This window comes from Onychostoma macrolepis, chromosome 14 (assembly GCF_012432095.1).
Source record: "Onychostoma macrolepis isolate SWU-2019 chromosome 14, ASM1243209v1, whole genome shotgun sequence".
NCBI lineage: Eukaryota > Metazoa > Chordata > Actinopteri > Cypriniformes > Cyprinidae > Onychostoma > Onychostoma macrolepis.
The window spans coordinates 25752705-25824793 of NC_081168.1; the positions used below are offsets into that span (position 1 = coordinate 25752705).

General features: G+C 36.9%; 1 protein-coding gene across 2 annotated transcripts; it reads right to left on the reverse strand.

The window, feature by feature from the left end:
* Positions 1-9634: 9634 nt before the first annotated feature.
* fmr1 (fragile X messenger ribonucleoprotein 1) lies at positions 9635-32063 on the reverse strand. Of its 2 annotated transcripts, XR_009274112.1 has the most exons (16): positions 31762-32063; positions 30828-30880; positions 30523-30616; positions 30335-30406; positions 29973-30121; positions 28466-28559; positions 28261-28377; positions 26467-26637; positions 26276-26354; positions 26055-26167; positions 22606-22692; positions 18784-18982; positions 18362-18544; positions 17375-17454; positions 14227-14481; positions 9635-10327 (listed from the first exon to the last, which is right to left on the reverse strand). XR_009274112.1 is itself a non-coding variant. In XM_058797434.1 (15 exons), the coding sequence occupies exons 1-15, from the start codon at positions 31810-31812 to the stop codon at positions 14320-14322; spliced, it is 1704 nt and encodes a 567-aa protein (XP_058653417.1). In that variant the 5' UTR covers positions 31813-32063; the 3' UTR covers positions 11797-14319. The 2 variants fall into 2 exon arrangements, 1 of the variants encoding a protein (XP_058653417.1); XM_058797434.1 differs by lacking the exon at positions 9635-10327 and having other exon boundaries at positions 11797-14481.
* Positions 32064-72089: the final 40026 nt, after the last annotated feature.

Sequence of the window (72089 nt, forward strand, 5' to 3'; positions counted from 1 at the left end):
CGTCTCCCAGGCTGGACTGTTTTTTTTCTGAATTTCCTTTTCCTCCAGGTTCTCAGGCTTGTGGGCTGACAGTATGCGACGCACTGCCTCCTCACTCTCGCCCACAACGCCTCCTGTTTCCAGTGGCCAAGAGACTGCGGTTGGGAGACGCAATGCCTCTCCACACATCTCTGGCCAGTCCCTCCGGGGATGCGGGGAGTTCTCCTGTGGTCAGTCAGAACGCGATGCTTTCTGTACTATCCAGCTCGACTCCCCTCCGCTGCACCACCACGGGTACGTCCATTGTCCCTTTGACTTGTACGGAGTTTGGGGGTGTGGCTTGCACTGCCCAATCCGTTCTGTGGGCTCATTCGCACAGTCCGACTCTGCTATACGATTCAGTTCACCAGGCGACCTCAGAAGTTCAGCAGCGTTCTCGAGACTTCAGTGGCAGTCCGAGACGCACCTGTCTTGCATGAAGAGATTGCTGTCCTCCTGGCAAAGGATACAATCGGGCCGGTCCCTCCAGCCGAGAAGAAGCAGGGGTTTTACAGCCCTTACTTCATCGTACCCAAGAAAGGTGGTGGTCTCTGGCCAATCCTGGATCTGCGAGTCTTGAATCGGGCCCTGCACAAGCTTCCGTTCAAGATGTTGATGCAGAAGCGCATCATCAGATGCATCCAACCCCAGGATTGGTTTGCAGCGGTCGACCTGAAGGACACTTACTTTCATGTCTCGATTCGCCCTCGACACAGACTGTGGGTTTGTGTTCGAGGGTCGGGCATGGCAGTACAGGGTCCTCCCCTTCGGGCTCTCTCTGTCCCCTCGTGTCTTTGCAAAAGTCACAGAGGGCGCCCTTGCCCCGTTATGGGAAGTGGGCATCAGGATCCTCAACTATCTCGAGCATGGCCCACGCGCGAGAACAGTTGTGCAATCACAGGGACCTGGTGCTCCGGCACCTCAGCCAGTTTGGGATTCGGGTCAACTGAGAAAAGAGCAAGCTCTCCCCCATGCAGAGAAACACATTCAGCCCCTGGACGGACCTTGTCTTTCTACGGGTCTAAGTACCTTAGAAAGTGTCTCGGCATGTCATTGTCACGATGGATGCCTCCAGTGCAGGCTGGTGTGCTACATGCAACGGACAGGCAGCCTCGGGGTTCTGGACAAGGCCTCGACTGCTTTGGCACATCAACTGCCTCGAGTTGCTGGCAGTGCTACTGGCCGCTGCTGCTTGGCTAGCACGTGTTTGTCTGCATGTGTTTGTCTCATACATCAACAGGCAGGGTTGTCTAAGATCATGTCGCATATCACAACTCGCCTGCCATCTCTTCCTCTGGAGTCAGACGCAGTGCAAGTCGCTGCGCACTGTCCACATCCTGGGGGAGCTCAGTCGTCCAGCCGATGTGCTCTCACGACAGCTCATGTTCCCCGGAGAATGGCGACTCCATCCCGAGACGATCAGGTAAACCTGGTTGCCTCCCACGAATCCTCCCATGGCCATTTGTATGACGAGGCCCCCTCGGCACGGACGCACTGGTGCACAGCTGGCCTTGGGTTTTACGCAAGTTTGTGCTTCCCCCAGTGAGCCTTCTCGCACAGACACTGTGCAAGGTCAGCGAGGACGAGGAACAGGTCCTGCCGGTTGCGCCGTTTGGCCCACCCAGACCTGGTTTTCAGAACTCATGCTCTTTGTGACAGCCCCTCCTGGCGCATCCCTCTGAGGATGGACCTCCTTTCTCAGGGGCCCGGCACCATCTAGCACCCACGTCCAGATCTTAGACCCTCCATGTGTGGTTCCTGGATAAGACGCGGCAGACTTGAGTGTTTTGTCGACCAGCGGTGGAAGACACTTTCAATCAGGCCAGAGCCCTCTCTACGAGGCGAGCTCTTGCCTTAGAGTGGAGTCTGTTCGCAATCTGGTGTTCTTATCACCGAGAAGACCCCTGAAGATGCACGATTGTAGTAGTGCTTTCTTTCCTGCAAGAAAGGTTGGAAATAGGCTGTCACCCTCCATCTTCAAAACATATGTGGCTGCTATGCAAGTGCCTATTTCCTCCCCCAGTAATGTTCACCGGACGGAAAACCCTGGTGGAGTTCCTCCAGCACCCCCTGCGGTCAGACTGGGTGGAGAAGTCTGACGCCAGGCCCAGTATCGGTGTTAGCTTGCCCGGGTCTCCGGTCAGCCCCTTTACTGGGCTAGGTGTCCATATGGCTTGATTCCCCGCGGGTAATCCCATGTGTGTAGTATTCCACGGTAAGGTTTCCCTCTTGGCAAACCTGTGTCTTCCCTTTGACAGACCAGGTTACGTACATAACCAAGATGTTTTTCACTGTATCTTACTATTAACAAAATATTTGCTGTAGTTTTTTTTTTTTTTTTTAAGCAAAAAAAAAAAAAAAAAAAGAATAGTTCTTTACTTACATACTTTTTGACTATAATTTAAAATGTTTATAATGAAACATAATAGGATTTTAAATTATTTACAGTTTTCACTATTTTAAAGTATTTAAGTACTGTATTTTTTTAAAGGAATAAATAATTATATATATATATATATATATATATATTATAATATAATAATAATATTGTACTTTTTGACAATAATTTAAAATGTTTCAAGTGATAAACACTCACATGAGCTCATATCAGTCGCATACTGTATATTGGTTAGCGAAACATTGACCATACATTACTTGATGCTCCTTTAATTTTATTGTTCTCAGTCTATGCAAACTCTAAGATGAACATTTTCACAGAGGTCAGCCTTTCAGGTTTTTTTTTAAATGCATTGGTAAATCACAGTTGAATTACATTGTTGTGGCAGTTTGTGCATTTGTGAATGTTAGCTGTAAGGTGGCTGTAGACATAGACATTCATGCAGGGCTCAATAAAATGCCAGTAAGCTAACATAGTACTTTTGTGTGCATCATTGAAGGCTGCCCTCTCTCTTAAACCAGTGATGAATACAAGCACTTCTGAGGAGAAAAAAATTATCTTTGAATGGTTAATCTATTCAAATTCGTGTGAATATGGTACTTTTTCATTATTCAAAACCAGGGGCCTTGACATTGTTTGAGTTCTTTGAGCAAATGTTCACACCAAAGCGTTTCAGCAAATGGAAGTTTTAACAGAATCTCACGGAAGACTTCTGTCGCTGTAATTAATTCTTTGTTCAAGACCTCAAAGTGAACTGTTCAATAAGTAGAAGTGAGTTTAGCCTCTCGTGCTGTCAGAGTGACCCTTACGTGGATGGTGATGTTCTGAAGACCTGCACCAATAAAGTGAGGCTGAGGTTCTGACACTTAAGCGCTCCTTGAAGGCATTTGTTTAATGATAGGATGGATTTTAAGCACTTCAGTAAACAGCAAAGGCCACCTGCTGGCTTTAACCATCTTGCGGATTTGACTGATGACCCAGTCTAGTCAGTTTAACAACCTGAAAAACATTTGATACTTTAGACGGAATGTGAAAAATACATCCCGCATCTCTTCAAAGAACTGCTCAGTAGGGTCTTCTTAATCATTGTCTTTTGATAATACCAACATTTAGTCAAGGTTCATTTAATGTTGTAATTTGATTTATAGTATTTTAAGATGATTTAAGTTTTGCAGTGATATTTATTAAGATGTCACACATTGTTTTCAATTTACAAATTCAAAATGAAGGTTCCGAAAGGGGGATTTTCACAGCAATGCCATATAGAACCATTTTGGGTTCCTTAAAGAGCTTTTCAGTAAACAGTTCAATTAATCACTCGATCAATCAATAAACACTGATGCTATTAAAAAAATCTTTATTGTAGCAAATTAGCTCAAAAGGGAAATGTATATAAATAATTACAATTAATTATGATTAATTACAATTATTTATATCGGCTGACAGTAATAACTTAATTCTAGCAGAATTAAATTGCCATCAACTGATCTGTTCGTCCAGCGAACATTCAGTGTAAGTTCATATCAACTCTAAGAAAGGATATTTCCGTGGCCACAGAAAATACTTTCCTATTAATGCATTAGAGCATATAGCGAGGGTCAATATCGTAAAGAGACATTAATTTGCAAGGCAGAACCAGAATCTCATGTAATTGGTGCATACAACTTTTATGAACTAAATGCTAACACACATAACTAATCTAAACAAACAAACGAATAAACATACACTGAACGCGTACATACAAAAGGGGAGCTAAAGTGGATGAATGAAGACAATAGAGAAACCAGAGACTGCAGTTATGGAAAAATGAGTCAGAACCACCTGAGTTAAAAACCATCAGTGCTATTTTACAACGGGGTCTACCGCTTATACTAAACCTCTGTTTCATTTAGTTAAATGTACGATACTTGCATTGCCTTGGTCATTGAACCAGTGTCTGGATGCAGTCTCGGATGAAAGTTCTGATGGTTTGAAGGTTTGGTGGTGTTGGAGTTCTTCAAGTTCAAGGGTGATGAAGGGTTATTCTGGCTCGGTGGTGATTGGGAGTTTCTTCTCAGGTAGAAAGTGAAAAAGAGCTAAGAAAGATATCTGCTGAGATCCGAGGATCTTTGGTTGAATGGAAAGTCAAGGCCGCAACGCCTGATGCAAAAACTTAAGGGTTGCTGAGGAGCTCACATCCTCCTCATCCTCTTAGGATCTAAAAAATGGTAATTTGTATATGTAATTTTCCTGGGGTTAATGCAAAAACTAGGTATCAACATATAATATACACTCTCAATTAGATCATCCAAAGATGAATTGATAGAGACCAAACATGGTATAAGTGAGGTGATATTAACTAGTGATCTATCATAAGCATGCATAAAACAGTATACAATACACAAAACCATGCATGCATAGGAAAGTCATAGAAAAATGTGTCTATGAATTAATGAAAGAAGTCATTTCCTATAGCAGTATGTGTCGGTTTTAGAGAGAATTGAGTAGGAAGGAAGATTCTCTCTTTATACTTTTAGGTCATAAAGTTTATCTGATCTGGCTGCGGTGTCCTGGCCAGGAGATCGTTCACAGACATACTGGCACCCAGTATGTGTACTGGGTGAGGGGTCTGTGACTATTTGTAAATCTAATGACTAATTGATTTGTTAAATCTAATGAAAAATTGTGTCTGATTTGTCCAAATGCTACATTATTTTTAAAAGTGTTATTTTTGTTTTGACAGCTATTAAATATTTTAATTATGTAACAATGTATGAAAATTATTTTTTTAACAAAATTTGATTTGCATTATAGTATTTTGCATATAGCTTAACAGAAATATAAAAAAATAAATAATCTAATTTATTTTCCTTTTCCCCCAACATGTTTTGTTTACTGTGTTTGACAAGCTCATACTTTCAATCCAGTTACTAAAGTTATTGGACAAAACAAATAATTAGACAAATATTTATTATTAATTTATGGGAAGTCTTTATTAAATAGTTTGTTTGTTTGTTTTGTGGTATTTACCACAAACCAACATTAATTGCACACTGTAAAATAATAATAATAATAATAATAATACTTTTCTGTCAGAACATTATCGGTTAATGTTATAGACTTTTACGTTAAATCCAAAATGCAGATAAAATAATAATAATAAATTAGTATGAAAATTTTCTTCATATTAATACAGTACATTGTGCCCTTTTCTTACTTTTATTTTAATTTATTTTAATATTATTATTATTTTAAAATTAGTGATGTATCTACATTTCTGATATATATGATATTATGTGATATCAAGTTTACATGCTTAAACTATCTGGTTTTTGAAAACTGTAATAACTGAACAGTATGTGCAATATCGTATGAGTCGTGTGAGATCAACTGTTTACATGCTTATCTATCTGGTTTTGAATACTGCAATAACTTAACTGAACTTTTTGTGTATTGTTGAATATGAGTCGTGTAACTGACTTCTGTGTGTTTACTATTTATTAGATTATTGATTTTTTTCTTTTCTTTTCGTTACACTATGCACCCAAAGGATTGCATTCAATTTCGTTGTACTTGTACAATGACAATAAAGGTATTCATTCATTCATTCCATTCATATCCACATTTTGATAACAGAGCTGCAAAACCTGCAATCGCATATACAGTATAATGAACAGAACATAAAACAGCTTATAATATTTACTTTAATTGAGGATATGACTATCACACCTCTCTCTGAACATTTGTTCAGTTAAGAATTTCACTTTTTTTTTTTTAATATCCGTAATGGAAAGTACCTATTAAACGCAGATCATCTCGGTTTACCAACTGTTCTGAGTAAATTCCCTGACCCAATTACTGTAAAAACCAAACTCATGGATTAGCTTCCATGAGGCATATCTTTGTCTCTACACATAAAGTCAGAGCCACTCCACCTGTCTTTTTTCCTTCTCTTCTCTCAGGCTGTCAGAAGCAGCAGTCTCCACGCCAGGATGTGGGAAATGTCACTCCCAGACTCTGGAGTAGTGCTGTTGTGTAGTGGCACTGAATCACTCTGAATGAGGAGCGAGTCAATGCCGTTCAGACTGTGTGTGTGTGTGTGTGTCTGTGTGTGTGTCTGTGTCTGTGAGCTGCGTTTGACAGCGTCCAAGGATGCAAAAAGCCAAACAGAAGTGACAAGCCACTGCACAGGCTGTGTCGTTGTTGTTGGTTTATACAAGACCTTTGTGTCTTCCATGGTCAGAACCATTTTTTAAGTAGTCCTCCAAGACTCAAGACTTTCTGTTTACTCATAATATAGAATTTAAGGAGTCTAAAGGCCATAGTTATACAAGTCTGTTCCTTTAATACACAGTCAAAACCTGTATGACTTTCTTTATGTGGAACTAAATAGAATAAACTTCAAGGTGCTCTTTTGAAAGCGTCAGGTGACCAGAGGCTGTCAAGCCCTGAAAAGAAGAAAAAGCACCGCACAAGTGTCATATATAGTGTGGCAAATGGCTTGTGTGCTGCGTTTCTAAACCTTCAGAAGTCAAACAATGTACAGTATCTCTCTCACTTGCACACACACAAAAAGTGTTAGGCAACAGTTCACACCAATGATTTCAAAAGCATTTGTTTTTTGCAAAATTTGAATGGTGTGGCAAAGGAAAGATTTTCACTTAATAATAAGACACACAAAGCATTATAACTTTTTAAGAATTTTAAAGGAACTTTTATGATGCGTTTTTGGCTTTTTTTGTTAGTTGACAGCCACATTCACCATTGTCTTGAACATTGTGCTAAACATCTTTTTTGTGCATTTTCTATCAATTTACTACCATTCTAAAATTCTGGGGTCAGTATGATTTATCAATTCTTTCTTTCTTTTTTTTTTTATCTTTAATTATTGTTTAATGTGTTTTTTTTATTATTATTATATATATATATATATATATATATATATATATATATATATATACAGAGCTGGGTAGTAACTGATTACGTGTAATCTGGATTACGTAATCAGAATCCAAAAATGAAGTACTTGTAATTAGAGTAAACTACATTTTAAAACACTCGTAATCGGACTACAGTTACTTTTTTTTATGGATAACATGATTACATGTTATTCACACAATAGCAATAAATTATTGATCATTCATTGATTCTCCCTAATTTCTCTTTTTCATCTTTTAAATTTCTAAATTCTAAATTCTAAAATAGCCTAGCGATTATATACATATTATATATGTATATATATTCCAGTTTTGTGTACATTCACACAAAGATCAGTCATTAGTCAGGTGGCGACTGCATTTGACCACTGAATTTACAAAAATCATTTCAGTTTTAAGAAGGGTTTCAACATTGCATCAACTACTGATGAACATATTCATTTTTGAATTATTGCTCTGTAGGTTTTTTAACCATAGCAGCATTGTTAATTATAACTAATTAAAATGCACATATTCCTACCTGGTCTCATGGCTTAATGCATACTCTGTGGAGGAGAAACCACACAGCAAAATGGGCTGGTAGTGCAATAGGTGACTCAGTGTGCATTGTCCTATATGCCAAGTTTCTCATGTGCACATAAAAGTCTGTATATTTTTTTATTTGTACAAAGGTCCTTAAGGCTATGTAACAAGGTGCTAAGAATATTGTGAGAAGAAACCCAAAATGTTTATAACCTGCAGTTTTGCATAATGAAAAAGTGCACCTTGGATTCATTGACGTATTTTGATTTTGACTACTTGTTCAATAAATTCTTAATTTTCTATTATAAATAGGGGCAAAAGTCTGGAAACACAAATACTTTTCCAGACCTGGACAATACTTAAATCAGGAACCCTGTGTATTGCACATTAAATAGAATAATAGTGTTACATTTATTAATTTAACAGACACTTTCATCCAAAAAAGCGTTTTCATTTAAATTTGATCAGTTGTTGCTTTCTCTGAGAATCAAACCCATGACCCAGGTGTTGCTAGTGCATTGCTTTACCGTTGGAACTACAGAAAAGCCTTAAAAAAAAGTATATTACAATGTATGACAAATTCTAAATATATCACATTATGAGCCTACAGTAAGTTCAGCATCTGCGATTCTTCCAGAACAATTAAATCAGTCACAATCAAACCATCAACACCATATCTTGACAATGAGTCTTCTAGCGTTCTTGTGTCGCTGTCATATAAAGAGCATTTTAAAGATGGAGAACAGATATTAAGTCTGTGATGTTAAACCCAGACTGATGACGCTGGAGTGCGGTTTGACAGCAGCTCAGTGTGTGGCCCCTGAATCCCGCTCCAGCACACACGAGTCCAACACGACTCTCACAAGCCAGGGGCAACACAGAAATGAGTCATGGGGGACCCAGACAGACAGACAGACAGGGAGAGAGAGAGAGAGAGGCTGGACGCTTCAAAATCAGCATCGAAAAGACAAAGTGATTGCTGCTAGTTACTGGATGCATCTTTTTGTTAGAGCTGCACCATAAAACATTCTGTTCTTTACATGTTGTACAAATAATGACGTCTGGTTGACCTATAAAACCACAGAGAGAACAGAACAGACCATTTGTCTAGTAATGGTTATGTAACTGCATGCACAAATATGCATTTTAGTTCTACATCAAATAAGGATGTTTGAGATGATGGAAATAAGAAATCTTTAATATAGTTGCATGAAATTAGCATGAAACAGGTCCAGCTTTCAAATTGAATATAATGGTTCTAAAAAAGCCAGATGTAACAAAGTAATATTTTCTTAAAAAAAAAAAAAAAAAAAAAAGTGTAGTACCATAATTTTTAAAGTTTGAAACAATGAACTAATACTGAAAGTTGAACAAATATGTATATATATATATATATATATATATATTTTTTTTTTTTGCTGTTAAAACACAGCAAAATTCTTACTTGTAAAAATCCAAAAATGACTTTAAAAATTATTTTTTGTGTTTCTTGTGATGTGAAAAAACAAAAATAAGTAAGCTAAAATACAAAAACAAAACAAAACCACTGATTTGGGGGACAAAACGGAGTATGATTCTACATTCATAATAAAAATAATAATACACACACATAATAAATATATATATATATATATATATATATATATATATATATATTATTTAATGCAGAATCATGCTCATTTTGAAAGTTTTGTCCCCATATTTTAGAAATATATAACATTTTTGGGACAAATATATGTATATTTATATATTTAGGGGCCAAAACTTTCAAAATGAGAATGATTCTGCATTAACTACATACATACAACACATAAATGTGGTGCAAAATGAGCAAAAATAAATAAAGAAATCAGTTTTATAGCACAATGTCATTTTTACGTAAAAACAGGACATTTCTACTGAATCTTAGTTAGATTAATGCGCTACATTTTTACTTTAAATTAAAGCACTTGACTGGGACAGAGCTGTGATAGATGTACAGCTTCTGTCATTATATACTAATTAAATAGTACTGCAGGCATAATTTTAAGTGTTGTCATTAATTTCCCATGCATTTATTAATGATCGCACAGGGAGAGAAAGAAAGACGGGGGGGGGAAACAGGTTTTTGAGTGTTGCTTTAAATGAACTAGACAACATGCCAATGAGAGAGAGAGAGAGCGAGAGAGCGAGAGAGGGAGAGAGGGAGAGAGGGAGAGAGAGAAAAGACACAGCCTCTCCGGTCACTGTTTGCTGTTCTTGTGGTTGTTAGTGGAGAGGAAACTAGGTCAGTCTGGTGGATCCATTGGGTGGATGATGGCGAGGATTTCAGGGTAAGGGCTCCAACAGACTTTGTTTGGGGTCGGAGGTAATTGGCCCTTTCCTCCTGCAAAAAGGCAGAGTGGCTAAAATTTCTGTCAGCTCTTGTGGAAATCCAGTGATGCGGGACCAAAAGTTTTTTTTTTTCCTTTTTCTTCTTCTTTCCAATTGCACTCTGTCTAGCAGAAGAGTGTCAGAGAAGGCAGAGGAAACAGTGAGACATTTAAATAGCCAATGCGGATCCATTTTACAGATTCATAGTTAAACACTTACAAACCGCATGCAGTTCCACCAATGTGGCAATGTGAAAAAGAAAGAAACACGATTGATTTTGAAAACCTATGATATGTTATTATGAAACCTCATAAGGCAAGTATCATTGTTACTATCGCTCATACTTATTTTATTAAACCTTAGTGTGCAACACATACCAAGCCAATTACATGAACACTACTTGTAATTATGCAGCTCATTGAGGAGAGGTGTGCTATTAGTTTTCTAAGCAATCGTACTTCTATGGTCACCTGAGGATGAACAAAACTAATCTATTTCAATATTACTGACATTAAAAAAAATACTACAACATTCATTTGTACTGTACTGTACTATATTCAGCTCATTCTTCAGTTATTCAGTGATTTTTTTTTTTTTCTCCATCAGGAAATGCAAATTCAACAATTTTTGTGTATTTTTAAGCATAGAGTGCAGATATTTCACTTTTTTGGGGGGGGTAAGTTTTATTGATTATGCATTACATTGATCAAAGGTGACAGTATTGTAAACAATATTACAATAAAACAATATGAAATAAATGGCGTTCTTTGTTCTATTCATCAAAGAATTCTGAAAAAAAGTCTATCCATCCGTCTGTCTCAGAATTCTGATATTTGTGGAAATCATGAGCCATGAGATTATAAATATACACATTAATTTCCCACATATATGATTGTGACAAAAATATTAAGCGCCACAACAGTTCTCAACATTGAAAATACATGTTTCTCAAGCAGCAAATCAGCATATTAGAATGATTTGTAAAATATAAATATATTCAAACAGAACAGTTATTGAAAAATGTCTTTTCAAAACAAAAAAAAAAAAAACAAAAAGCAACCCCAAACATTTGTAATGTAGTCCGATTTTCTTTGAAATACACAGTCGAAACATAAATCAGCATGAATCTCACATTTTTAATAAATCTTGCTTGCTTTTTCTTATGAAATAATGCAGATTAACTGCTATTAATAAAAAAAAAGAAGAGAGAAACACTGGTTAGCACAGCAGAATATGCAGCTGTTAAATACAGGGTGAATTCAGCTAAAACACCTCAATGTCAAAAAGTGTCCCAATTCACCTGCATTCACCCCATTAAAATCCTGATGTACCGCCAGCATTCATTACAGGAACCGTTGCAGTGGCATTACAGCAGGACTTCGCCTGTGCCACAGCGCCACCAAGTGGAGGAACAAAGAAAGAAACCAACAGGCCAACGCACAAAACGAGCAAGATTCAACACGGAGAGGAATCTGCTGATGTTAACGCGCTATAATGAAATCTGCTGTCGTGTTTAATGACGGGCAGATTTATCACCACATATGGAATGTAAAATGTCCAATTCCCCGCGAGGAATAAAAACACTTCAGATTGCAGAGGAAGATCAACCTTTATTTATTGAAACTGCTTGCATACAAAATATATTGCACTATAACCAAACAATGTCAACATAAAACCCAGTCTGTTCTGCTATTATTATGTACAAAGAAATTATTACCCAAAGTGCAGTAACATACAAGGTCAGTCTACCTCAGTTCAGTATCTACAGTATTTCATGTTTAGTTTTTTTCAGCTCTTTTTCAAATCACAATAGCCTACGATGTGTGCAAGAGATGGTTTTACAATTTGTCATTTTAATATACATTCCAAAAAATAAATAACTAGAAAACAGTCTGTTTGGCAACACTTTCAAAGATTCGAAACTTTTTTTTTTTTTTTTTTTTAATTTTTATTCTCGAACAGACTGTGGCGAACTGCGCCATCTTGCCAGTTTTACTGCCCGCCGTGGACGTGCAGGTTTTAAAAATACTGAGAGTAAACCATTTAACACCTTATTTTGAAGTAAAGGCTAATTTATAATTTTTAGTTTTTTTAAGAGCCACACGTGAGGGGCATCCGGGGCCGCCTCCGTCGAGAGAGTGGTTTGTCTTTCTGCACATCCTCCGCCAGTCACAGGTTCTTTTCAGCTTTCGTTTCGTTTTCACAGGCAAATCACTTCCAAACTGGTGTGTATAAGCATAACAGGTAGAGCTGGTTATTCGCCAAGGTGACTAGCGAGAGCACAGGAGCGCAAAGAGAACTAGAAACGTAGAGAAAAAGAGCAAAGAACGGTTTTCTTGCTGTACAGTCAAAGGAAAAGCAGAAAAAAACTACCATGGTTATCGTCACAGTAGGTTTGGAAAGAATCGTGGGTTCAGAACAGCATCGCGTCTTCTCGAAAATGTAAACTAAAGTTTAATGCACAAGCACTAATCGGATAAGACAGACGGTTTTCATATCAAAGTTAACAATCGCCTATTCCCCCTTCTCGTCCCTCTCCAAGCGAATTCAGCTGCAAAAGTACAGTAGACTCAAAATTAGCGAAGATATCTAAACTTCAGTTTAGTTATGTTGACAGCATACATGTGATTCACCTGCCGAGGAAGTCTTATCACATTCTAGTTTATTATAGGTTTATAGATTATAAAGTACTTGCAGAGTAACACAAACATGATAAGTGCACATTTAAAGTTCAATCTAAAAAGAACAGCAACAATCTCTTAACAGATGACGTAATATACAGTATGCAACCCCACAGTTCAACATTTTCAGTCTATGATGAGCCATTGTTAGGACACAGACAATGTTACAGAGATCTGATATAAGTGCTTCACACCTGATGCTGAGAAATACAGCAGGAGAGATGGCAGTTTACTGTGGCCAGCATGAACGGAAACCAAAACGAGCATCTCCACCGTGTTTGTGAGAAAAAAAGTCCCAACAAGTTCACCTTGTGTGGGAGTAAAACGACAGACGTGGGTTTTTTTTTTTGTTTAAAGAAAACTGCATTGCTACCTCTATTAAAAAAAAAAAATTCATAATTGTCCTATAATGCAAAGATATGCTAAACGACAAATTTAACTAAAAAAAATTGTGATGTTGACGTCACTGAATTAGCATTGATATTCGTCTCTGGGTGGTCGGTTACAATTTATGACTTCCACAGTTGACTAGTTTAGTTAGGTTAATACCTTTACTACACACAATTCAGCTATGGCAAAATATCAGAATTCGGCCGACTTGATAGAATCCTGCTTTTCAGACATACAAAATGTTGGTGAAATACATGCAGCACAGAAAAAAAAAAAGAAAAAGAAAAAAAGAAAAAAGATTTTTTTTTTGTAATTTTTTTTATTTTAAGTCGTCGGCTGAGATTGCAACACACGTTGCTCAGACAGGTTGTTCACGTCTTCTTCCCTGATTTAAACATCCAAATTTATGATACTATCCACACTAGTTAAAGGCACAGATCCAGACAGGAGCTTTTTTTTTTTTCGTTTGCCATTTTTTTTTTTTTTTGTTATTTATTTATTTTTTTTGCTAATGATGTGACTAAGATCTCACATCAGAATGGGCTCGAGTAATCATGGACACCAAAGCGCGTAAAAAACAACGTATGCCGTGAGATGTGGCATAAACTTGGGCCCCGAGCGCTTGAGTTCATCCTCCAATGTGTTTCTTACTTTCCCTTTTGTTTGGACTTTGTGGAAAACAAAAAACTTTAAAAACCAATTGCTTGGAAAACATTTCAGGATTCCATTTGGAGAGACATTTAATCCACAGCTTCTTTATGTTTCGTAGGTAGTTGTTTAGAAAGTCAATTAGAAAATCTGTAGCTTCAGTTGTGATTTAGAGACCGGTCTCTCTAATCCGTGAAGACTACCGAATTCAACACACCATACACCAAGAGACCTCGTCTTTTACCCCAACTAACAATTACAAAGTGTGCTTTATGTCATGTCTTGCGACAGCCCTACTGACCTGGTTCTCTTTGGCCTAATGTGTCTCTAATGAAGAAGCATCTGGATTGGTGGAGCTGAGTGGGAGAATGGGGGAAATGGGGCACGTTATTCTCTACGAAACGCCGTTCACAACGGCTTGGCTGTCCGGGCCGTCCTGCTTGTCTTTCTTCATCCCTCGGTCCTTTATGGGTCTCTGCCGGTTCCCTCCGCTGTCTCCTGCCAGAGAGCCTCGGCTGGTGTGGACGCTCCTCTCGTTATTGCTGTCGATGCGGATCTGATAAGCAAACAGAAATGCACAAAATAGTGTGTTTAATAAAGTTTTAGCCAAGCTATAAAAATAAAAAGCATGGCCCTGTCTGTTTTTAACAAATTGCATAATACAGCCGTCATATTTTTCATTTACTTAATTTTCTGTTTGATACTGCAGATTTTCTTGAACTTTCCTTCCTTAATTCTTCTATTGTTTTTATTTGTTCTATTGCATGCTATTTGCTCTATTTTATTACTTGCATATTAGTGACTATTTGATAAACCTGACAAAAATGGTTTGAGAAATATTTAATGAGAAATTTAATTGAGAAATATTTAATGCCACGCAGGCTTCAATCTGAATTTGCAAAAAATATTTTGGTAACACTTTACAATAAGATGTCATTCATTAACATTAGTTAATGTATTAATTAACATGAATGAACAGTGGACACTACATTTATTAATGTTAGTTAATAAAAACAGTTATTTTCTTCATGTTACAGTGGGGCAAAAAAGTATTTAGTCAGCCACCAATTGTGCAAGTTCTCCCACTTAAAAAGATGAGAGAGGCCTGTAATTTTCATCATAGGTATACCTCAACTATGAGAGACAAAATGAGAAAAAAAAAAATCCAGAAAATCACATTGTAGGATTTTTAAAGAATTAATTGGTAAATTCCTCGGTAAAATAAGTATTTGGTCACCTACAAACACGCAAGATTTCTGGCTCTCACAGACCTGTAACTTCTTCTTTAAGAGGCCCATCTGTCCTCCACTCGTTACCTATATTAATGGCATCTGTTTGAACTTGTTATCAGTATAAAAGACACCTGTCCACAACCTCAAACAGTCCAACTCCAAACTCCACCATGGCCAAGACCAAAGAGCTGTCAAAGCACACCAGAAACAAAATTGTAGACCTGCACCAGGCTGGGAAGACTGAATCTGCAATAGGTAAGCAGCTTGGTGTGAAGAAATCAACTGTGGGAGCAACTATTAGAAAATGGAAGACATACAAGACCACTGATAATCTCCCTCGATCTGGGGCTCCACGCAAGATCTCACCCCGTGGGGTCAAAATGATCACAAGAACTGTGAGCAAAAATCCCAGAACCACACGGGGGGACCTAGTGAATGACCTGCAGAGAGCTGGGACCAAAGTAACAAAGGCCTCAAATCCTGCAGTGCCAGACGTGTCCCCATGCTTAAGCAAGTACATGTCCGGGCCCATCTGAAGTTTGCTAGAGAGCATTTGGATGATCCAGAAGAGGATTGGGAGAATGTCATATGGTCAAATGAAACCAAAATATAACTTTTTGGTAAAAACTCAACTTGTTGTGTTTGGAGGAGAAAGAATGCTGAGTTGCATCCAAAGAACACCATACCTACTGTGAAGCATGGGGGTGGAAACATCATTCTTTGGGGCTGTTTTTCTGCAAAGGGACCAGGACGACTGATCCGTGTAAACGAAAGAATGAATGGGGCCATGCATCGTGAGATTTTGAGTGAAAACCTCCTTCCATCAGCAAGGGCATTGAAGATGAAACGTGGCTGGGTCTTTCAGCATGACAATGATCCCAAACACACCGCCCGGGCAACGAAGGAGTGGCTTCGTAAGAAGCATTTCAAGGTCCTGGAGTGGCCTAGCCAGTCTCCAGATCTCAACCCCATCGAAACTCTTTGGAGGGAGTTGAAAGTCCGAGTTGCCCAGCGACAGCCCCAAAACATTACTGCTCTAGAGGAGATCTGCATGGAGGAATGGGCCAAAATACCAGCAACAGTGTGTGAAAACCTTGTGAAAACTTACAGGGGTAACAAAGGGTATATAACAAGTATTGAGATGAAATTTTGTTATTGATCAAATACTTATTTTCCACCATAATTTGCAAATAAATTCTTTAAAAATCCTACAATGTGATTTTCTGGATTTTTTTTTCTCATTTTGTCTCTCATAGTTGAGGTATACCTATGATGAAAATTACAGGCCTCTCTCATCTTTTTAAGTGGGAGAACTTGCACGATTGGTGGCTGACTAAATACTTTTTTGCCCCACTGTCGTTCACAGTGCATTAACTAATGATAAGCATTATTAATAATGATTGTAAAAATGCATTAGTAAACGCTGAAATAAACATTAAGATTAATAAATGCTGTAGAAGTATTGTTCATTCTTAGTTCATGTTAACTAATGAACCTTATTGTAAAGTGTTACCAATATTTTTTACCTTTATAAAAGTAGGTGTTTAATATATATTAATTTCAGTTTCAAAAATTATGAAAATTTAATTTATTAAAAAATGATGTTGATAAATACATTTGACAAACATTACCAAGACTTTTATAAATAATTAAACAAATAAACTAAATAAATAGTTTTAAAAAGTATCTAAATAATGCAAATATTAACGATAAACAAATAGGTCAATATTTAGCCATGTTTAGATTATTGCTTTTAACTACCAACTGCCTTGTTAACAGATAAAATTTTCCACGAAAAGTTTAACTTAAAGCTGCAGTCCGTAAGTTTTTTTGTGTTCAAAATTTACAAAATTTATATAACAACAAGCGAGTACATCATGAATCCATTTTCCAAACCGTATTTTTGGCTTGTCCTGAATCACTACGGTACACCTTTATTAAGTGTTTATATTCTGACTATTTTAGACTGGTTTGTGTAGGTACCACTGCTGAGTAGCCCAGTACCTGTATGATTCGTCATAGACATAAACAGAGAGAAGTAGTTCTGGCAAATATGTTCTTCCGCAAGACGCACGCAGTTCAGTTTATCAGCCAATATTGTGAATATTGTAAATACTGTATTTAAATTCAGTATCTGCTATGATTGCACTCACTAATCATTTGAATCATTTTGATCATTTGAAAATAGAAGACTAGGAATGATAGATTGAGTGAGACCTGCAATGTGTCTTCCTGGGGTCTCAGCTTCGAGTCTCTGGAACTACGGGAGCGGGACTCATTCCAGTGCATGTCTTCAGCTGAGTTAAGACAAAAAGAAACGTTCAAAATCCATTCATGGTATCAAAAATAAAGATACAAAACCTTAATGTCAAAAAGTCAGCTTCAAAAGTCATACTTCAACTGACACACTCTTAGGGTGTGTTCACACTTGTCATGTTTGGTTTGATTGCTCTGTTAGTGCGCTTCATTTAAGTAAGTGCGAATGCTGCCATCCAAACCCTGGTGCGCACCAGACAAGTGGACCGAGACTGCTCAAAAATGGGTTTGGTCCGCTTCCAAACGAACTCTGGTGTGGTTCGAATGAAATATGAACGCAACAAGAACCAAATACTTCTAAACGAACCAAAAACAGGATGCAATGACATTTGATTTGACGACGCGGATCGAGCGGTGTATCCAAAACTAAATGAGCACAGGGCAAACGTGGAGCAATGAGGAGGTAAAGTGCCTTTTATGAGCTCTTCGTGAGTTCGCAGGTGGTAAAAATGAAATCATATGTGCACGCAACAATGTCCAATCTCAGTCCAGCAGACAGCATTAGGTGTATTCGATTTAAAGCGGAGCTAAGCAGACCGATCGCTGAATGGAATACTTTGACGTCATACACCGATCGGTCTGCACATTGCCGCTTTAAGTCGAACACAACGATTGTTTGGGGTGTTCAGTAATTTCTGTCACAAAATATACGTCATTCAACCCAACCAATCAGGTTGTGAACATATCAATATGCCTTTAGATTCGGTATCTTTAGGTTTGCTGTCAAAAATCCCAGTGTGAAAGCCAAGCGGACCAGGACCAAAGGTATCGTTTCTTTTTTGGTCCAGACCAAATGAACCAAAAGAACCGAACTGCATGTGTGAACGCACCCTATACTTATATATATATTTTTTAAATGGCCTTAGGGGTGACGGCTCAAAAACTGACTTTTGTATCCTCCTCTTCCTCTTCCTCCACGACCCCGGGGCCCTCCACCCCTTTTGCGTCCATCAGGGGCCCTTTTGGGGTAACCCATGGACTCCTCATCTGTAGGGGCCAGGGACCAGTCACTGAGCTCATCTCTGTGGTCGGATTCGGTCTCAGATGCATTAGAGGCCTCAGAGTTGGTGCCTGGGACAAATACAGTCCATAACGAAGAAAGTTATTAACACTATTAACATTATGCTCCAACTAGTGCTCGACTAATACTTGCATATCAATCCAATGGCTTTTATATTACAGAAAGTAATACTATTATATAAACTTTATTTATTTCTGAGAAAAGGTTTAGAGAGAAGGGTGAAGTTCCATATCCACCAAGTTCCATACACAGATATGCTCTAATTTCATTTATTTGAGGCCGGTCATACCTGAAGCCAGTGTTGGGCCCCGTCTCCCTCTCCCTCCACGACCGAAGGGTTTGCCGCCACCTCGTGAGGGTCCCATTCCATTATCAGCCATGAAAGGTTTTTCTTTCTCGGGTCGTCCCGGCAGAGCTCTAGGCCCTCCACCAATCTGTCTGAGCTGTTCATCGATCTGCAGTCGCTCCATTCGCAGCTGATCTACCTCCTGAACCAGACCAAACAAATATGAAGAATGTATCATGATCACACAAGAACAAAGAGTAGTGAACATCACATGGATTATCTCTGGGGTATTTAGTATAGGGCTCACAAAATCGCTAGCCCGACATCCCGGGGCTATTGTGTTTTCCAGTCGGGCTACCAAAATGTATCACTGCCTGCCCGACAGGGCTCCCGCGGGTGCTTAAAAACTCCCAATTTACTTGTAAAATATTTTAGGAAAAGTCTTAATTACAATTTCAAGAGGTCTTACAGTTGGGGACTGAAAGACAAGAACTGCGATACAGCTGGATTAAACTTCAAAAGGCAATGAATGTCATTGAACAAATATGAGCGCTGCACATTTCAAAGTCAAAACGCAGCGCAGATGTCTTTATGTGAATGTGCCTCTGAAGGGAACCATCTGTCTTCAGAAACGTGTTGTTGGCATTTTCATTTCATCTTGCCTAAAAAATGCCTGATAAAGCAGCATTTATGAGTACGGTGTTGCTTTGTGTAAAGCCATTACTGGAAAAGCCGCTATATTTGCTCCTAAAGCACCACCTGGTGGCAAAGAGTGAATTTGCATTTCCAGTGTGTATCTTATGTTCAGATCAATGCGAATATTGACCCATGTTTTTATGCAGCAAACAGAGTTGTAAATGTGAAAGAAGTTAATGTGCCTTCTAAAAATCTAAACAAGACAGTAATATTTATGTTTTAAATTAATATAATTGTCCCTTTTTATTTAGACTTTTCCCTTTTAAAAGCTGAAATGCCATTTTATATTAATTTTGTGTGTGTGTGTGTGAGAGAGAGAAAACGTATCTAAACTGTAAATCATGTCATTTTATGACTTAAAATGTTACCATAGACAATGTCCAACCACACTCATGTCATACAGTGTTCATTTTACTTGTGCAGCTCTTAAAAAAGGTTCATACATTGCCTTAAATTTATTTTTAAAAATTCTGCAGATACCCTGTAAATAGTGAAATAAAATCCTTTCATTTATATTTGTGTACTGAAAATGTTTTTGATTGACATTTAGACTTATCTGACTTTCTACATTTAAAAAAAAAAAAAAAAGGGTCTTTTTTTATTTGGGCTAGTTAAATTAATTTTCGGGCTACCAAAATCTGAAGCGTACCTGCCCTAAGGGCTACCAGGGATTTTGAAATTTTGCCAGCCCTGTAGTATTGTCACTAATCAACAATTGCTGCTTTGTAATGAGTACTAAAGTGCTCTGTGAGGAAAAGCTGTTCAACGTGAAGGATAACTATATGTTTACATTATCAGAAGAAAATGTGGTGCTTATTGGAGCAGAACTCATACAAACAAATGCACAAAACCACAAATGCTATGGTCACAAAGCCAAGCCCAGGTCTCATTGGTATATGGGGGACAGATTAATGGAAATCTTTTTAAAAGAATTTTCTTAAGGTAATAAATTCTAAGAAGTTTGTTAAGAATAGGGTTGCAAAATTCCGGGAATTTTCAAGACTGGGAATTAACGGGAATATATGGGAATTAACGGGAATTAATGGGAATAAACTGGAAATTTGCTAAATTGCAGGAACTGGGAACTTAAATGTAGTTGAGAACAAAAACTTGCAGCATAATCTTGATTAAAACAACCAGATTTAATGCAATTTCAATTTAATTACTACTCTACAAATTGCTCAATCGCACACAGCACACTGCTTACTGCAGGGCTATCGAGGCCACGCCCCCTACATGCACTGTGCTTATCTACCATTACATGCACAGATAATTTCTTAAATCCTACACACAAAATATCAAAATGTCCATCTTGGTAAGTATTTATCTAAATTACATGAATATAAAAAAAAAATGTTTAAAACTTCCTTGTGCTGTGTGTAATATACTGTGCAACTAAATTAGGCTATACCATAGTAAAAACAAATACACTGACTGAACAAACATTTAGGTGAGACAATCCTCTCTTGTCACCTAAGAGGGGGATTCCCCTCCATTTTCTCTGAAGCCGCACTTTCTGCATTTGAGCCCAAAGACCACATCTAAGTTTTGATATTCTAAATATAATTGATCTATGGGATTCACGTTTAACTAGTAAATACCAAAAGTGTTTATACAGTAGCTAGACAGTTTATGAGGTATGTGCTATATAGCTCAAGCTGTGATGTTTTCTGTTATCATACAGAAGTGCAGTACTGGTCAAAAGTTTGGACACATTACTATTTTTAATGTTTTTAAACATTGCATATCTTTTTCTCATCAAGCCTTCATTTATTTGATCAAAAATACAAAAAACAAAACAAAAAAACAACAGTGATATTGTGCAGTATTGCCGGTATTACAATTTAAAATAATGGTTTTCTGTTGTAATATACTTTAAAATATAATGTATTTCTGTGATCAAAGCTACATTCTTCAGTGTCACATGATTCTTCAGACATCATTCTAATATGCTTATTTATTATCAATTTTGGAAACAGTTGTGCTGCTTAATATTTATTATTATTATTATTACCTGTGATTCTTTTTTCAGGATTATTTGATGAATAAAGAGTTTTTTTGTTTTTAAAAAAACACATTTATTTAAAATAGAAATCCTTTTTTAACAATACACTACCATTCAAAAGTTTGGGGTCAGTATCTTTTCTCTTTTTCTGAAATAAATTAATACTTTTATTCAGCAAGGATGTGTTAAATTAATTTTAAAAAGTAGTAGCAAAGACTTATATTGTTAGAAAATATAAAACTGTTAATATATAACTGTTTTAAAATATATATAAAATATATAAACTGTTCTTATCTTAACTGTTTTTATTCATCAATAAATCCTGAAAAAAGCATCACAGATTCCCCCCCAAAAATGTTATTTTTAAAATTTGCATTAGTTTGCATGCAAGTGAGCCTATGATCAAAATAAAATTATATTTATGTTTGTATATGATTCAGTTTTATAAATTTCCAATTAATTCCCATAAATTCCATAAATTCCTGGTAAGTTTCAAATTTGGAATATTTCCAATGTTCCCCAGACGAAGTTCCCATGGAAAGTTTCCGGAAAACTTCTGGAAATTTTCCGCCCCTTTGCAACCCTAGTTAAGAATGTTAAGTGCAATTCTTAAAAAAATAAATAAAGTATGGCGGTTCTTGTAGAAAACATGCTGATCAACTCATTGAAGAAAACCCACCTTAAAAATAGTAATAATAATAATAATAATAATGTGATATTTTACATACATATAAAAAATATATATATTTATGTTGTTCATTATTTCCGTTGTTCAAATAGGTATATTTTGTTAAGTTTACTTTTGGGGTAAAAATAAAAAGGATTAAGAATATCCCAAGGAAACTTTTTTCTTTTCGGAAATACAACATTTTATTTTTTAAAATAAGAAAAATTGTAATCTTCAGAATGTTTCATGGATTCTAGTCATTCCTTCAATGTAAAACTATGGGATTTTATTTTTGCCATTTTTTGACTGCCAAAGAAAAAACTTCAAAAAGAAGAAAGTCAAGCCAGACAAGTTATACACCAAAGTTTAATACTTGGGGTTATTGTTTAAAGTAAACCTTAAACCCAAAGTATGTTGAATAGTAGTCGTCTTAGAAAACTTTAAAACTGGTTCTTACCTTTAGATAATTCAGATGGTAGTCCAGTAGAATCCGTGCATTTGAAATGCTTTCCTTTGTCCCCACAAACACAAATGGCACCATTCCCTGTGGTTGTATTTCAAGTCAGTATGAATGATAATTTGAATATTGATTTAGAAATTATATTATATTATACACACTGAACAAAATTATAAACTTGTTTTTGCCCCCATTTTTCATGAGCTGAACTCAAAGATCGAAGACTTTTTCTATTTACACAAAAGGCCTATTTCTCTCAAATATTGTTCACAAATCTGTCTAAATCTGTGTTAGTGAGCACTTCTCCTTTGCCGAGATACTCCATCCACCTCACAGGTGTGGCATATCAAGATGCTGATTAGACAGCATGATTATTGCACAGGTGTGCCTTAGGTTGGCCACAATAAAAGGCCACTCTAAAATGTGTAGTTTTACTGTATTGGAGGGGGTTCCGCGGGGGTCCGAAAACCAGTCAGTATCTGGTGTGACCACCATTTGCCTCACGCAGTGCAACACATCTCCTTCGCATAGAGTTGATCAGGTTGTTGCTTATGGCCTGTGGAATGTTGGTCCACTCCTCTTCAATGGCTGTGCGAAGTTATTGGATATTGCCAGGAACTGGAACACGCTGTCGTATACGCCGATCCAGAGCATCCCAAACATGCTCAATGGGTGACATATGGAAGCAGAATAATGACAATAGTTTTTGAAAGCATGCTGAATTCCACAAATCGAAAAAAAAGATGAATTGCAATTAACAGTGCTTGCATTTTAATGCCTTGTATTTCCAGGGCTTGCATTTTTAGGTCCTGAAATGTAACATAGTTGTTTATTTAAGCTGTGAATATTTCAATTCAAAATATTTCACACACATTTTCATAATTAAAAATTCAATAATTCACCTTCCAGAATTCATTTCTAAAATATTCAATCTGTTTAAAAATACGATGCATAATATTCGACAGGCAAATTTCGGTCATTTTATTTCACTTTCCAAATTCGCTGCCACAAATTCAGTGGTTAAAATTCGGCAGAAATTTCAGCGTTGCACATCCGGGAACCGCAGGAATAGCAGTAGAGCACCGATGCATGATCTCCAGCTGATGTCAGCCGCTCACCAGCAGGTGGCCATATGTTGATTAAGTCATTAATTTACAAAAACTGATTTGCAGAAATGGAGCAAGCGCTAAGTAGAAGTTTTGATTATCGGGGCCAGCATAAACATGTGGAAACTGATTGTGTGTATGTTTAATTCAACATCTTCGCTGTTTCCCGTAGCCTACATGTAAGCAGCTTTCTCTACCACAAAGGAGATTATAATGCTCTTTTACCCAATGCTGAAGTACAGAACTAACATTACATCCGAGGAAGATATTGCTTTCGGTTGTTTAGTTTCTGTAACTTTGTATCATGGCTTGTGTGACGCTGTGCTGTAATACTGGGGTTCCCCTCATACGTCACACTCCAGGATTCCCCAACGACACGTAATGCACCTCAGTGAACTAATACAGTGATATAAGACCTCAGAATACACTTTATTGAAGATTATGCAAACTATATACAGGCATGCAAATGAGGTCAGAACGCAACGCGCTGAATTTTCGTTGCTTTCCCTTACCACTGATCTATAGAGTCGACAGTCCTACAAAGATATCATTACCACGATTAGTTTTAACAGTAAGCAACCACTTTATATCGACATAAAAAATGAGTTCAAAACCGCCTAGGTGTATTGTTGCTGCAAATGTAAACCGGAGAAAGCATTGACGCGCTAATCGCACACAAGGGGCCGTCTGACAATTCCACCGACTGGATTAAACCGTCCAATATATTTAAATTAAAATTACTTTTAACATTTAAAATAACACACTGTCGAACTGTAAAGCTTTTATTGCTTCTAGTGATTTACTACAGATGAGATTTTGACAATACCTCCCTTTATATATATGTACAGTACACAATTATTTACTTATAAAAGATCCCAGGAAAGGGTTTTCTTCATGTTCCAACGGTTGTAGTGTAGTACGTTGCTAGATACAAAACTGACTTACTACAGGTTAGATTTTGGCAATATCTCCCTTACGGTATGTACAGTACACAAATATATATATATTTTTTAAAACTACAGCAATTCACCAAAATAGTTTTTCATGTTCCACAGGTTGTAGTAAGTTGTGAAATTTTTCCAGCATCTCCCTTACTGTATGTACAATTCACAATTGACCTATCGGTAAGCCCCGCCCCCCTTAGTTATTGTTGCTCCCTCAGACAAACAAACCAAGTTGCTCACTTCTTTACAATGACAGCTACAGTGTGAAAACCATGTCCCACGATGTTTTTGCACAATTTTGGACACAAAAGGCCACCAAATGGGAATTAAATATTCAATGGAGGGATTTATAAAATATTTAAAAATAAATACAGTGGGTAACTCGAAGGAGGGTTTACGTTAGCTAGTTTTAGCCAGAGATACCTTGCTCAAGCAATAGATAACATTAACGTTCTGCTTGAGCATATGAAAATTGTAACTTAACGATGAACTGCAGTCAGGTCGAGATCCCGATGAGGACGACAAGCATGCAGATGAGCTTCCCTGAGACGGTTTCTGACAGTTTGTGCAGAAATTCTTTGGTTATGCAAAACGATTGTTGCAGCAGCTGTCCGGGTGGCTGGTCTCAGACGATCTTGGGGGTGAAGATGCTGGATGTGGAGGAGGCTGGTGTGGTTATACGTGGTCTGCGGTTGTGAGGCCGGTTGGATGTACTGCCAAATTCTCTGAAACGCCTTTGGAGACGGCTTATGGTAGAGAAATGAACATTCAATTCACGGGCAACAGCTCTGGTGGACATTCCTGCAGTCAGCATGCCAATTACACACTCCCTCAAAACTTGCGACATCTGTGGCATTGTGCTGTGTGATAAAACTGGACATATTAGAGTGGCCTTTTATTGTGGCCAGCCTAAAGCACACCTGTGCAATAATCATGCTGTCTAATCAGCATCTTGATATGCCACACCTGTGAGGTGGATGGAGTATCTCAGCAAAGGAGAAGTGCTCACTAACACAGATTTAGACAGATTTGTGAACAATATTTGAGAGAAATAGGCCTTTTGTGTACATAGAAAATGTCTTAGATCTTTGAGTTCAGCTCATGAAAAATGGGGGCAAAAACAAAAATGTTGCGTTTATAATTTTGTTCAGTGTATACATGTATGTATGTGTGTGTGTGTGTGTTCGTTTATATGTATGTACAACACACTAAGCTTGAGTTTTGCTTTTTCATTCTTAAAGCAGGCTTTGAAATATTTAGTAAAATCAGTATTCCTAAAATTGATTAGTCGGCGATAATACAGTCCACACCAATTACTATGATTTAATGTATTTTATCAGCATCATCACTTTTGCTGCCCATAAATACAACGAGTGTTTTCAGCAACCCACTCACTGACCTCCTCTAATGGAGAAGGCTTTTTGTCATTTTCCGGTTCCACTCGAACTCTGACAACACCCGATTTATCCACAACCTCTTGAATCAGCTTCCCACTCTTGCCAATGACTTTTCCTGCAGAACAGGGTAGAAAATAATTTAATGATGCACATTAACCATCATGGTGCAGGACAGCAGGTCCAGTCCGTGAAGGAGAAAGCGGTTCATTTTGTTTGTCCTCACCGACTAAGTTCTTAGGAACTTTGATAATATCTTCAGAAAATTCCAGGTAGCTTCTGGCCTTCCGTACAGCCTCCTGGTCCTGAAATTCAAACACAATCCAACACAAACGTCAAGCCAGGCTCACATATTCTAACAGCCATCACATTTAATTGTGTTTACCCTTATGAGGAAGTCACCAATAAAGCAGTTACCTCTCCATAGATGTGAAACGTGCAGGTCTCTTCATCGAGATCGATGGTTGTGACCCCAGGAATCTTTCTGGCCTGCTGGATATTCGCCCCATGGGTGCCTATGGCCAATCCCATGAGGTCATCACGCACCACAAACTGCTCATGGAACCTTGAGGCCAGTTGTCGAGAACTCTGGAGGGAAAAAGGCCAGTTTGAACCTTACCAGTGTTCTGATATATACTCTGTTTGTTTTTACTATTCCAATATTCCTTTTTTATTAGCCTTAAAGGGGCAATAAAATATTTTTAATGCTTTATATACACACATATTACATGATGTTGTGTGTTATTTTTTAGTAATAAAAATGGTTAATTATGGTAATTCAAACCATATAAATTTTTTTTTTTTTTTTTTAAGTTGTGTGACATGCTTAGTTCGGTTTTGGCTCATAAGGAGGATGCACAAGGATGCGTAGTGTGCATTACTAGATTTTGAGCACATCTCCACATGTGAAATTGCTGCACTGCCCGACACGCAAGAGGGCTCTCCGCATAAAAGCGAGTTCAAAAACCATCAGCAGAGTACACTACCAGGCAAAATATTTTTATGAACATAGTCTAGCTAAACAAGTAATGTTAAAACATTATGTTGGCACAGATATTTGCAAAGCATATTCTCCAAATGAAATATATTTATAACTGCTGCATAACTGCATTAATAGAACAGTTTTGTTAGATAATGGACATTAAAAACGTATACAATAAAACAGAAGTCAATGATGAAACCAAAAATTCCAAAACAAGATTGTGTTAAAGCACTTGTTTTGTTTAAAAAAAAAACTAAAAAAAAAAAACTACACAGATATACACATACATATGCGCACACACACGTTCGTTTTTGTGAAAAGTGGGGACATTCCATAGGCGTATTGGTTTTTATAGTGTACTTCCTGTATGTGCTATTGCCCTACACCAACCCTACACCTAAACCTACCCCTTACAGGAGACTGTGCATTTCAACTTTCCCCCAAAAAACCTCACTCTGTATGATTTATAAGCGTTTTGAAAAGTGGGGACATGGGTCAATGTCCTGAGATCTCACCTTCACCTTGTAATACCTATGTCATACCTTTGTCATTATACAAATGTATGTCCTGACTTTTCACAAAAACGTGCACACACACACACACACACGGGTCAAAGACTAGACTTTTGGTGACCACATCAAATTAAATTTACAAAAGTGATTTTATATACACAAAGAATATTAAATTCAAGTACAAGTACAGTGTCTACTTTAATATCTCTAATAACTTTTGTGAAAATAAAATGTCAAAATATGGGTGAAAATGTTCCATTGCCTATAATTTTACAATAACAAACACAGCATTTGCACAGATAAAAAACACTTTAAGAACTAAAACAATACCTATATGGAACCTATGCATCTGTAAATATAGCTCTGCATATCAACAGAGTATCATATTATGCCAAAGCAGGGATCCGGGCCATCACAGCTGTGCATATACACGTATTACCCTTTTACACCTGTTAAATATAGACTGTCTCTACTGCCACTCCATGCATTTGTGCCCAGTGATATGCTGCAGGGCATTCTAACAGTAAGAAATAAACCAAGGAATTTATGAAAATACTACCAGCCTTCCTCGAGACAGTTATATTACAGCAATAAAATATTATTACACTACTGTGAAATAAAACAAATGTGTTTTGGACTTGGCATATGACTGTTTGAGAGCATTGTGAGTGAATGTAAGTGAGCAGGGTGAACCTGACACTAAACTTCAGGCAGTACCTCCAGCTGTCGGGTTGCTTCCTCATTCCTCAGGATCAGCGTCAGCTTTGTGCGCAGACTCCTGAAGTGCATGTCACTCAACATGGCTATTCGCTTTGCTGTAACCTCATTAACCGACTGAAAGAGTAAGACAAGAATCGCCTTAGTAAAACTTACAAACGTGAAATCAGAAATCCTTAAATTGATTTGAAACATTGCATATTACCAAAATAACCAACTGCTTTTCTTCCGAGTCATAAGTGACGTTAAATGCTCCGATCGCTTTTTTGAAGTCTTTATGTGCAGAGTCTTTCGCACACCTGTCCAAAACAAAAACAAAAACAAACTCTGGTTAAAGGGTTAGTTCCCCCAAAGATGAAAAGTCTGTTATTAATTACTCACCCTCATGTCGTTCCAAACCCGTAAGACCTTCGTTCATCTTCAGAACACAAGTGAAGATATTTTTGATGGAATCTGAGAGCTCTCTGACCCTCCATAGACAGCAAGGATCCTTACACGATCAAGGCTCAGAAACGTAGCAAGGACATCGGTAAAATAGTCCATGTGACATCAGGGATTCAATCGTAATTTTACAAAGCGACGAGAAAACTTTTGTGCACAAAGAAAACAATGATAACAATTTATTCAGAAATTCTTCCTTCCGAGTTACCGTCTTTGAGTACCTAAGAACGTAAGCAAAGTAGTTGACGTTCAGTAGACAGTGCGCGCATGCTGAACGTAAACAACACAGATTACTTTGATTACGTTCTGGGGTACTCTCCAAAATGGCGGAAGACAGTAACTCGGGGAGAAGAAATGCTGAATAAATTAAGTTATTATTGTTTTCTTTGCACACAAATAGTATTCTCGTAGCTTCGTAAAACTATGGTTGAACCCCTGATGTTACATGGACTATTTTACCGATGTCCTTGCTACGTTTCTGTGTGTTGATCGTGTAAGGACCCTTGCTGTTTATGGAGGGTCAGAGAGCTCTCAGATTCCATCAAAAATATCTGAATTTGTGTTCCGAAGATGAACGAAGGTCTTAAGGCAAAAGTATACTTCACTTTTTACGCATACGCGAGAGACAGCGTACAGTGTGCGTGACGCAAATTTCGTCAACAGAATAGCACGCACTACTGTATGCACATCACCAGATTTCTGTACGCACAGGTCGCACACGTGCATTTAACTCAAGGTGGCAACCCTGCCGTGAAGGGAATCGATTCACAAGGTAGCCGAAGAAAAACTGCATGAACAGAACAAACCTGAATGCGGGGTTAGCTACAGCGATAATGGAGGCCTACATAGACGAGAGATTGTGCAAAGAGGTTAGAAAATATCCTTATTTGTACAATTGTAGCATGAAAGAATACAAAGATATGTATATGGGTTTTAACTCATGGCAAGAGATCGGGCAAACACTAGGCCAGGAGAGGTATTGCAATTTGGAGCAAAGCGCATGCGTCGAATGTCTGTGTACGCACGAGTCAAATGAAGTATACTTTGCAAGGCTGTGCGTAAGAATGCACGTGTACGCTAATGCATGCTTAAAAAAATATACTTTGGCCTTTACAGGTTTGGAACAACATGAGGGTGAGTAATTAATCACAGAATTTTCATTTTTGGGTGAACTATCCCTTTAAAAGGCACAAATTTTATACAACAGCATCCCAGTTTGAAGTCAAACAAAGAATCTTCCTAAACACTTAAAATTCAGAAGATGAACTTACATCTGTCTTAAATCTTCAGGAACATCTAGTCTGATTTTGAGAAAGGCGTTCTTTGACTCGGCTTTGTTGGGGTTTACAGGTCGTAGCCTCTCTAATGTGACGATTTCATTTAGCGTTGCATCACAGGCCGCGTATTCTATCACATAAAACTATAAGTGCAGGACAGAAAAGCAAAATATTGTTACAACACAATACATAATCAGCATACATGCAATTGTACAGTAGACAGGAGGGTCCTTATTGTATATTTTGTTTTAAAAATGTTTAACCATTTTTATTTTGCTTGTACTGATTTGTGTATAATCTACTAAAATAACATCTTCTACTTGAGTAGAAGGGAATCTGGTTACTAAACTGCTTACCTCTCCTTTCACCATGCGAACTTTGGCTAGCCACCATCCACAGGGCTCTTTATCATTGGCCCTGGAGTAAACCTGTGGAAGACACAGGTAAATGTGGTAAATTCACAAAAAAGGTCAGTGCATTTATGCAATATTTGTTTAATTTTTAAGAACATTCTCTATGTTTAGCAATATTTGATAGCACCTACCTCCACTTCATCACTCTCGTTTATCTCTTTCTGGAAGCCGGTCGGAGGTGGAAACCGAACATCGTGGAAAGGAATCTGTCGTTCTGGCTGCCAACTGCAAAACAATAAAATATAGTAACTTACTTTTTTTTTTTCTTTACATTTTATATTTTTCCTTTTTCATAATTGCATAAGGAACCAAAACAATATCACCTTCAGAATTCATGAAGTTATATATTAATTTACAACATGCGTTTATACTGAAGACAAAACAAACCATGTAAATCTGAATGTGAGACTATTTTGACATTTGTTTTGGTACTCACTTGTTCTCAAAAGACACTGTGACTGTACTCTCATGAACATCCTTAACCAAGGCCTGTAAGAAATTAATGAGGCATTTAATGAACATTTTGGAGCGTCATAGGTGTCTATAATGTCCAATGAGAGTCAAAAAGCGAATATTAACTAAAAAACTATGAAAAAATTACAATATAACACATAACATTATGATATACATGACATAACACTACGAGCAATGGATTTACTTGACTTTCACATTATTACTTTAACTGTCCATAAATACAGCCAGGGTATAACTTATAGTTGATTATTATTATTCTTCAGAGTGGATCATAAAAAAAAGAGATCTCCCAGCCTTTATTATATAATTTTTCAACATTGCATTAATTTCAGTTAATGTTTCCAGGTGTGTAAACAAGCATTTTAAAATCCCCTGATAGTCCCAGGTTTGCCATGAACATAGAAACGGTGTTGATTTATTATTAGCTGTAATATATATCATAACTTCATTTCCTTGAAGGTATGGATGATGGCATTTGAAAGCATTCAGGAAACATCAATTACTATTAATATCACTTACATTAACGTTAGGTCTAGAACCATAAATTTGTCTTTATGATGTACAATGAAATACATTTCCATCATCAAGTAGAGACTCAGTGTAGCACACACATCCGAACAGAACCGAGCCAGCACACTGACACATTCTGCTGTCAACACAGCTGATATGCATTAATAATATACATGCTATCAAATTATTGCGATGAATCTTTAAAGCCTGTTCATGCAAACACTCGTCGAAGAGGCCTTGTGTTAAAGGCAGACTGGGCCTACTGCACCATCGTGCATTGAGATCTGCGCTCTCGACGGACTGAATCATATTTTCCAAACATTATTTTCATCATCCGGTGAGTTAGACACACACAGGAGGCATATAGCACGACATCTGAAACCCACCTTGTAGAAAGCTCCGCTCGCTCCTCGCACTTCCACCGCGAGCTCGTCCATGACGCCAGTAATCTAATACACAACCGATCACAGCTGCAGCAGAGGCGCTCTTTCTTTATCGCACAGCGGCGCTACGCTCGGACGCGGTCGGAACTACCGTGTGTACCGATGATCGTGTTCGTTTTTAAAGAAACGAAAGCAAAACATGGATGTGTAGACGCTCTGCAGCAGCCGCTGTTGAATGCATTGATGTAAACACAAGAGCCTCCCTATTTCCCCCGTCACGTGACACGGGCCAGCTTCCCTTCACTCGAGAGGACACGCCCCCGTCACATGACAAGCATCGGCTTCATTTGTTCTTGTTCTGCGCGCATTTTCTGGAATTATGTATTATGTTATGTACCCCAAAAAAATCTATATCTAAAAATACAATTACATTAAAATAAGTAAGTAAGTAAATTAATTAATGAATTAAATTAAATTAATTTCCCCCTTTCCCATTACTTTATTTTAATTTTTTTTTCATTGGTCAACAACAATTATACAACACATTTAAATAAAAACCATGACACACTTTGTCGAGTTAAATTAGGTAACTTGAAATTTACATAAATTTACGCAATAATGGCATTTACCCAAAGTTGTAAAATAAATAGCTAAATGCATTTTAAGCATCCTTAATTTAATATTTCACCCAAAAGTGAAAATTTACTCTCAGGCCATCCAAGATATAGGTCAGTTTGTTTCTTCATTTGGAGAAATCACTTGCTCACCGGTGGATCCTCTGCAGAGAATGGGTGCCGTCAGAATGAAAGTCCAAACAGCTAGGCTAATGAAAGCATTACAATTATCCAGAAGTAATCCACACCACTCCAGTCCATAAGTTAGCATCTTGTGAAGCCAGTGTGTTTATGTAATAAGCAAATAATAATTAAGCCATTGCTTCCTCTATCCATATCCATATCCATATCCATATTACTTTGTCCAGTGAGAAAACTCCTTCTGAATCAGGAGAGAAATATGCACAGATCAAACACCGTTTACAAGCGAAAACAATCCTAAACACTTCTGAACAAGCATGTTGTTGGATTTTGATGTCAGAGGACGATAGGAGATGGACTTTTTCACTGGAGGACAAGTTATTATGGATTATGGACTTGCATTTAGGCCAGAAGCAATGTTATAAGAAAACATCTTAATGATATATACATTTCTTACAAACACACAGATTTTCACCACACAAGATGCTAACTGATGGACTAGATCCATGTGGATTTCTAGTGGATTATTGTGATGTTTTTATCAGCTGTTTGGACTCTCATTCTGACGGCACCCATTCACTGCAGAGGATCCATTGGTGAGCAAGAAATGTAATGCTAATGCTAAACAAACTCACCTACATCTTGGATGGACTTTCAGCTACTTTTATTTATTTATTTATGTATGTATGTATGTATGTATGCATGTATGTTTCAGTCAACTATTCCTTTATGAAGCCAAGAAATACAATTTTACCAATGACTGTTAATAAATTTCTGTATTTTACACTAATATAATGGAGTGAATGCAACTATTTCATGTCAAGTTTTGTTGTGTAGAATTCATGAAGAAAGACACCTCTTTAATCATATTTCAGATATAATTCTGGGATAGTTATCATAATTTTTCCCCAGTTTTTCACTCAATAGGATTTTCAGTGTAATATGATTAACGACTACTCTTTGAATAAGGGCACAAATGGCTCTATTATTATTTTTGGGAAACAATGAAAAGCTGAGTTTAAGATTCAAAATTTCAAAAGAATGTTATTCAAAAAGATCTTCAAACAACATTTTACTGTCTGAAGAGATTGAACCAATGTCAGTGTCTTGAAAAGTAAATGACAATTTTTGGCCTTCATTGTCATATGTTTTCATTAAAAACCTTTGATTAAAATGATGCATTCTATGGTGTCATTGTGATATTTGCATACTGAATCATGATCGGCCCATGGCCCTTGCTAGACCTGTACTTCAGTTGATCTATATTTCTGTGTATAGGGTTACAGTTAAAAATGTTAAGACATTCATTTATTTATGTGTTTGTTTATATTTTCATTTATTTGCTTGTCTGTCTGTCTATCTATCTATCTATCTATATATGTTTTAAACTCTTCCCCACTTTTTAAGCATTTTTGAATGTGCTTTAAGGTAATAATGCTAAAGTAATACACAATCTTATATTTTTAAATATGTGTAATAAGAGAAAAGTCCCTCGTTTATCCAGTGTATCTTTAAAACAACAGTATTGTAACCTTGGAAAAATGTTTTGTGCATATGACTCTGTACGTATGAATGTTACAGTAATGCATACAGTTTAAACAGTTTCTTTGACATTCAGCTATTATTATACAATATTCAAAGTCTGTTATGTAAAGTATAGGCCTATTATTTATGTATTCTTTTAAAATGACATTCCTAACATTGATATGATACAACATTTAAAAAAAAAAAAAAGTCTTTATATGTTGAACGGCATTTCATGTATACAGCCAATCAGGCACATTTATTGCATTTTTATACCTGTAATTTTATAATACACCACTGGATGTCAGTATTGTATAATGATTGTTTCACGAATCCAATCACAGTGTCACACAATTTAGTGCTCTATTTATTATGTGTATATCATCCAGACAGCATGTAACAGATTGTACAATAGCAGGTTTCTCAACACTTTGATCAGTAAAAAATGGTGAGTAATGTTTCCTTATTTTTACTCAAGACTCGAGAGATTGAATAAAATGTCATTTTTTTAATGAAAAAGGTCCAGAGGACAGGTGTTACTCATGTTAATCAACAGCAGAGGCAACATTTGGTCACATCACTCTCTCTTTGTTCCAAAACAATTACAACACAATCCACATTGGTTTGTCCACTGTACTCTCAGTACACTGGTGTAGTCCCTGGACACATAAGAACATGAAATCTGACTGTGTCTGACCACATTACGCTGAAGAGGAGCGAGAATGACGTAGGCAAGAGGAGAAACATGTGGCTGGTGTGAGCGATACATCCCTGGCCCTCTCAAGCCCCCGCTGAGCACGATCAGATCAGTTGTGTTTGCTCTTGTCACCGGGGCTCTGGCAGGGTGGGTGGATTGTAGGTGTGAGCACTGAAAACTCTCTGTGCAGACGGCAGGTGGCCTGCCAGAATACATCAAGCAATCATGTTTGCTTGATACAGGAGGTGAGGAGGTCTATCAGAGAAAGAGACACAGTGCGGGATGAAGTATACAAAACCTGTACTTGGTCTAAAAACAGATGAAAAATGACCCCAGGAAAAGTAAAAGCAGAGGTAAACAGGAATAAAAGCCACCTTAAAAGATTTATTTATTTATTTATCAAAGAAGAAGAATGTATTATTATTATTATGCTCTTTTGAAACAAATATATGTTTATATTTAAAATATATTTGCAATCATATATGTACAACGACAATAATAATAATAATAGCAATTATTATTGTTATTATTATTATTATATGGTGTTTTGAAACAAATGTTTATATTTAAAATATATATTTGCAATCAAAATATGTGTACAACAACAACAACAATAATAATCATAATTATTATTATTACTATTATAGCATATTTATTATTTAAAAATATATGCACTATTTATTTTTATTTTTTTAAATGTTATTTTTATTTTGTTTTGTTTTATTTTATTTTGAGTAGAACATGGAAAAATTAGTAAAACATTTTGCTAGTGTCCACAACATTGGACAAACTAAAGTATTTTTATGTATTTATTATTTTATTATTATTTTTTTTATTTCATTTTGAACTTACTGGATAAGATGCCTTTGAAACATTTAATAAAGCAAATATTAACAACATCACACCAGTGAAATATTTAAGAAATATAAATCAAAACAGGTGTCCAGCTGCAGCCTGACTTTCATCATGTCGTGTTTAAAAATGCATGAAGGCTTTTTGCACTGATATTTTATGTTACATCTCCTCCAAGACATAGCTAACATTCATCCCTTACTACAGCCTAACAGCAAATTTAATATTTCATTTCTAATCCCGTCAGACGTCAATCAACCATTTTAAGACGAAATTGAAATGATTGTCACCTCGATAGATGGACAGACCTTTGAAACATGGCTGAGGTGACAGACACCCGGGGACAAAGAGAGCCCTTCTAGACTGTTAGAGTGGAGCAGAAATTGACGGCCAGTGTCTAATTTAGCTGACTTGTCTATCACCGGACTGTGATCAGGGCAATGTGGGGCCAAGGCCTTGTCATTTTTCCCCTTTGTTGTCCATCTGACTTGCTTCATAGAGCTTGTCTGCCACTGTCACACATGTACCAGTGAACCCGGTGAAAACCTGTCCGCCAATGTTCGAGAAGCATGCACTTCTCAAAACTCCCCTGGTGACTGAAAGTGTCTCAGCAGAGTATGACTGATCAAAGCTATTTTCAGCCATTTTTGAAGGTGAGGCACCTTTGGATCTGTTGGGGATCAATACAGCGTGGAGCAGAGTGGATATCGACGGAAGACGTTATTTTGAAGCTAGGAATATCAGAAAATGGACAAATATCTAGAGCAGGCTATAAATTGAGCACAAATGCACACAAATACACAGCAACACATGAAGCGCTGCGTATTGTATGTACACAGAAAAAATGATGAGAGAAAAGGAGAAACCCTGGAGCTAGCTGTACCCAAGCCTGACCTCTCAAAATGTGTTAACACTGACAGAAACAGAAAACATGGACTTACTGCACAGCTTCACATAGTAGCAAATCATCTAAAACAGTTATTATTTTACTGTTTCCATATTGTGGACAGAATAAAAGCAATATCTAAACATTCTTTGTTTTAAAAAAAAGTGCTCAGTTGTACTTCAGATACTTGAAGATATTATAATATTAATGAAATAAAAGGCCATTTAAGTGTACTTAAGGAGACACTGTCATGACTATGTTTCTCAACACACTTACACTTTTAAAAAGAGAACTTTGTAATAACATCAAATTAATAGTATTAGATTCAAGTACATTTTAATCATTGTTTTAACAATGTTTTGTAATGTTTTGATGTAGACTTATTTTGGTGTATTGACTGACATACTAAAGCACATGCAAAGTACTTAATTATAATTTTAACTGCAATGTGTTAAAATCACATTTTAAATTAATGTATTTTAAATATTCAGCACTACACTTTAACCATATTTCAAAGACAATATAAATAATTACGAAATTACATTTAAAGATGCACATATAAATAAGTTATAAAAAGCAGTCTAATGTTCAGCTAATTGTATTTAATATAAATTTAAACTGTCATACACTTTCATTTAGTTGAAAACATTACATTCAGTTTGCAGAACACACACACACACACACACACACACACACACACACATATATATATATACAGTATATACTGTATATTCAAAGTATACTATATTTCCATTATAAGTGCTCTTTTTAGAAGTAATCTAAAGTATGCATCTTTTTTTACAAGGGACACCATGTTTTGCACATGTACCATGGTAATAAAATATTCTTTTAAGTGATTTTTAATATATTCTTTTAAGTTTTATTTTGCCCCAAAGCCTCTGGCTGCACAGTCTGAGAATGCAGAAGGAAACACGAAACCAAGCGAACCACTAGGCCTCTCTGTGAATATAACGCAAGCTGAACACTTTTACTTCGTAAGGTTGGTGGGTTTAAAATCAGAATCAGAAGCAGAAAAAGCTTTATTGCCAAGTTGGTTCACAAATACAAGGCATTAATCTTGGTGACAGGAGCTTCCACTGCAGAAAAAGTACAAACATTGGACATAGGGCAGACATACATAAGAATTAAGGCAATACAATGAAATATGACACAATAAAAAAGACAATAAAATTTAAATATAATGCAATACAGTAAAAATGGCACTTGCTAAGAGGAGACTTCAGTGGAGATTGAGGGTGACCTTGTGCCATATGGTTGGTGCAGGTTACAACATCAAAATCATTGAGTCAAATGCAACAACATCTATTCACAAAAAAAAAAATAATAATAATAATAATTATGTATTATGTAAAAATGTATTGATATATTTACTATTCTTATTTGTCACTCCTGAGATCCAGAGAAATATATTTGCCACAGTTTTGCTTTCCTCTCCTCTTCATGTAAGTTATGTTTTCCTCACTAAATGATGCATATCCTACATACAGCTTCTCTGATTTGAATATACTCATAAATTTACTTGCAGCCCAGCATACAAATTAGTGCATAGAAATTTTATTTAAATCTCTGCCTAGAGAAAAAACATAATGACGGATTTGATTCCAGGACTTTGCAGTTACAAAATTTCTTAATATGGTATCTCAAATTTAAAGCGTGCATAAAATGTACACATAACATTTCACATTTTGCTTGAAATCAAGGTAAATAATAATAATAATAATAATATATGCATAACATCCAGTTTCCCATTTCTGATACATGAAGGAGCATTGACTGATACTGTGTCTAAATGTGCGTATGCAGTTCTAAAGTAGCAAACAAATGTTTAAACCATTACAGAAAAACAGCTTTTACCGACACAGTGCATACTAACTCATGAAAAAGGCTGCTATTTTACCTGAGGCAAAACATGAGCTAGCAGATATAATAAGAATACATACATTTTAAGCTACAGCCGAGTAGATGCATTTCGCTGTTGTCAGCGAGTTCAATGAACACGTTTTTGAAGATATCAAGAATACATTATTGATGTAAACTTGGATTCATAATTGAAATGAACAATGTATTATGATTGCTATGTGCTCTGTTATCCGTGTTTTGCAAGTGGCAGCCTGGAGCCAAATCAATTACTGTGCAGGAGACATTATGATGTGGATTACTGCAGTGAAGCATAGTGCTTGACCACTGTCCATATTTATGCCAGCGCAAATTCAATCACAGACAAGAATACCACGTCTAGTTTATCCCAAGGACTGCATGGAATCTGCAGCAGCTCGATTTTCATAGAATTCAATCAACTATTCACAAAAATCTGCAGATCTCCACTCCTTAGGCGTTGCTCTGCTAAATATCTTGGCCAAAAGAGCTGTTCTGCCACGTCATTTTGAAGGGCAACACAGAAAACTAATTCATCATGGGTTCCCTTTGAAATTTCTAATGGCTTTGTAGGATAGTGGTTTTTGATTTATGAGTAAAATAAATTCTGTGGTTAAAATTACTTGAAGAAAGTTTTATATTATACAGTACCACCTTGGCACACCCATCCAAAATCAATCATAACCTGAGTCTATGCTCATCTATTTAAACATTTCAGAGAGCTGTCCTTGCTACTGTCACCTTAGGTTTACTCACTGAAGGTTATTATGTGCTACATGAGCCTATCACACTCGTAGCTGTGCGATATGGCTATATGTTAGCATGGCTGTGATTCGGCCGTAGGTAATCACAGCATGCTGATATACAGCCAAAATACGGCTACAAGTGTGGTAGTGTGTTTATTAGATTTAGCGTTAGATTTACTCAGGCCCTGTTTACACTGCGTTTTCGTTTTAAAATGCATAACTTTTGCTACGGTTACGCCTACCGTTAACTAATATATTTAGTAATATATTACTAATATATAAACTCATATATTTTGACATTTGCATGAAATAACCTACTCTATAGCTTTTTTTGATGTAGTAAACTTGCTCAGTAACTCACCCGGTACAAATGTTCACTTATGTTGTAAAATGCTCAAATAGTCCTGTGAAAGTACGAGTATGAAAAAAGAATCAAGATAAACTGGCATGGTTGCATCAGAAAATGCATTTTTATATCACATCTGCTTTTGTTAACACCAGATTAGGTATGGGGTTGGGTTTAGTGTATGTGGTATGTTATTTTAAAATGTGATTAACCCTTTAGCACCACTCACCGGAAACTGAATGAGGTTTTACTGCTACTCACTGGACATCTTTGAAAGTGTTGTGAAAAATGCAAGAAGCAGAGTAATATGATTTTGCAGAAATGTCGCATATAGGCACATCTTTCCAAAGAGCCTGGGTTGGTTGTGCATGTTTGTATTTAGCCTGCCAATGCAGGAGACTCATTAGTTGGCAATCTGAGAACCCGTCTAAGCTAATTGGCCCAGAGAACACATTCACAGATCCATCCTAGGAAATGATGTTTCCTGTTTTTAGTGTGACTTAATGGGAGAGCAAGTGTTGGTGTTTTGTTCAGTAAGGCAGTGAAGGTAGATGAAAAAGCTTATCTAGAAGAATTTATTTTGGTAAAATTGTGTGGGTGAGGTTTTTATTTTTTATTTAGTTTAGTTTAGTTTAAGTAAAACACAAGGGCTATAAATGCACAAGGAACTAATGACACAAGACTAATGAACAAGAAAAAAGGACCACAAGAATTTCAAGTGTTTTCACTGTTATACAGAAGAGACGCTATTACACATCTTCTGAAAGAGTATTGAATGTCTGGATGAAAACATGGTGAAGAAGAAGCAGAAACAAGCAATTGCATATGTAAGCATATGTAAAATAACGCGATCATCAAACATTAAACAGCATAATAATTCAAAACGGCCTAACGTTATCCACCTTATTGTACAGCGTGGAAGTAAGCTGTTTTCTGTGCATGTGTGAGACTTCCGGTTCATTAGCCGCCATAGGAAAGTCACAAGAAGAATAAGAAAGTGCAGTAAACCGTAGAACCGTTTTGCGCTACAAACCAGTGTGTTCAACCAAAGTTTAGTTTAAGATGAATGAATGGAGGCTTCAGGGCTGGTTTTGAGGCAAGCCTGGACTGTGGTGCTGAGTCTGAGGGACTGAAGACACAGGCAGGGTAATTTGAGCAGACATGGCAAGTGTGTGAGTGGCTGAGACAGTAAACTCAGGGTCAGCCTTCAAGACAAGACCCAACAAGAGGAGCCTCCGTCACAGGACTTAGATCAGCAGGGGCCTTCTGAAATGTAGGGCCTTCCCTGACAAGATTCGTGACTGAACACTCAGGGACTGCAGGGGTCTTTTGTTGATGTGAGGGTGCTAATGGCGGCCCCCGGCGAAAGCTGATTCTTGGTTGGGGGAGTGCGGTTCTCTGAAATCACAGCCATCGTGTAGGAGGAACCACTCAGGCATAGAGTGAAGTTAATAAACTTGACTAATGACCATTCTACTCGTGGCAAACAAGACTTTACCGGATCATTTAATCCTTTCCACAAAAATGTCTTTGAGGGCAATCAAATGCCATGGAAATAAGTGGATAAAACACAAACATTTTTCACATAAACCTCTATGGGGTTGTTTCATTGACAGAAAGGAGCTCCAATGCTGGCTTTATAATTAGCTGAGTATTCTGTAACATTGGGCTCAATAAAGAGAGTGGAATGGACCCAAGTTCAGGGTAGTTGTCCAAAACCAAAAGCCCTATGGTTAGGAGGTTCCTACAGCCATCACGACCTTTGCTGCTGGTTACAATTAAGAAATTGGCTCATAATAACAGCTGTAGAAATTGTGTCCCATCAGAACCCAAACCAAAACATGGGGGAATCTTTTAACAAAACAGCGGTCAAACATACCCTTCGTCTTCTGTCTCAAGGGAACAGAGAATGCCTTGAAGACCTTGTTTGACCACTGATGCTCCAGCCTTTGAAGGGTGACTGCAGGGAAATCATTAAAGCATATCCCAAGGTGAACAAAGATGGATCGTCATGCTAAGCCACTGGCGCAAAGATTGTTTAGATCAGTTTCTGACTTGTCCGTCTGCTATTATCCAGTCTGTTTTTCAACCAGAGGCTTGGAGGTGAAGACAGACTGTTGATCCTAATGCTTCATATTGAGTTATGTAAAAGCATGATCTCTTGAATTATTCATCCACTGAATCTACTGAAATTTGGGCAAATTTGCTTTTGGAGGGGAGCGTTGTATGTAAATCAATCTTGAAGTTCCTACAAGCTATGAAGTTTTTTATTATGTCTGACATTTTTATGGCAGCAAAGTATTTTGAAACACATATTCAAGTGCACCCACTTAATCAAATGTCTAAACACTTGGGTTTATTTTTAGGCTACTGAGCAATTGTCTTACAATGAAAAATTTACCACGAGGAGCAACGATAATCTAAAATCAATCTCTTTGTTTTCCTACAATCTGCCAATGGCGATTCAACACACCTGCAGTTTAGCATCTCAGCATGCGCAATCAGAAAGCGCAGCCATTAAACACATGGTCTAATCAGTGCAGGATCATCAAAGGCATTGATTTAAAGTACCGTTGAGATGAGAAGAGTGGCCTGCGCTCAGCAGACCTCTATATTTGAGCAGTTGATATATGTTCAGTAGCTGTGGTTTATAGTGGTTGGAGAATATCTGGGTTCATAAAGTTGGATGAAATTTAAGGTTACTTTAGCTTTAATTCTCTGTCCTCACAATAAGCTCCCTTAGGCCCTTGGGGTGTGAAGGCCTCTCTTGATGGTTCATTGCTTGTCTAATTAAAACTGTTGGAGCAGGGCCCTCTGCTTCATAGGAGGAAAGAGACTTGAAGATTGGCTTTGTAGAAATTTGATTATACTAGACTTGGTAGAATGTCATTTATTATGCATCAAAGGTGCTGGAGTGATTCACAATTTAGACTAAATCTACAGTTTATAGGAAATATTATTAATGAATTGGTACTTCATAAATTAAAAAACAAACAAAAAAAGCATCACATCCAGAGTTTGTGATTTTCTGGAACGATTTATGTCATAAATATATGAAAAAATCTGAATTTGCTGTTTATACAAAAAGTGCCTCTCGGAAAAACAAACTTACACTGCAACATTGTTATATGCTGCAGTATGAGTTTTATGATAAACTCGTACAAAGATCAAGTGCCTAATTAAAGGTGAAGTGTGCAATTTCCAGAGCGGAAAAATAGAGGCTGTTTACAAACCAGTTTCATGAATGTCCTACCCAAAACTCAAGCGGTTGGTTAAGCCAATTTTTCTGTATCAGGTTGATTGATATACTTGAACAAACAGGGCTTTGTTTTCTGTCACGCCGTTTAATACATCCAGATAATGTGACATACGCCAGTTCTTGTAATTGAGACAATAGCTCTCTGGTTTATCTCTCTACGAGCGTTGTTTATAACAGCTGTGCTTCTGCATAACAAGGTGCATTTGTAAGATTCACTGACCCAAAGGCTGAACCCAGTAAAGTAGGCCAAGTTTTCTCTGTGTATATGTATGTCACATTTATAGAAAAAAATAAATTATATAATAAACATTATATAAAAATACATAGCAAGCATGCAAATTACATAGCAAGCACAAATACTTTTTTTTTTTTGTCCTGAAAACTTTGTTATAGCATTTTCATCCTTTCTGCTTAATACAACAGATGTTTAACTAAATAAATTTTTCACAGTTACAGAAACATTGATGTGATGTTGTTAGCCCACTGATTGGCAATTTAGACAATATAGGTTGTTTGCACATGACGTCATTGCTTTGGCACGAAATGCAGCTGGAGAGCAGGAAGTGATTTTTCTCAATAGGAATCAGTAGCAGAAACTCAAAATACCAGTGTTTTGTGTTGTTTATGAATGCTCAAATCGGTCAAACCGAGAAAACATAAGGAGCTTTTATCGTGCTTGAAAATGTGTTGTTCATAAGGAGGGAAAAGTCAAGAAATTGACTGAAAAACACTGCCCTCCAGCTGCATTTCGCGTGTCATCAGGATCAAGTGATTGCAAACAACCTATTGCAAACTTTACCACAGTACTTTGATCAACCTTTGAATTGTTTTTGTTTTTTGTTTTTTTTAATTGTTCATCTGTAATTCTGTGGTACTAATTATTATTGTATTACAACCCAAATTCCGGAAATGTTGGGATGTTTTTTAAATTTGAATAAAATGAAAACTAAAAGACTTTAAAATCACATGAGCCATTATTTTATTCACAATAGAACATAGAGAACATAACAAATGTTTAAACGGATAAATTTTACACTTTTATCCACTAAATGAGCTCATTTCAAATTTGATGCCTGCTACAGATCTCAAAAAAGTTGGCACGGGGGCAACAACAAAGGCCTGAAAAACCAAATTCCAACACCAAAACTCCAGAAACTCATAACCTCGATGCCCAAATGTCATCAAACTGTTTTGAAAAGAAGAGGAGATGCTACACCATGGTAAACATGCCCCCGTCCCAACTATTTTGAGACCTGTAGCAGGCATCACATTTGAAATGAGCTCATTTTGTGCATAAAATTGTAAAATTTCTGTTTAAACATTTGTTATGTTATCTATATGTTCTATTGTGAATAAAATATTGGCTCATGTGATTTGAAATTCTTTTAGTTATATATTATATATATTAGTGCTGTCAATCGATTAAAAAATTTAATCGCGTTAATCACAGTCATGGACTGTGATTAATCATGTTAATCACACGTTTTAAATATTAGGATTTACCTGTAAATGTGTTGAAAAAGAAATGCATGACAAACTAGTTTAAGGAAACAGAACATTTCACATCGCTTCAATCCCAGTATACATTTACCCAACTATTATCAAAAATATTTCTAAATAAATACAACAAATCATTTTCTTGTGACCTTACATTCAGTATTATGACAAAATGCATTATGAAGACGATTTGGACCTGTTCTGCAGCTGCATTAGAGCTAACATTAGCATCATGCTACATAAGACAATTTATGAGGTTAATAATACACTTTTACTCAGAACTCACTTCAAACCACCATCGAGTGTTTATAATAACTTCCTTTTGCGATCACATGTGGAATTTGGTCGTTTACTGTTGTTAAAATATGCTATTCATAGCCTTTTATATCCCTGCACAAATTAGCATTTCAGATGTACACATTCATCACATACAGACCATATCTATCATAATCGTGTGTTTATTATCTTATGTAATCTAGTGGCTGTTGTCATGTTTATTTCGGCTGAAACTCACGTTGTTTGTGATGTTACACCCGCCTCTCCGTTCTTAAGTTGTCAGGGATACATTGCAAGTATAATACACATTAGTAAAAGGATCTATTTTAATTATTATTTGTCTACACTTTGGGTGGCCGCCGTACATTATAAAAGTAGCCCAAAAAACCGCAAACCACAGCTCTGTAATTTTTCCCGCGACTGTATTTTCAAAATAGCCCACTTGTGCAGCTGCCCTGGCAACACTGGTGCTGTCCGTCCCCTCATCACACAATGATAGATAACCTTCCGCGCTGCAATGACTGGAAGAAGTTGGGGTCAAACCTAATCAAGCGATTAATTTGCGTAAAAAAAGATTAGATTAAGAAATGTTTGATTAATCGCATGCGTTAACGTTGACACCCCTAATATATATATATATATATATATATATATATAGAGAGAGAGAGAGAGAGAGAGAGAGAGTGAGTGGTGCAAAAAAGTTTTTGCCCCCTTCCTGTTTTATTATTATTATTATTATTATTATTATTATTATTATTTTTTGCATATTTGTCACACTTGACTGATTCAGATCATCAAACTAATTTTAGTATTACACAAAGATAACCCGAGTAAATAAAAAATGCAGTTTTTAAATAATTATTTCATTTATTAAGGGAAAAAAGCTATCCAAATCTGCCTGGACGTACGTGAAAAATGAATTGCCCCCTCCTGTTAAATCATTAAAGCTGAAAGTATTATTTTAGAAGGGGGCAAAAACCTTTTCACAGCACTGTGTATATATATAGATCAAACACACACACACACACACATATGTACAGTATATGTATGTACCCCAATTTCAGAAATGTTGGGACATTTTTTAAATTTGAATAAAATGAAAACTAAAAGATTTTCAAATCACATGAGCCAATATTTTATTCACAATAGAACATAGAGAACATAACAAATGTTTAAACGGAGAAGTTTTACACTTTTATCCACTAAATGAGCTCATTTCAAATTTGATGTCTGCTACAGGTCTCAAAAAAGTTGGCACGGGGACAACAAAGGGCTGAAAAAGAAAGAAATTTTGCAAAGGTTCAGCTGGGAGAACATCTGTCAACTATTGACATCAGGTCTGTAACATGATTAGCTATAAAAGGTATGTCTTAAAGAGGCAGAGTCTCTCAGAAGTAAAGATGGGCAGAGAGGCTCTCCAATCTGTGAAAGAGTGCGAAAAAGATTGTGGAATACTTTAAAAACAACAATGTCAGGACAATGTCAAATTGCAAAGGTTTTGCAAATCTCACCATCTACAGTGCATAACATCATCAAAAGATTCAGAGAAACTGGATAAATCTCTGTGTGTAAGGGACAAACCCGAAGACCTTTGTTGGATGCCTGTGGTCTTCGGGCCCTTAGACGACACTGCATCACTCATCGGCATGATTCTGTCATTGACATTACTAAATGGGCCCAGGAATACTTCCAGAAATCACTGTCGGGAAACACAATCCGCCATGCCATCTGCAGATGCCAACTAAAACTCTATCATGGAAAAAGGAAGCCATATGCGAACATCTACATCTACCAACAAGAATGTCAAATTTGGACTCGTCTGACCATAGAACATTTTTCCACTTTGAAACAGTCCATTTTAAATGAGCCTTGGCCCACAGGACACAATGGTGCTTCTGGACCAAGGCTCATTTAAAATGGACTGTTTCAAAGTGGAAAAGTGTTCTGTGGTCAGACGAGTCCAAATTTGACATTCTTGTTGGAAATCATGGACGCCGTGTCCTCCGGGCTAAAGAGGAGGGAGACCTTCCAGCGTGTCATCAGCGTTCAGTTCAAAAGCCAGCTTCTCTGATGGTATGAGGGTGCATAAGTGCATACGGTATGGGCAGCTTGCATGTTTTGGAAGGCACTATGAATGCTGAAAGGTATATAAAGGTTTTAGAGCAACATATTCTCCCCTCCAGACGACGTCTATTTCAGGGAAGGCCTTGTGTATTTCAGCAGGACAATGCAAAACCACATTTACTGCAGCTATTACAACAGCATGGCTTCGTAGTAGAAGAGTCCGGGTGCTGAATTGGCCTGCCTGCAGTCCAGATCTTTCACCTATAGAGAACATTTGGCGCATCATTAAATGAAAAATCAGGTTGTAGATGGATAGATAGATAGATAGATAGATAGATTATAAATATGGTATATGTAGAAACATACAAACATTATTAATCAAAGAAAAAACAAAATATTATATGTTGATTACTAACATTCTCAAGAAACCTAAGGTGACCCTGGTCTAGTAGATGAGGATAAAAGTGGAGGGATATGGGAAAAGCACGAGAAGGACTATTAAATGGGAGCTCTCACGCAATCCTGCCCAGTGGAATATAAAGCCAGGCGTAGGTTTATTCTTTTATTGAGTGGCGCTAGTTTCCTCTGAAACTTCTTGGGCCCATGAGACTCCAGCCTTACATATTTTTTCCGCTGTTCAAAGTAGACCTTGATCAAAAGATGAAGAAAGTGAAGTGCCAAGAAAGAACAGCAGCTGTGCAAATCTATGACTGAAGTGTACTCCTATTTTATCCTGAAAATCCTGTGGAGTGTAACATCCAACCCTACCACAGGAAAAAGGTCAAGGTTTGACTAGTTGGCATGTTAGCTTTTAGCCCCAACTGATAGATGTCGTAACTACACCATATGGCTCAAAAAGAAGAGAAAGTAAGAGACATATTTTAACCTCAACAACCTGCAAATTTAAGTCTAGATTTAATCAAGTCAACAAGATGCAAATTTAACTAGCTGCATCCATGGGTGTTGTGATGTACTATTGCAATAAGCTTTGGGAGTTTGTCTGTATACCAAAGAGAATATGTTCTGTGAGTAAAGCAAGCAATGATGGTCGTGCCACAGGATACTAATATGCAGAGGCAAGCACTCTGATAGGGGTTAGAGGAGGCTGTAGGTCTAGTCATGCCTGTAGGCATAAAGAGCCCATTGGGTCACTAACATTAATGAACATTATATCAGCAGACCACGAACAAACCTTCATGCACTGTTGTTGCTTGAAGACATAAGGATTGTGGCCACTCAGCACTTTGAAACAGAAATGTACTGACATACATTAGTGAAATACAGTGGTGGCCAAAAATATTAGAACACTAATATTTTCACCAGCTAAAAAATGGTTTTAAGTCAGTTATTTCTGCTGCTGTAGTATGTCAGTAGGAAATATCAGTTTACATTTCCAAACATTCATTTTGCCAATAATTGTAAAAATCCAGTGAGATTTTTGTTTGCTCCACACAGAGATCTGATCTCATCATTATCCAGTCTGTCTGGAATGACATGAAGAAACAGAACAAACTGAGACAGTCTAAAATCCAGAAGAACTGTGGCAACGTCTCCAAGACCCTTCAAAAAACCTACCTACAGATAATCTCATATTTAGAATTATTTGAATTAACAGCTTTGATTTTGTTGCAGTTTGAGTAAAACATGTTTTGGAAAATGTGTTTTATATAACATTTGAAGATAGTATTTATGTGCATTTTTCATAACACAATTTATTGTTCATTGTATAATTCACCCTGGAATGAAAATGTTGTCATTATTTACTCACCCTCATGTTGTTCTAAACCTATATAAGTTTCTTTCTTATACTGAACACAAAATAAAATATTTTCAATAATTTTGAAGAACCAAACAGTTGTTGGTCCCCATTGACTTCCATAGTAGGGAAAAAAAAATACTATGGAAGTCAATAGGGACCATCAACTGATTACCAGCATTCTTCAAAATATCTAATTGTATGTTCAACATAAGAAAGAAACAATATGAAGGTGAGTAAAGGATGACAAAAATTTCATTTTTGGGTGAACTATCCCTTTAAACTTTCTAAAACCGTTTTTTTTTTTTTTCAATTTCACATAACTACTGTATACATATAACTCAGTGCCATAAAATCCCCTAAAACTATAAAATATTAAATAAAAACATTATTAAACTAAAATATAGTGCATAAATTTCATCGCCACACAAGGGGCATCAGAAGATTAACAGTATTTTACTGTAAACTGTTACTTGTTACTTTACTGTTTTTCTCCATCTATACTGACAAATCCAAATAATATTCCAAATAAGCATCCTACATGTGTTGCCGGTCTGAAAGAAAAAAAAAAAAGAAAAGAAAAAGAGAAAAAAATCAGAAAGATGCGTGAGCTGGGCTCAGCTCTGTGACGTAAAGCGTCAAGTGAACATCCTAAAGAGTATTTTGCTGACACAGGGCTCAAGCCTGTGAGAAATGAGGTATTGGGGTCCACTGAAGATGGTAGACTTAATTAGGTGTATCAGAATAAATGCTGTGTTGTTAGCACAAAAATGTGTCTGTTTGGCCCAGAAAAAAACACACACACAAAAAAAAAAAAAAAACACAAGGCAATCACTTCCACTGCCATTACCATAAACTGTTTTGAATTATGCAAAGAAAGGAACATAATTAGTTCCTCTGGAGCGAAAGCAGAGACAGAGGTGGATATACTGTCCCACATCTTTGCAAACAGAAAAATAACTGCTCATAAAAATAGACTGCTTTCATGTGTGTGTGTGTGTGTGTGTGTGTGTGTGTGTGTGTGTGTGTGTGTGTGATACACAGCAGTTCTCTGGTGCACCCAGAACAAAGTACAGAACAATAAGACTTTTTCTGGCTAGATCAAGGGGAATCATTTTTTTTTTAAGATGCCTGACTTCATATGCTGCTTTCTCTGATACATTAGTCATTGTACAAAGATCCCCAACCCCTCATGTTTTGAAACAAAAGCTTCCCCAGCTTAACCCAGAAAAAGGATGACAAGAATTAAGTTATTTATTATTTGAATAGAGAACAATGGTTTTGTTTGCCAGACTTGCACCAGGTTGCATCAGTTTCTGTTATGCCATCTGCAGTTCTTACCCTTTGTAGACCTCAAGAGTGAGACCTTGATAGTCAGATTGGCGTTCCGAAACTCTGTTTTACTTTGATGATACCTCATACCATTCTCATAACGCTCCACAAACTTCACAGTCTCAAACTTTAAATATAGTCTTCATCCAGGTGAGGTGAGATACCTGAAATTGTGTGACTGAAAAATAATGGTGTCTGTGATACGAACACAGAAAAAATGTTTGTAAAATCTTATTTTAAACACACATGGTGTTCATTTGGGGTTGGAAACTGGTTATATTTTCATAAAGTTTAAATTTAATGACTCTAAAACCTAAAGGGGTCGTATGATGCTATTTTAAAGATCATTATTTTGTGTATTTGGTGTAACAGAATATGTTGACATGCCTGTTCAAAAAACACATTATTTTTCAAATACTGTACATTATTGTAGTTCCTCTATGCCCCCGCCTCTCTCAAACGCGTCTTTTTCTACAAAGCCCCTCCTTCCGACAAGTGCAGTCTGCTCTTATTCACCAGCTGGCACAGTGCATTGTGATTGGCCGAACACCACAAGCACACGTCGGAAATGTAAAGCCCCTTTCCATAATCGTGAGCTTCAGCTTTCAAAATAAATGTAAAGACAGTTAATTATGTCCTTAGTTTTACCATCAGTTCAAGCCCGAAAGGGGAACAGAGTCGCGGGACAGACACAGTGATGATGCTCGTATGTATTTGCAGTATACAAACCGCGATTAAAAAGCTGACTCCACTGTGATGTGTGACCCTGTCTCTCTCTCTCTCTGGCCGTTTCTCAATGTCTGTTCTTGTGTTCTTGTGTCAGACTTGTGAAATGTCATCAGTAGTCTCCCAAGTACTGTTCCAATTCAAAGTTCACATCTAGCGAAGTACAGTTCAAATCCCCGGATATGTTCTTGCTCCACCCCTTTTATCGAGGATGAAAGGTATCCCAGAATGCATTTCACACCAATCAGCGAGCGTAATGATGGAGGAGAAAACCCGCATCATTTTATAAATATTACTGTTACTGTGTCATGAAATGCAGTTCTAAGAGTATTTCAGGTGACAATGTAGTTATTTAAAACTCAAATCTGCGGTTTATTTATAAAGATACCTATTTGAAAATGTGCTTCACCGATTTCGGAGATGTGAGTTCCAAGCGATCAGCGGGCGCTCAGTGCTCATGTATCCACCGAGAGCAGCCTCACCGCCGCTAGTCCTTCTGACATTTACCTCTGGCTCTGATGTCTCTGTAGTGGTTAAACATGAGGTAAAATTCGTTTTGGGTATATCTAACAGGCAGCCTTTGGTCTCGTGATGAATCTATTATTTATTCCAGGTCATATTGTTTTGGCTGAGCACAAAGTTATGTTTCATAAATTATTTATTTATTAATCGTAATACAGCGCGGACTTTGTTGCATACATTTGACTGAATTATTTGCTTTTGTCTTTATTTCCTATTACAAGTCTCATATACTTATACTTATAATGGCTATAATTGTTCATTAAAACTGACATTTAACAAAAAAGGCAGAGTTATGCTCGTCATATTTAATTTTATGATAAATACAGTGAAGATAATTAGAGTATATGCACTGAAAAAAATAAGAAGTTAAATTTACTTAATTTTTCTTTTGGAAGTTTTTGCACCAATATTTTTTTAAGTAAAATGTAAATAAGGAATTAAGTAAAATCTACTTAACTAAGTTATCTAAAATTAGTAAAGGAAATAAGTAAATTTAACATGACCAGGTAGAGTTTGATGAGTAATTTCTACTTAATTATTTTAAGTTTACCCTACAATACTCAAGTACATTTCACTCAGTCACGGTTTGTAAACTTTACTCAAACAACATAGAACTGAAAGAAAAAAAATGCCTATAAAGCATGTGGTTAAGTTACAAGCACGTATGTAAGCAAGTAGACTGCTCGTTATTCGTTTTAAGATAATATGTTGACTCAATATAGTTATTAACTGAATGAACCCAGAGACCTGAATACTTGGCACATGATACACAATGAAGGTGACAATCAGTGAATAGTGTTTGAGTATGAATGGGTCATTTTGAGTAAAAAATGAACTCCAGATGTCACAAAACAGCAAGTTACTTAACCTAACAACAAAAACAACCACAAAACAGTGTAAATACATCTCGAAAACAGCAAATAAAAAATTACCTTATTAATTATTCATGCCCAAGTGCATGATGGGAACAACGGGATCATGACGATATTTACTTAAACAGAATTTGTAAAAATAACAAACAATTCCAAGTAAAATATACTTATAAGTTCAAACTTTAAATTCTACAAGCTTAAATTGAGTACTAATATTGAATTTACTCTTTTATTTAAATTCTTGCCTGAACTAAATTATTTAATGTAGAAATTACATTTGTTTTTCTGTTGTATTTACTTCACCACTAAATCATTTTTATCAGTGTGTGCACATATTGCCTAAACCACATTAATATGTTTTATATTTTTAAAAATGAAAACGAAAAGATGGTTGTTTTATATTTGAAGAAAACGAAAAGGCAGTGGTGTTTGATATCATTTAGTTTTATTGAAATTGCGTGTACGCATTGCATGAGCCAAATTTATGTGGCTATTAATATTTTAAATGAAACAGAAAAGAGACAATGCTGTTTGATAGGCCTAATATTTTGTTTCACTGTAGTGTATGTACGTTTCCTGAACTACATTTGTTGCGGCTATTAATATGTTTAAATGAAAACAAAAATAGGCAGTGGTGTTTGAAATATTTTGTCTATACATGCAATGTTAACCGTAGTAGCTGAAGCGAGCTGAGTGACGTTATCAAGTACGCTGCTGTTCCATTTGCAGAATTACCGTACTTGTTCTCCCGTCCTCGGGAGTCTGCACTCCCGAGTCGAACTTGTGAAGTCCGAACTACTGAGGATGCAAGTCCGAACTTTGCATACTTGGTGTTGAGAAACGGCCTCTCTCTCACACACACACACTGCATCAACACTACTGTGGTTACTGAAACCATGCCTTCTTTCTTTGCGTGAACATTTGAGCGGTATTATGCAAATATTTCGTAGACATGTGGGGGCGTGTTTTAGTGAGGTGTTTTAGCCCGGTCTGGATCAGCCTTCTCTTTTAGATAGAATAAATCCTTTTGTGGGAGACTTGGAACTTTGTAACTCTGCAGATCTTATACATGCACAAACAGGTACATAACACAATAAAGAAAAGGAAAAATAGAAATCGCATCGTATGACCCCTTTAAATATATTTTATAGGTAGATGTATTTTTTATTCAAATATTGTACATTATTCATGCTTAAATATCAAACATTTTTGAGGAGTCACGCCCTGTGATATTCCTTTTTAGTGAAAGTAAACTTAATGATATTTACAATTAGTGGGTTTAGAAATGTATGGACGTGTGAATGACGCTAATTCAGCAATATATGCATATCTTCTTAACACCGACAGATATCTGCAACATAAAACTATACTCCTAAAAATACAACAAAGCGCACAAGAAAATCATAATACAGAAATGCTGCAATAATTCAAGCATAAAGCAGTTTTTTCAACACTTTATGGACATAATATTACATGTAAACTTTCAGTCCTACACTGATGTTCACATTTTATATGTGAGAGTTGTTCACTTGTGGGTGATAATTTATTTGTTGAACTTAATTGCATATTAGCATATATGCAAATGTATTTAGCTTAATGTCCCATCTGGGTTTGTTTTATAATAAATTATCCATAAGAATATCTCAATACACATGCTACGCAGTTAAAAATTAATGGTCTTAAAGATATTCAATTAATCACATGCTTTAACATGCTAACTTTTACAGCCATCCTTCTTTCATAAAAAGATTAAAGGATGATAGAGTTTTATCATTTAGAGCACCACTGTGGCATGCAAATAATATGGGTTTCTAAAATCGGCTTGTAAGATCAGTCTTTCAGGATTATACTTTTGAAACTCCATTTTTAAATCAAAGTTTCAATTCACCTGAGGGATGAACACAGTGATGAAGAGAGGTGGAGCTTTAGAAAGAAGTTATGTGCATGGAAATAACATGGAGATCAAAAAAGTGAAAAAGGGCAAGTATGCTAACAAAAAGCATGAGCAAGTATGCTAACAAAAAAAGGTCAATAATATTTAACATTTTTATTCAGCATTTTTATTTTATTTTTATTTCTTTTAGATTTGTTTGTCGACTACACTGGTTGCACTATATCACAACAAAAAAACATTTTCTATTTATTGCATTTTGTTTTGTACAATGCCTTATTAAGTGTCTTATCCACTAAAATGCATAAAGACCATAAAGGAAGTTTTTAAAAAGAAGGGCCACAGTGTCCTTAAAGTCATTGTGGGGGAAGGAAAAAAAAAAGAAAATCACATTCACATATCAAGTTAAGGAGCAGGAGCAATAGTTATTTTATAGTGTGTTGAGTATGGCATTCTAGTATGGCTAGAATGTTAGTATGATTCTCAAACAGCTTGACAGTCTTTGACAATCTTTGATAACTGACATGATAAGATGCAATGCAAGGGAAAACCAGCTGGAACCAAAAACCACCAATATCTCCCCTTTTTTCACTCAACATCAACAGCCCTGCTGAACTCAAAACAATAAAACCACATACTATTATTCCTGAAAAGGCCCAAAGTTTGGTTATTTTCCAACACACAAGGCTAAGACCTGCACAGAGCAAAACTGTGTAGAACAACAACAACAACAAAACATAATACTTCTCCCTCTAAAGGCAGAACAGTTCTTCCTACTTGTCAGCAGCCATTCTAAAAGCAATTATGAGAAACTTCCCACAGGTCCAGTTTAATTTCCGTCACTCATAGTTCCAAAATGAATTTTAGCAGACTGCAACTCAGACATGACAAGAAGCCTGGCCAGCTGTGTTTATTAACATTCATTCAAGTGTGCCCAACGGAGACTAACAGCTAATCTTTCCGACTAGTTGAGTTAATTTCATGCCTGTTCCAACTGGTCCAATATCACCTAGAACTACATAAATCACACTTTTACAGCAGCATTAAGTTTAGCTAGATGAATATAGCAGCTGCACTGTTTCTATTATTGGCACCATTATAGATACATGATCATTTTTAGATGAGCAGGCAGAGAGGGAACAAAGCGAAAGCTGGCACAGCTTCAAAACAAGAAAACTGGCACCACTGTGATTCATTTTGATGCCACTTGCTTTAAATGCAAGTCAGGGGGGTGAAGCAGAGGGCCCTCTCAATGCACATAAACAGAGCACTGTTTGTTTCGCTTCCCCGTCTGACCTTTGGAAAAGCATTTCCGAGAGCTAATTGAATAAAGCCTAAATACTTTGTATTGCCAAAGCCCCCCAAATCCCTATAGACAGCGCACTGCACTACCCTTGAATTATATCGAAGACTTCCTTAATTGAATTTCTGCAGGGGCTTTAGTTCAGTTCCATAGTTTTCTTGAGGAAAACTGTCTTATTTCAAATAATTCAGTCTGTATAATAGGTTAAATCTGAGCAGTGTTGCTTCCTTCTCAATAGCAGTAGCGCACTGTGACCTGCACACCTCGTACAGGAATAACCTGTTCGCTCTGGCAGAGGCTGTCAAAATGCATCTGGATCATGATGATCCCGATGTAAGAGCAATGTGTAGCACACAAGCTGACAGATGGAGCACTTTGCATTTAAACAGCAGGTATTCCCTGTTAGTGATCATGCAACAATGTTAAACACGACTTTATGTATATTGTTTGGCCTAATAAGGAATTCCACAGAGGAACTAGAAACAGTTTTGCTTATTAGTGGTCTTTTCTCTTTCATTGTTTGTAAACATAAAGATGCACACTGTACGCGATTGAAAAAAAAAAAAAAAAAAAGTTTCTATGGGGCTTAAAAGAAAGCATGTGGTTAACCTCAAGGTCGAGAACATTCTCCAAAAATCATAGGGGCATTCTCCACAGCTGCATTTACTTACACATTCAGAGTTTCTATTCAATACAGCGCTGGGAGGTGTGCAAGAATCAAAAGGAACACTGTCATGCTCAGTTATGATTTATGGGACCCCTAAGGTCTTTATGTCACAACCAGAGTTAAGAAAATGTAGGCCATCATCTTTGAGACTCTTCACAGAAGACATATTCTCAAGGTTACAATGCAATTATACAACAAATAACCAACAAGTCTTTGAAATTTCATTGGATATTCTCGGAAGCAACTTGGGTGTTCTGAATAATGAGCTACAACTCTGGTCCTCCTGCTTGCATGCCAAAACATCCTCTCAGTTTAAAAAGATCAGTGACTGTGCACACAATGACTGATGACCTAGGCTCAATCCATGAAGCACGTCCCTGCATCCCATGGGTAAATTATGAGTTTCTCCACTTTAGATCCGTGTTTACGAATGCCCTTCCTGCTTTCTGAACATCATTTGATTCTGCTAAAAATGACGAATGATGACTAAAGCTTACAATCTACTGAATGAGACTTTTTTGTTCTGAGGCAACATTACTCAGATGTTTGGCTCAGTCATGGGCCCATAGGCTCATGGATCTTATCCAGTCAAAGTCTCTCTGAGCATTGCATTTGCAGACTTGTAATTCATGTTGACAGTAGAGGAAGCAAAGAAATGTTGTTTGGCATGTTTCTGAATCCTCTGCATAGCTTCTACCTGCAACAACCCCAGGCACTGCAACTCAAAATTCTTGTCAGGTGCCATTATTATGGGTAGAATGTGAAGTAGGGGTGTTCAAATCCTGCTCCTGAAGAGCCACCTTCCGGCAGAGTTTAGCTATGACCCTAATTAAACACACCTGAACCAGCCAGTCAAGGACTATTTAAAAACTACAGGCAGGAATGTTGGAGTAGTGTTAAAGTAGTAGTGAACCAGACTCTGCAAGACAGTACCCCTTCAGGAGCAGAGTTTGGCACCTCTGGTGAAGAGGAAGGGGAATACAAGTAAAAATGTTGTGCCCAATCCTGCTCCTAGAGGGCCACCTTCCAGCAGAGTTTAGCTCTATCCATAATTAAACACACCTAAATCAGCTCATCAAGGTCTTTAGAAACTCTAGAAACTTCCAAGCAGGTGTAAAGGAGCTAATCTCTACAGGAAAGTGGTCCTCCTGGAGCAGGATTGGACAACCCTGGTGTACAATGTAGCCAAGAGACCTCAGGAGATCCTCAGGAGACTGGACTCTTTTTATTGTACATGCACAAAGGTGTCTTGGAAGGTTTTTGAAGGAAGCAGGTGGGAGTTGCCAGGTTCAAGTTCTGGACTGAAAACCACATGTTGTGGACCTGGATGCCCAAATCTGAGTGCCTGTGGCTGCTAGATCGTCTTTGCACTTCTTGACCTTCATTGATCTAATCACGACGGAGACACGATAAACTATTTTATTTAAATCATGATATTCCCCATAGACAATTTGCATCTCCCTTTTTTGTTTGGCCATTTTTATATAAAACTGATGTCATTCCAAGGCCTGATACCACACCCACTGTGACTGTCTTTGGCTAGAGCTTATAAACTCTTGAACGAGTAACAAGACTTTTTGTTCTGAGGCATCATTGCTCAGATGTTTGGCTCAGTCATGGACCCATAGGCTCATGCATCTTAGCCACTCAAAATCTCTAGGAATATTGGTTTGTAGACTCACGTGATTCATGTTGACATTAAATGAAGCAAAGCAATGGATGTTTGGCATGTTTCCAAACCCTCTCCACAGCTTCTTCAACTATCACAGCCACTGCAGGCCCAACATGCCCAAGATTCTTGTCAGTTGCTGTAGTTATTGTACATGGGGGCCCAGCAAAGGAAGAGCTTGACAGTGGATCTTAGTAGTAGATGTATGGTGCATTGCACCACAATATCAATGAGAGATTGGCTTTCTGCTTGTGTTCCCCTGCGACTGTCAGTAACAATGAGATCTCACTCCCTCATACTGTCAGGGCTTGATACAGAGGATTGAAAATCATCTAGTTGTTAATATTCAGCAGATTTTCAGACTGTTGCACTCAACTAAAGCTCAGGTGTTAACATCTATTCAATTTGTCTCAGGGCCACCAGGGCATTGCACTTTCAATGATGACCTGATGTATCCTTTTACACATGTCAAAGTTGATTTAAAACATGATCAAGGTCACAAAATGTATGTAATATGCACCGCATAATATGCACTGATTGATTGTGCCCATTAGCAATAAAGAGCTAGAGTTTTAATGTCCTTTATATTCTAAACAAATTATATTTTAACACTGACATCAGAGCTGTAGTATGTTATGAGCCTGAAGAAGACCTTGAATAAAACAAACCAAATCTTGCCTAATTGCTCTCCATGGATGCTCAAAACAAGAATCCAACTGCAAGCCATAATTGAGTAATATGGATGACTTTCTTTGAAATGAAGGCTTCACATGTGCAGGTATGAGTCAAAGCAGTTCCACAACAAAAATCGATATCAACATTATTAGATAGAGTTCTGAGCTCCATCTGGCCGCAGTGTACTGTGGGCCTCACATGCAGTCCTGAGGGACGAGAGTGTTTACGAAGCTTGTGTCTTTACTAACGCAACTTTCTGGTCTACACTGTAGTGAATGCAAAATGAGACAGACATTTTCATGTTGTTAGAGGCAGAGCGTATGTTGCAGTATGTAAGTTGTTAATTAGTTTATTTCTTTCTAGCTTTGGGAAAACGGGCGTGAAGAATAGCAGGGAAGTAATTAAGTTCTCATCTTTAAGATTGAAACGCTTCAGTGATAAATTGTGAGGAGAACTGGTAAGTGGTTGTCTATAGGTCTAATGGGAATTGTAATCCCGTAATCATGAGGAACGCCAAAAAGAAAACATGCTCTGCTGTGGAAATGATGGGAGTTGAAGTGAGTTCATAAAGTGGAAATATATATATATAAAATCTTTTATGTAGAAAAGATAATGTTGTAGCAATTTAATTGCATCCAGTGAATGCACCATATTTTTTTGCTGTTTTTAAATAGTTATTTATATTCACCAAATAAATAAATAAATATTGCAGATGCTAGTGTTTGTAGCTTTCCATTTCTCTCTGTATCAATATATACAGCTTTTGTGCTTTATGCTTAATGCTCACAAATTGAATTAGTGTCCACAAATAACATCAGCTGTTTTAACATTAGTTTTAATGTCTAGAATCCCATAAATGTGGTTCAGTGGTAAGTGGCTTATCATTAGGCAACTAAGTAACAATGCTGTACTCTAAATAGATGGAAACAAATTACTTTAGGCTTTGTGTAAACTACAAACTTGTTGCCCTTTTTAGTGCAGTAAAACTCCATACACTCTTCAAAGAAGAAGAAGGAAAAAAAATAAAATAATCCCCCAAAGCATAATGGACTATGCTAATATGAAAGAATGTTCTAAATTCATTTGTTTTCTCTAGCCATATAGTGTACAACAGTGCTAACATTTAATTGACTTGACAGTCAAGAGTCAATGCTAACATTTGACTTTCTGTCCGATAAGTCTGATAATGATCAAAATGTAAGATATTAAACTTTTAGTCAGATGCAGTAGAATATCCTGCTTATTTTGAGGCACTATTCTGCTGTCTAGGAGAACCCTCCTGTGCTTTATTTCTCAGAAACGCTTATAGGCTGTGTGTATGAGAGGTGAAGTGCGAACAAACAGCCAATCAGACATTTACAAATACAATCAAATGAGTGTCTTTGCATCTAAACAGCAGAATTTCTTGTCAAATGTAAATCCGATATGTCTTACAAGTCAAATGAGCACCATTACCCGCCACTGCACAAAAAGCACCTGCGTTTGGCTGTTGGCGGGTGTTGATTTCATCCCCTGCCTGCAGTCCTCTAAAGGCTAGCGTCTGCAAGTACTTCTCATTCCCTACACATAAATCTGTGCTGTCTTCACATCCCGGTACGATCCTTCCTGCTTATAAATTCCTCTCTTCATCTCTGAAGCACTAAATTACTCAACTGGATCATATAACTAAATGAGAAACGAAAAACAGCTCTGTACCTAGAGGGTGGAAGCCAAAGTACCGTCTGCTCCTCCACAAGTTTGAATTATCAATGAATGTCTGTGTGCTATAGTCTCAACATTATGTAATGCCACAACATCTTCTAACATGACTTATGGACCTACCAGCAATTCTTGTAATGCATACTTGAATAATGAATTTCACACCAACCAAACAAGCAGAAACAGTTAATAAAATACTTAAAAACAGCGGAAAAACATATGTTGTTATACCCAATGTTTATCAGTGGTTTTGTTTATGAAAATAATAATTTGCATTTGAGTGTCATTTATAACACACCAAAGTTCCTCTAATACTGCCCTGTAGAGATTTGCACACACACATACAAATGCAAAGACTAGATCAGATCTGGGACAACAATAAAATATACAGTACATATATACATACATACATAAAGTTGCTGGTTTGTTAGTGGCAGATTCGGCTTTAAGGTTATGTAACTGTAGGCTACTGTTGCACTACAAACTGTGAAATGTTCACAGTCAGTAATACAAATCAAATGTCTTCAAAAATGCCACATTAAAACTAGGATTGTACTGTTTATGAGTATGGAGTAACAAGGGGACAGTTTGATTGTGTGATACTGACTTTATACAGTAGTCCAATGAACCAAAAGTTCATATTGAGTAATTTGCATTTTTACAAAGTCGCAGATGAATGCTGAGCATCAACACAAAATAGTGGTGTTTCATTCCTGAATGATTCAGTGTTTTGAACAAATCAGTTAAGTAAATGATTCAGTAGTTCAATATACACTGCAGCTAAATTCAGTTGTCATTTCACCTTTAAGTGTATAATCCTGTTCATTACACACACAGTTCAGTCATTTATGGGAGTGACAACAGCATTCTACACCCAAATTAACTTTTGAAAAATTCAGGCAGTGACAGCAACATATAGAAAAAAAATATGCATTGTGAATATGGAAGCAGAATAATGACAATAGTTTTTGAAATATTCATACAGTATATATACTGTATATACAGTACACAATTATTTACATATACAATATCCCTGGTAAGGTTTCTTTTTTCATGTTCCACTGGTTGTAGTACATTGCTAGATACAAAACAACTGTGTGATCGTTATTATTGATGTTGGTAATTGTTGGTAAAAAAAACAAAAAAAAACTACAGTAATTCACCAAAAGGGTTTTTCATGTTCCACAGGTTGTAGTACGTTTTTACTAAGTAGTACGTTAATAATTCTGTAAGACCTCAAAAGAAATTGTTCATTTTCCAAAGGTTGTAGTATAAAATATTGATGTACTTTATGTACATTAAGGGAGGTATTAGCAAAATTTCACCTATAGTAAGTGAGTCTAGTCACTAGGAATGTACTACAAACTTTTGGAACACGAAAAATCCCCCAGTTCTATGAGGAGAACCCCAGTATTACAGCACAGCGTCACACAAGCCATGATACAGAGTTACAGAAACTAAACAACCGAATGCAATATATGTCTTCCTCAGATGTAATGTTAGTTCTGTACTTCAGCGTTTGGTAAAAGAGCATTATAATCTCCTTTGTGGTAGAGAAAGCTGCATATATGTAGGCTACGGGAAACAGCGAAAATGTTGAATTAAACATACACACAATCAGCGTTTCCACATGTTTATACTGGCCCCGATAATCAAAACTTCTAGCGCTAGCTCCATTTCTGCAAATCAATTTTTGTAAATGAGTGACTTGATCCACATATGGCCTTCATCAACAGCCGCTTGCGCCACCTGCTGGTGAGCGACTGACATCAGCTGGAGATCATGCATCGGTGCTCTACTGCTATTCCTGCGGTTCCCGGATGTGCAACGCTGAATTTTCTGCCGAATTTTAACCACTAAATTTGTGGCAGCAAATTTGCAAAGTGAAATAAAATGATTGAAATTTGCCTGTCGAATATTATACATCGTATTTTTAAAGAGATTGCATATTTTGGAAGTGAATTCTGGAAGGTGAATATGAATTATTGAATTTTTTATTATGAAAATGTGTGTGAAATATTTTTAATTGAAATATTCACAGCTTAAATAAACAACTATGTTAAATTTCAGGACCTAAAAATGCAAGCCCTGGAAATACAAGGCATTAAAATGCAAGCACTGTTAATTGCAATGCATCTTTTTTTTCGATTTGTGGAATTCGGCATGCTTTATGTTTCAAAAACTATTGTCATTATTCTGCTTCCATATGTGAACAACTAGTTCTTAATGACATACTTAAACATGTACTGTATCAAATCACAGGGAATTACGTATGTCTAGTCTAGTGTTGCCAGATCTTGCTTGGAAAAAAATAAATAAATCCAAATCCAAACACTTGTTTTATAAGCCAAGCCAAAAGATGCTAAATAAGCATTGCATATAATAAGTCGCATCTAAACATAATGAGTCTTTGGTCACTGTAACATTACTTAAAAAAATAAAAATAAAAAATAGCAGATACTAAACATGCAAGATACCAGAATGTTGCTGTGGTTACCACAATGTAAGTCATCACAATTTTGAGAGTAAGTCCTGTTCCATACACTCACAAAACAATCATTTAGGGGATTCACTTCAGTATTTAAATGCAGTTGTCAATCCTGAAACTTTACAGTGTGTACATTACCAATAGCTGATTAATAAAGACAAATATAATTTTATTGCTTAATGACTCAGCATTATTTTAATTAATTGTTTGAATGAATGAATGAATGAATGAATCAATCTATCAATCAAACAATCAATCAACCAATGAATGAATGAATTAATGAATCAATCAATCAATCAATCAATTAGTCAGAAAAACACTAATTTGCTGTCACCTACTGGCATAACAATGTGACCTGAAATGGTTACTTAAAGGGGTCATATGATGTGATTTCAAGTTTTCCTTTCTCTTTGGAGTATTACAAGCTGTTTGTGCATAAATAAGATCCCTGAAGTTGCAAAGACTAAAGTCTCAAAACCAGAGATATTCTTTATAAAATGTAAGACTCTGCCACGTCCCCCTAAAATGGCTCATTCAAACACACCCCCAAATGTCTGCGTCATGGTGTGGGGATTTTTGCAAAACACCGCCCAAACGTATAATCAATGAAAGAGGGCGGGACTTTTATTCTCGCTGTAGTGTTGTTGCTGCTGCCGGAGCCATGTCCTAGAGACGCTGTGTAGCAAATTTGCTTTAAAGGGAATTGTATATAAATAATTACAATTAATTATGATTAATTACAATTATTTATATTGGCTGACAGTAATAACTATAGCAGAATTAAATTGACATCAACTGATCTGTTTGTCCAGCGACCATTCAGCGTAAGTTCATATCAATTCTAAGAAAGGATATTTTCGTGGTATAAGTATTAATGCATTAGAGCATGTAGTAAGGATCGAAAATCGTAAAGGGACATTAATTTGCAAGGCAGAACCAGAAACTCATGTAATTTGTGCACACAACTTTTATTAACTAAACGCTAACACACATAACTAATCGAAACAAACAAACATACATACACTCACGCGTATATACAAAAGGGGAGCTAAAGTGGATGAATGAAGCCATTAGAGAAAACAGAATGCAGTTATGGAAAGAGTCAGTTAACCACCTGAGTAAAATCATCAGCGCCGTTTATAACGGGGTCTATAACTTATACTAAACCTCTGTTTAGTTCAGTTAGATGTACCATACTTGCACTTCCATGGCTGTTGGCGTGTGTCTGGAATGCAGTCTCTGATGGAAAGTCTTGATGGTTTCAAGGTTTTGGACTCGCGATCACATTCTTCCGGGTTGAAGAGTGATGAATACCAAATTTGTTATTCTGGCTCTGAGGTCCAAGGAGCAAGGCCTGGCGCACGACTTAAGTGTCCAGAAGAGTTCTAGCTCACATAGTTCTAGGATCTAACAGAAACGCAGACTGAGATATGTTGGAGCCCACCGGGCACGCCGGTACTGGCTCAGGCTCTCCACATGGGCAGCAATCCGGAGATTTGGCAGTAGAGCTTTTGCAGAAGAGTGTGCGCGGAACTGTGCATGAGCCCTTTAAGGTCTGTGAAAAGTCACACCTCTCAGGATGGGCTTGACCAATGAGAAAGGCTCAATTTCCAAGCAGGAGTTTGGAAATACTGGGGGGTTTTATGACCCTTTGTCTGAGAGCATGGCAATTTGGAAAGGGGCTGGATTGGACGTTGATATACAAACTATTAAAGATTCTTAGGACACTTATATGTTGCATAGTTATCAACATTAAATCATCCGAAGACGAATTGATAGAGACCAAACATGTTACAGTTAGAGTGATATTAACTAGTGATCTATCATAAGCATGCATAAAACAGTATACAATACACAAAAACATATACAAGGACAGTAGTAATATACACAATGACCTATTGATATGTGTTCTCATTCAAAGAAAGGTTTTTCTATGAATTAATTAGAGAAGAGTACATTTCATGGAATAATGTATTTTTCCTAAAGGGGATATGAAATGAGTGTTGCTCAGCCATTTGCCTTCCTTTGAGCAATAAAACTAGTGCTATCTGATGGGTTGCCATGGGACAGGGGGCCTGAAGTCCTTGACAGTTCTACCGGCACCGGGTATGTGTATTGGGTGAGGGGTCTGTGACCATTTGTTAATCTAATAACTAATTGATTTGTTAAATCAAATGCAAAATTGTGTGTCTGATTGGTCCAAATGCTACAGCTGTTTCGTTGTGAAAGCGAAAAGAAGCTTCCAAAAGAGGACACAACTAGAAATCAGCGGTTAAGTTGTATTTACAACACTGTTCCAGAACAGTTCAACCCAAATATTCGAGTGTGTGCTGCACATTTTACGGAGGACTATTTCCTGAACCTGGGAGTAGCCTGCAAGCTATGCTCAAAGACTGTTTCTATGAAGTGGGGCAATTCCAATTTTGCAAGGACAGTCTGGCGCTTCTGACTCACAGCCTGTAAGTATGTTTTCATATTTAAAGAATTTGCCACTGACTATTCAAACGCGAGTTTTGAGCTGTGTAGAGTAGTTCTTGTTGTTTCTCCAATCACAAATGCAGACATGGTAATGTTTACGCAGTGCGATGCAACACGATGCGTAAAAAGACAGTATAAGTCACTATAATCAGTTATTATATTCTCACTGGATGCAACAAATGCCTAATTTGTAATGGGTTTTATTGTTTTTGTGTCGTCGCGCCGGGACACGGCATCACAATACAGTAAGGGGCGTAACATTTCCATCTCACACTTGAGGTATTCGGCCAATCACAACACACTGGATAGCTGGCCAATCAGAGCACGCCTAGCTTCTCAGAACGATGAGCTTTGTAAAAATCGACGCATTTCAGTAAGGCGGGGCATAGAGGAGCAACAATAATGTACAGTGTGTGGAAAATAATGTGTTTTTTGAACATTAAACCACATAAACACATTGCATTACGCCAAATGCACAAAATAATGTTATTTTTAGCAACGTCATATGACCCCTTTAAGAAGAGTGAAAAAGTGAATTTAGTTTGCATATTAAAATTAAATAAACATTAAATCATAGCTAACTATTAAATTATCATAAATTAGTTCAGTAATCATATCCCATGACCCATACATACATTCCATACTTATTAAACATTAGAGCAAATCATATTTTCCATTAACTGGTGGGCTTTCTTTGTTCACAAAGTTTTTGACAGCATACAGAGGTGAATTAATGTAGTGATAAATATTTTTTTCTTACGACAAAGCCAAACATAAAGATGAATCATTTCTGAACCCAATTATGTGAACACTCTGAGTGGAATCTTAGAAGCGCAGGACTATAGTAATTCTGATGTTTGGATTCTGATGTCTCTGTGTTCCCAAAGACATAGTTTTGGAAGTACGTGTTTAATTTTTGAACTATGGCTGAATCTTTTAAAACTTCCTAAGAGTCCTGCTGTGCTAATAGTGACTGATAGCCCCTCCTGAGCACATGACCCATGTCCATCATGAATATGCATGAGCTTAGGACAAGCACTGCCTCAAGAGTGGAGTTGTAGGAGGTGAAAAACAGAGGGATGGAGTGATTGATGGCCAAGTTTTGGGACATAACGTCAGTTGCGCTACTGAGCCAGAACGGTCCCCCCCCCCACTAAACTAAAGGTCATGATTTGAAGCTTGGGAAATCTAACACGGCCCTCTGACTCAATAAAAGCTGCTGCATAAAGTGTTCTCCCTCCTCTGTCTCTCTCTCTCTTCTTGTAATGGTAGTTTTCGCTCAGTCGAGTTGCTTTGAGGCAGCACCATGTAAAGTAAGCACAAATACATATGGAAGAGTTTGTCTGCATGTCCGTAAAAAAGATTGGTATTATATACAAATTATATTTACAACAGAAACCAGATCCACCCCTCCCCCCCATTGATTTTTTTCACCTTTTCCAGTTCATTTGTATTCCTTATATGAAGAACTGCTAGATTTTTCCGTCTGTCATTTTAGCATTTATAGACAACTAAAAGCATTGATTACCCCCAAGCAGAGATTCATAAATCTAACGCCCTGTAGCAGTTGATCCACTACAAGCTAATTTAATTAGAATTTCTAGAAGGAAATACAAGTGCTTGCAAGACAAAAACAATATTGTTAAGGCTTATTCTCTGTGTAAATCAAATGCTGCTTCAGAGCTGCTTTGTCCTTGAGCATCTTAATTGCATGTGTTAGGGTTCAAAACAAACCCACATCTTAATGTTTGAGGAATATCAATAAAACACTGCCTTGCAAACAGTTTAATATGTAATACATATTTTAAAACAATAAAAAATGAAATAACATTCCACATTATAGCCATCACCGAAAACTACTGTAAATGTACTGAAGGAACAGAGAGAGTAGCAGGAGGTAGTGATTCGCTGTGAGTCATGAGCTGTGCTTAGCAGGTGAATTCCATCTGCATTCCCTCCTCATATGCTCCGCACAGCAGTAATCTATTTACTGTTAATATCTCAGCAACTCTTTCCAATATGAAATGCATTAACATTCTTTATGCAGAGCCATTCTGGGCCACCAGCTGAGCTGTGCCAAACATATTCTCCAAATACATGGACATCAAGATAAATACATTATATGTTTGTTGAGGACAAAACGTTTATTTTCTTTTCTTTTTCTTTTCTGAAGGTTCAGAGGGTACAGAAGGTTCCTAATTGAATTCCTAATTCCTAATCTATCTATCTATCTATCTATCTATCTATCTATCTATCTATCTATCTATCTATCTATCTATCTATCTATCTATCTATCTATCTATCTATCTATTTATCTATCTATCTATCTGCTCTGTTGTTGGTGACGTTTTGGAGCTTGGAGTAAAGCAACATCAAGGAATTGAACAGAAGAAAACAACACATTGGGAACTGAGAAGAGGCTGTAAATCGTGGGTAAAATTTAAATTCAAAAGAGTGTTTAGTTTTCTCTGAAACAGCTGAACCTGAATCTGGCAACATATTTTGTTGATTGCACTTTGGAAACAAGATGTCCGGTGAGTGGTGTTAAAAGCTTGCTCTGTTCCATTTGAAAGTAATGTACTACCCACCCACTAAACCCGGCCCTAAAACTGTCTGACAGCAAAACAAATGCAAACATAAGATAAAAACGCATTTACTGAAGCAACTGGGCCATTTTATCTTGCTTTTTTGCTTCTTTCATCGTAACTTGTGTTTCACAGGTCTTGAATCCAACACTATGCATCGCAGGTACAAAGCTGTACCAGGTGAGCTACCAATATTATTATCTCCAAAGAAATTTATTTGAACATGAAATTGTATTATTTTTAGGATTGGTAAGCGATTAAACCTTTTAATTTAATTAATTACATGATGTGGTGATTAATTCATCTAATTAATCGCAAACTGATCACACATCAAATTTGGCTGAGAAATTACTCACAAAATATAATTTAAAGTCATTGTTGTGTAAAGCATCAAACAGACATTACAAAAAGTAGCTTCAGCAAGAAATATTTTGTTTGATAAAATTCATTACACATACTCTTTTGGACGGTGAGTAAATGATGACACAATTGTCATTTTTGGGTGGGTGAACTATACCTTTAATAATGAATTTGATTAATTTTATTATTATTACTATGGAAATACGAAATTATTTCTATAATGAAATGATACTCTAAATAATAAACTAAAACTGCCAATAGGAGGTGGTAAATGTCTTACCCCCGGTTTCACAGACAAGCCTAGTCCTAGACTAAAATGTAAATCTGAGCTGTTTCAACTGAAAGAAACTTGCGCTTGTCTTAAGATGAACACCAGTAATGCTTTTTTCTAAGGCATGTTTATAAAAATTACTTAAATGTCCTAATTGAACTATGGCTTAATTCTGGTTTAGGCTAAACCCTGTCTATGAAACCAGGCCTTAATGATTAAGTCATCGAGTCATTTATTCATTCATTTGATTCGTTCAAATGGCTGATTCATTCAGGAGTGAAGTACATGGTTCTTTATGAATGGTCCATTGAGTCTTGAGGCTCGTTCGATCATCCCCATCAAACCGATCGGTGTATGACATCAAAGTACCGCAAAAGCTATTGGGCGCAGACGGCTCCTTATGCTTTTGAATCGCTCTTGCGGTCCTTTGATGTAATACACCGATCGGTCTGTGCAGCGCTGCTTCAAATCCAACGCGCCTATGGCCAGTGGTTCAAAGCGCCAAATGGTTCATCCAATTCGTTCAAAAAGTGCATTAAGAAATGAAATGCTGCTGTGTGCTGCACGGAGATGAACAGTTCTGCTTTGTCTTTATATTTCCGTTGGCAAAATTAAGCAAAACAGACAACATTTTGTCTAAAATAACACAATATTAACTTCTTACTTATACTGAACTGTTGTAGACTATAAGATCAATATCGCATTTGCACTCGTGTGATATTGCACTTAGCCTATTGCTCGTGTGATATTGCCTAACTATATGATGTACATATGAGATAAAAACTCAAATGGCGCATTTTTGCCCCATATCTTGAATTTTAGGGACTACGTTCTCTAGGCTCCATCACCTCATAATTGTCATCAATCAACTGTATGAAATGTTAGGTTTAAATGCATTAATAATTTTAACGCGTTATTTTCCACTGTAATTAATTAATCTAATTAACGCGTTAAATTACCAGCCCTAATTATTTTACCAATGTACTATGGTAAAAGTATTTTAAGGTCATAAAGTATTGTACAAGGAGCTACTGGAGGGAGGGAGGTGAGGAACAGTAGCTATTAATTGAAATCTTCTCCTGTATTAAAAATGATAAAAAGTTGTGCCAAAACCCCTCATGGAAGAAGAAAGCCCTAAACATGACACGGCACAAAAAGAAACATGAATGGTTGCTTTACCTGTCAGTCATATGGGCTCTTGGGCGCGCCTTGGCCATTCAAAGCAGCCAAGGTTCGCAGACCAGTCAGTCTGAAGGTCTGGCTACGCAAAACTATATCTATCCATCTGTGAACCTATCATTTTTTCTGAAATGTTACATAGTAAAAATTGTGACACAATGTAGAGACATGATACAATGGAATATGATGTCTTTCAATGCATTTCAGGCATGAATTTCGAAAATTGACATTTTTCTGTGAATAATAAGGCTTGTTCTGCCTGTTGTTATGCTCAAAACACCACAAAATTTCACAGTATGTTTAAAAGAGAGAATTGTCTTTTCTTTCCAACAACCCAAAGACACATTTATTGGAAACTATAAACCACAAACTATGCCATGCAAACCTCAGACCTCTTTCCAAAATATATGCAATTGAATTCAGACTTTGCTTTCAGATGGCAAACCATCAAATACCCATCACACACAATAAGCCCTTACTAAAAGAAAAAAGGCTTTTCAGAGTGAACTACAGTATATGCATTTTGAACATTTCAATATCACACTACTATAATCTACATAAACTGTAGGAGATAGAACACACACATTTCGAACTTTACCTATGCAGAATGTCTTTTTCTTTCTTTCTTTTTTCTCTGCAGGCAAATTCACTGGTTTAAATTAGTGTTTGTTTCAGGGTTAGACTTATAGGCATCACAAGAAATTGTGCTGAAAACAAACAAACTGCTCTTTGAAATTATATGGCTCCTTTGGTGTCCAGAGGGGATATTGGTTTTACTGTAAAGGCAAGGGACCCAAAGCATGACTGTGATTTTTCCTATGCATATCAATATGTGTAATGCTTAAAGAAAGCACTTATTCTCCTAACACCTGTCTTAAATTATTTAGGTTTGCACACAGTATGTCAAAGAGAAAAGCTCTTTAAATAGATAATTCAATTCCTATGCTGATGCTATGTGTCTCCCTCGTGGCCTGTTCCTCTGTTGTGTCTAAATGTCTAACAGCCGCTGGCGTCTTAATCTCATTGAGTCTGATGACCTCCTCAGCCTTGATGGAGGGAAGATATGGATTGTTTTTCTCTCCAATCTTTTCATTCACACTGAGTGTTTATATTCAAGCTGAACCTCAGCAAACTCTGTGACCTGAGCTGTGCAGCCCCAGATGTCAATTAAGAAAATGGACCCATGAGTCACCGTGCACCTGCATTAACACAGATAATGAAGCTGAGGTACTTAATGAACTGTATTGTACCATGAGTCTATACTGTAACAAATAATTGGATGATGTCTATTTTTGGAAGCTTTTAGCATGTCGCATGTTAGAAGAAACCAGTTTGTTTTTTGCATATCCCATTCCCGTGTTCACTCCACATGCTTAACACACTTTTTTTTTTTTTTCTGTGTTTTTATATAGACATTGTAAGAAATGCTGGATTATAATGGTTCCTTGTTTGGATGCACCACAAATACCCAAGACAGCTAAAGTAATGAAAACTGTAAACCCTCAAGGAGACTGTCAAGATATTATATTTTGCTTAAAAAATGTGCTCTTTGGCTGGTAAAAGGCTGACAACCCCTAGTTTAAGATCTGCAGTGCAATTGTAAGTGTACTTAATGGTGGTATTTATTGAACTAAATTATGGTAATGAAAAATAATTGTCTAAACAGGATGTTTTATATATTTATTTATGCACTTATGCATGGGGATAATTCTCTTTGATGGAGAAACTGAGAAGGTGCTTAATATGTCAGCTCCAAAGCTATAAATACTGCACAAAAAAATAATTTTTATTTATTTATAATGAGACCCACCTTTGTTGAACCTGTTGCAAAAGTTAAAGTATAGTTATAGATTTAGTTGAAAGTTGATCAATTGTACATGCATTTTCTCATTAATCTGAAAGTATAGTTGGGTAGTAAATATCATGTTGGAGTCAGAAACAGAGTTATGATGTAGCCTTTGAAAAGAAAGAGTAGATCATGCACCATGGCAGTAATGTCAAGAATCATAAAGTCTGCTGTTATGCCATGCCATGCCATGCATAAATGCTTCATAAAGCTGTCATGTTTGGTTAATGCATGTTTCACTGTCAACTGAACACACTTATATAATTTATGATTGAGGTTATGTCCATGCCACGCTTCACAGAAGGAGGGAAAAGAGAAATGGGCCAGTCAAGACTCAACAATCTATATAACAGCATGAGAGAACATTATTTATTTATAGACTGATTATTTTCTTTAATGATCTGTACACATCTGAGTGTACAGTATATTTGGTCACGTATTACATGCTATAAGTAAGTAAAAAAGTAAATAAGAATTAGTTTGATTTTTAAAAAATATATATTTTATTACATTTACAGTGAGGAAACAAAATTATTTGATCCCCTCCTGATTTTGTACTTTTGCCCACTGACAAATAAATGATCAGTCTATGATTTTAATGGTAGGTTTATTTGAACAGTGAGATACATAATGACAAAAACAAAACAAAAAAAAAACGCATTTCAAAAAAGTTATAAATTGATTTGCATTTTAATGAGTGAAATAAGTATTTGACCCCTTCGCAAAACATGACTTAGTACTTGGTGGCAAAACCCTTGTTGGATTCAAAGAGGTCAGACATGGCCACCAGGTTTGCACACATCTCAGGAGGGATTTTGTCCCACTCCTCTTTGCAGATCCTCTCCAAGTCATTAAGGTTTCGAGGCTGATGTTTGGCAACGCGATCCCTCAGCTCCCTCCACAGATTTTCTATGGGATGAAGGTCTGGAGACTGGCTACGCCACTCCAGGACCTTAATGTGCTTCTTCTTGAGCCACTCCTTTGTTGCCTTGGTAGTGTGTTTTGGGTCATTGTCATGCTGGAATACCAATCCACGACCCATTTTCAATACCCTGGCTGGCTTCAATGCCCTGGCCCTGACGGTACATGGCCCCGTCTATCGTCCCTTTGATGTGGTGCAGTTGTCCTGTCCCCTTAGCAGAAAAACACCCCCAAAGTATAATGTTTCCACCTCCATGTTTGACGGTGGGGATGGTGTTCTTGGGATCATAGGCA

Coding starts and splice junctions, on each gene's coding strand:
- fmr1 (XM_058797434.1), bottom strand. CDS start 31,812: ATGGACGAGCTCGCGGTGGAAGTGCGAGGAGCGAGCGGAGCTTTCTAC. Junction 18,983..22,605: donor ACCATCTGAATTATCTAAAG/GTAAGAACCAGT, acceptor GGTCTGGTTCAG/GAGGTAGATCAGCTGCGAAT. Junction 17,455..18,361: donor AGGAAGAGGAGGATACAAAA/GTCAGTTTTTGA, acceptor GTCTTAACTCAG/CTGAAGACATGCACTGGAAT.